The 72,089-nt window shown below is 42.0% G+C and overlaps 2 protein-coding genes across 2 annotated transcripts; one reads left to right on the top strand and one right to left on the bottom strand.

The window, feature by feature from the left end:
• Nucleotides 1–16,899: 16,899 nt before the first annotated feature.
• On the bottom strand, nucleotides 16,900–43,111 carry kif11 (kinesin family member 11; the record flags this gene model as incomplete). The annotated part of the gene is made up of 26 exons (XM_080741366.1): nucleotides 16,900–16,908; nucleotides 24,584–24,664; nucleotides 25,758–25,942; nucleotides 26,651–26,870; nucleotides 27,632–27,750; nucleotides 28,271–28,431; nucleotides 29,142–29,281; nucleotides 30,649–30,804; nucleotides 31,559–31,684; nucleotides 32,129–32,301; nucleotides 32,794–32,929; nucleotides 33,363–33,434; nucleotides 34,911–35,025; nucleotides 35,158–35,231; nucleotides 35,594–35,681; nucleotides 36,516–36,604; nucleotides 37,076–37,171; nucleotides 37,658–37,754; nucleotides 38,091–38,236; nucleotides 38,347–38,437; nucleotides 38,596–38,720; nucleotides 38,905–39,093; nucleotides 39,642–39,720; nucleotides 40,625–40,722; nucleotides 40,822–40,951; nucleotides 43,041–43,111. 26 exons carry the CDS (start codon nucleotides 43,109–43,111, stop codon nucleotides 16,900–16,902), a joined length of 3,066 nt encoding a protein of 1,021 aa, XP_080597492.1.
• Nucleotides 43,112–59,340: 16,229 nt separating this feature from the next.
• On the top strand, nucleotides 59,341–65,523 carry LOC308297798 (uncharacterized protein; the record flags this gene model as incomplete). The annotated part of the gene is made up of 3 exons (XM_080741365.1): nucleotides 59,341–59,488; nucleotides 60,415–60,504; nucleotides 65,237–65,523. 3 exons carry the CDS (start codon nucleotides 59,341–59,343, stop codon nucleotides 65,521–65,523), a joined length of 525 nt encoding a protein of 174 aa, XP_080597491.1.
• Nucleotides 65,524–72,089: the final 6,566 nt, after the last annotated feature.

Raw genomic sequence — 72,089 nt, 5'->3', positions numbered from 1 at the left:
GTATTGGTCCAAAGTTCATGTGAAAAAGGTTTTGTGCGCGTAACGCAAACATCCCAGGAGGAGATAGATTTTTACTGTTTTTCATATAATTCAAAATTCTGGGGGATCTAAAGGTCAGAGGTCAAAAGTCAGAGCGTAAAAGTTGTTCGGCATGAGGAGACGCATACGTGTATACAGGTTTCATGGCTGTACCTCAAACAGAGCATGAGCTCTACCTGTTCAAAGTACGCACTTTCGAAGGCTTCCCACAGCGCCACCATTTGGCCGATTGCTGTAAAAAGTAATAGCACACGTCGCCACAGTAAGCTGAACACATTGATGTTTTTATTTTCATTTTCTGTCTAAGTATGTAGGAGTAGAAAGTTGCCAAAGTATTGAGGAGAACTGTCTGACTGACCTACTAGATAAACAAATAAATAATGACAATATCTAAAGTGTGCTCGCCTTACAGGCGAGCCCACAACTAGCATACAAGAACACTATATAATACATAGATGTATGTAACCTGGTCTCTATTTACTTGGATCCAGTCGAGAGCCCACCCACTGTATCTGCTACCACAAACAGCAAAGAAAAGCAGGTGTGTGTGTGTGTGTGTGTGTGTGTGTGTGTGTGTGTGTGTGTGTGTGTGTGTGTGTGTGTGTGTGTGTGTGTGTGTGTGTGTGCGTGCGCGCGCGTGCGTGCGTGCGTGCGCGTGTGTGTGTGTGTGTGTGTGTGTGCATGCGCGCGCGTGTGTGCGTGTGTGTGTGTGTGTGTGTGTGTGTGCATGCGTGCTGTTTCCGTGCAGATCATTCCAACATGGTTGAGAAAGAGCAGCTGACTGAAGAGCGAGACCAACTGCAGAACAGTTTAAACCAGTTGATGACCAGCCATAACAACCTGACTGCACAGAAGGATAAGCTACAGACCAGTTGTGACCAGATGAAGACCAGATATAACAACCTTAATGCCGAGAACAATCAGCTACAGACCAGTTGTGACCAGATGAAGACCAGCCATAACAAACTGACTGAAGAGAGAGATGCCATGAAGAGGAGGCTCTGTGGTCAGTGAGACATCATAATGTTTTCCATTGTTTTATCATGTCATTCACAATGTATCAATATGAGCAAATAGTTACTTATTTAATCTGTCGTTAGAAACACCTGGATGGCAGAAACTTGGCAGAGGTTCTTATTACGTCTCCACTGAGAAGAAGAACTGGGAGGAGAGCAGGCAGTGGTGTAGCGACAGATTGTCAGACCTGATGATAATAAAGAGCAAAGAAAAACAGGTATAGTGTGTGTGTGCGTGTGCGCGTGTGCGTGTGCGAGTGAGTGTGTGTGTGTGTGTGTGTGTGTGTGTGTGTGTGTGTGTGTGTGTGTGTGTGTGTGTGTGTGTGTGTGTGTGTGTGTGTGTGCGCGTGCACGCGCGCGTCTGCATGTGCATAACCAGTAACCTGCAGCTTTTCTTTCTAGAACTTTGTTAAACGTGCAAACAAGAAGGGAGTGTGGCTGGGTCTGACAGACAAAGCGAGCGAAGGATCATTTCAGTGGGTGGACGGAACAGCATTGACCTCACCAACGTAAGACTTAACATCTTCATTTCAACATTTTAAGTACATTTCACATATTTCCAATCACTGTAGCTACGTATATTTCCTTTTAAATATATTTTGAATATATACAGACATACAATATTATGTTTCATGATCCAATGAATGTGCAGCTAATATCTAGTGGACTGTATGTAGTCATTGAATTCTATTCTATTCTAGAATCTAGTTCTTGGCTATAAATGAATTGGACCACAAATGTGTGAAAAAAGAATATATCATTTTAAAGGTGAATTAAATATTCCTACTTCTACAGGTACTGGGAATCTGAGCAGCCTAATAATGCTGCAATAGATCCTTACACAGAACAAAACTGTGTAGAGTTTTGGGAGTCTGGATGGAATGACAGATCGTGTTCTGTCGCTAACTATTGGATCTGTGAAAGTATTCTGTGCTGAAATCATCGTTTTGTGTGCATTAGCTGGTGTGTAACTTGGTACAGCTACGTACATGATCAAATCAAGTCAAATGTTTTTTTTTTACAACAACCCAAGCTGACTAAAGAGCTGTAGGCCCTACATGGAAACACAAAAAGTTCAAAGCTTCAAAACAATTGAAAAACAACAACAGACAGATACAACAACAGATAATTTGCGTTACCAGGTAACAAAATATTGAGTTCAAACTGATTTTTGGTAAGCTCAAGGGCAATTAAAAGCCAGGGAAAACCTTTTAAGGGTTAAGTAGGGATTTAAAAAGCCCAATGGACTGGGCCGATCTGATGGGGAGGGGCAGACTATTCCAGAGCCTGGGGAACGCAGTGTTGGAAGAAGTACTCACATTTTGTACTAAAGGCCGGCTTTACACTGCCACTGAAATCTAGCCTGAATCAGATCTGAGTCACTTCAAAAGTGGAATCCGATTTTTTTAAAATAGTCTAAATCCAAACATGTCACATTCAGGTCACATGAGATCCGATTTTGAAAAACCACCTCCAGAGGTAGTTTCAAATCCGATCCATATCGGATCTGAGGACATCTGACATAGTCTGAAAGCAGCAACCACATCAATCCCATAGACTTATATGCAGGTCACATTCAAGTCACATCAAACTGGCCCAAGCGTCACTTGCAGCGAGAGCAGCGCGACCCAAGCGCGGCTGTAAATTACATCATTACAGAGCGCGAGTATTTACTATTTGATTACAGCGTACTGAGCACATTAGAAAAACAAAAGAGAAGAGAGAAAACACGTGAGCTAAACAGTGAAAACGAGAGAGAAGAGCGAAACACAAGAGTAAAGAAAAGAAGAGAGAAAAACAATATTAACGTGTGTTTACTAGAGACGGGTATGGCTGCAGGCCTGGAGACACCTCCCTCAGCAGATCTTTCTTGTCAGACCTTTCGTCTCAGAACGGAAGTGTGTGTCGGCGCGCTTCCGGCGCTTACGAGTGACGTCACACAGCAGACTTACAAGCTCACAAGGCCCTATAGCTCTATACTCACAACGCATCACAAGCGCAACGCTTTGTGGGCTTGTAGATCGGCTGTTTTCGCCAACCAACACTGCCACCGGTACCCAGTCGTTTTTAGAGACAGCTACATGGATAAATTATTATTGCAGACAATTCCTCTTCAAACCATTATTGAACACTGGAAAATAACACATTTCTTAATAATTAGTTAATTTATTTTAATAAATATCAGCGGCGAGGCGAGGCGAGGGATCCCCGGGGGAGAGAGCGAGAGACACTCCGGTGGAGGGTCGCCGGCGACGGTCAGCGGCCCCGTGGTCAGCGACGAGAGACCCTCGCAGGGTGGCCGACTCACGGCCACCGTGCCGGGGTGTCTCTCGCGGACCGCCGGTCCTCAGGGGGGGTCCCCGGGTGTCCCTCGCCACTAATATTGATTATTAAAAGTTATTTTTCATTAAGAACTTTTTCTTTTTTTGTAATGTTATTTTCCAGTTTGAATAAAGGTTTGAAGAGGAACTTTTGGCAATAAGAATTAATGCAATAGCCTACTGTTATTTATTATTAAAAGTTACTTTTCATTGTAAAGAAACGTTTTATTTTCCGTGTTCCAAAAAGGCAGACAAGCCACAGTACAGTGGAACGCAGCTTCCTTTAAGATTTTTTACCCTGTAGACTTGCCGTTGTACCTGAGACGAGAGGTCTGACAAGAAAGATTTCTGCTGAGAGAGGTGACTCCACCCCTGCAGCCATACACTCTGGTTTACTATGGACTATTATGTCGCATTTCCTGAACGTAATCAAAACGTAATCAACCAGCGTCGACGTAGTGACGTAACGTCATGACGCCTACGTCGTTACCACGGTAACCAAAGCACACATGTCCCCGCAGGGCAGCTTTGAGCTGACGCTGTCTGAACGCACAGATCAGATCTGTGTCACTTGCAAATGCAGTGTGAAAACTCGGGCCAAAAGATCAGATCTGACAACAAATCGGATTTGGGCTAGATTTGACTGCAGTGTAAAGCCGGCCTGACATTATCAATACCACATGATTGCAGAAATACTCAAATATATACCACAATTTACTTGAGTAAATGTACAAGAGTATTCACATTAAAAAAGTAGCCTACTGAATGTGCTGAAAGTAAAAGTACTCGTTAGGCAGAAGCTCCCATTTCACAAGGTTTACAAATGTGGAAAAATGCTTTGAAAATAGCAGATCTACTCCCAGTGACAGAGTATTATACAGGGCTGAGGTGGTTAAATTATGTCTTGTAATAATAATACAAATGTATACAAAGTAACTAATAGTCAGTTTTAGTAAAAGTGCAATATTTTCCTTTGAGATATAGTGGGGTAGCATTAAAAGTATTGGAAATTGGAAATACTCCAGTAAAGTACATTGTACTCAAGTACAGTACTTGAGTACATGTAATAAGTTACGTTCCATCACTGGTCACCCCTGCTCTTATTAGTGGTAGGAATGTCCAATAACAGCTTGTTAGCACTTAGCAGCATGATGGGTGTTTGCATGTCTTACTGCATGTTCGCTCTGGTTTGTCTGCATTGCAGTTCTACCCAATACAGGCCTGTTCTTTGGTAGGCCTACAGGCAAGAGAATTGCTTGCCTGGAGCGCCAAGTGTCCAAGAGCGCTGCGTCGCTATGTAGCCCCTAGAAATATAATAATTGCTGCATAATTCGAGCCTGGCATTGCTGAGACTGATGGCCCCCTAAGGTAGCAGTTTTCTATGGGTCACACCATCACATTGTGGCGGTCCGCTCCCTTACGTAATGTATTTCTCCCTCCACTTCATTCACAACTCCACTCCAGGCAGCCGATCACATTCCATTCTCCACAGCCCCCTGCCCTTCGGGGCACTGAATGCCAATCTCGCCTGGGGCGCTAAAGGGCTGGAGCGGCCCTGACCCGATATGCACGACCGTCCGTCCTCGACTAAATATATCCTTAGTGGACTAATAGCCATAAGAATTTGGGGCCGGTCAATTAGATGATTTCATCAACAGTGCTGTAAAATGATGTTTGCCTCTTATAAACATGAAGAGAGCAGCCTTTTCAGGTTGGTGAGGCTGAGAATATTGGCACAACTATTGGCTGTAAGGGGTTACATATTTAGACTTTACAATAGAGCTATTCATAATCTCTCAGCAAATATTCATAGAAAGAAAGCTTTAAAACAAAATGACTAATCAACTAACAAAATCTGTGTTGATTTATTTTTCTTTGGTGTTAGTTATGATATGAAAATGTAAGTCAGTCAGTATCTTTCTTCATTTAGTGTCATTTCATTTATGTATTTCTTCTCCCTTTGATGTAAAGCAATTTGAGCTGTCTATTTTCTTCTATTAAAGGTGCTTTGCAAATAAAGTCTCTTCATTATTATTATTATTATTACCCTTATTATAATCATCATCATCATCATCATCATAATTATACTTTCTATGAAATTCCTGTCTTGTAGTAATAATCACATTAAGAAAACAATGCATTTATAAGGATTTATAAAAAGTGTTTGTGATTTAATGTATGACAAGTTTGACAACTTAATAATAATAATTCCACATTTCATGTCTCTGTGTGAGAGAGATGCACAATATATCTTTACTTTCATATTGACTACCAAAAATGAACAAAACAAGACCTGGCCCTAGACCATGCAACTGACACACTGGTAATATGGTTGCCTTCACCGGTGGGGGTGTGAATGTGTAAGCAGAGGTGTCAAAACCTTTTTCGAAGGGTACCGGTACATTATTTGAAAATGTAGGCTAATACAATTTGATGTAAATACAGTGCAATATCAATAGTCTTGTGTTGACATGGCAGTATAGTCAAATGTAAGCCAGTCATCTGGAGTTCGAAACAAACATAAACCGCATTGCTGTTATATCTACGTCCAACAAATGACACTGTAGCCAAATGTAATCCGGTATGACAAGGTCTCTTTACTGTAATTGCCCATGTTAATTTCAAAACACTCTGAAATGTCAAACATGACTTTCACGTTACTAGCAGGCCATACATTATACAGTGAAATCTGCCCTTGTGTCACAATTTGACCACAGACTTTGGACATATGTGTGGCACACACACACACGCACGCACGCGCGCGCACGCACACACACACACACACACACACACACACACACACACACACACACACACACACACACACACACACACAAACACAAACACGCACACACGCACACACGCACACACGCACACACACACACACACACACACACACACACTCTCTCTCTCTCTCTCTCTCTCTCTCTCTCTCTCTGTCTTGTTTGGTTCTCCTCAGGGCTTTTTCTGCTTCGGTGGCTGGTAACCTCGCCTACCAGGCTTTCTCCCGGGAGAGAGCCTGGTGTTCGTTCACAACAGACCGCTTGGTTTCCGCCTAAAGCGCGGAAACCACTAGGAGAAGCGGCGTCGCTTTGATTTGGTTCCCTCCGTTTGTTTCCCCAATCCCTTTTAAAATGCTGGAGTAGCCTACGTAGTCTTGCCAGTCGCTACGAGTTGGATTAAAAGATGCACATACCAAACGAATTTTTCGAAAGCAAAACTACCCCTCATCAAGGTGTTTATTAGGTCGGCCCTAAAAGTATGTCCTTGGGTGCAGGGGAATATTTTGGGTTAAAACTGAATCCGGTTGATAGTTCCGGCCAAAGTGTAGTCCGTCTAGGACTACAACATGACGTAAAGTGGTTTCCGCTCCCGACCGGATCAAACCCCGTAAAGTGAAGTGATCCCAGACTAGGTGGCTGGTAGAGAGGCTACAGTGGCTTAATCAATTGCTCAGAACTTGCATACAGTCATTGACCATTAGCATATGCACAGCAAGAGGAAGCCAGTATATCACTTCCCCACAATTTAAGATGTTTATGTGCGTTTTTATGTCAACACCAGCGGTTGGCAATTCGGCCTATGGGATCTGTTAACACTGTTACTGTAAGCTCATGGGCTGTGTTGTCATGGTTACGGTGCACCTGCAGGCTATGGGAGTGTGACAACGGTAGCGCGCGTGTGTGTGTGTGTGTGTGTGTGTGTGTGTGTGTGTGTGTGTGTGTGTGTGTGTGTGTGTGTGTGTGTGTGTGTGTGTGTGTGTGTGTGTGTGTGTGTGTGTGTGTGTGTGTGTGCGCGCGCGTGCGTGCTGTGTGCGTGTGTTGTAACTGTGGTAACTAGGCAAAGATTGAGTCATCCCAGGCCAGGGTATAAACTAGTCAATATAACTCAAACCCTAAACTAAAAGGATAATACAAAAAGCTCTGTGGTGCCTGTGGACAATGATGATGATGATGCTGATGATGATGATGATGATGATGATGATGATGATGAACCCAAGGGCCGACCACATCTCCTGACGTTATGTAAACATTCGGACCATAACAAAGTTACATATGCATCGCATTTAAACACATTTATTTAACTATCATCAATGTATAATATCAATGGTCTTTTGTCAGGTCTATTGACCAAATGTAACCAGACGTGCAACGTAGAAAATATATAAAATAGCCGTTCTTTGACCCCTTCAGAATGAGACAACAGGGAACAAGCCAGGAATCCTGATAAATTATACTCTGGGAAAATATTCTTGTTTGACAGTGTTGGTGGGACGTTTATAATACAATTTAGGAATGAAGCCGTGGGCCATAAAATGTGACCTCGGGACACAATAAGCTGACGGGCCACACTTTGGACACCCCTGCCCTATACGAGCCTGTGAACCACTTTAAGTGCTATTTAGCACCATTTATATTTAGTGTTTGTTCAACATGAAGTTGATGATGAAATTGACCACTTCTGGTCACTTCTTAGTCAATTCTCTCTTATTTTATCTTTTTGTCATCAGTTTCCTCCCATAACACAAAGAAAGTAGTAGTACCAAAATATGAGATGCAATGTGCAATGCAGTATAATAAAATACTGGTTTGTGAAAACAGATCGTAGGGGTCTTGCCTTAAGATTATCAGGGCCGCTGTAATTCTTTTTTTTTTCAGTCCATCCATAACCAAAAGAAAAAAATGCATGGGTTCCCGCGAGGCTAGTCCATCCATGACATGAAGCTATAAGGTTTCAGAAGCCTGAGCATTACAATGCTTTATGTCTGGTTTGAAAAACAGACCCCTCCTCCACATCAAAACAGGTCATGAACAAGCTCGAGCACTGTTTCTAAATACATCATATTTGACGTTATTCAAATGTATTCATTTTGAGACACGCACACACGCACGCACACACACAAGAACGCACGCACGCACGCACAACCTCTTAAGTATTGCAAGGGCACCTAATGCTGTCACTTGCTGAAAATAGCTGACCTGTAAGCTCACAACGCATAATGCGATGCATTGTGAGCTTGTAGATACTATAAGTATGTCTGTTATAGTCTGTTATGTTGGGGACCAGCTAAATGAGTGAATATTGAGTATTCAGTTTAACCACTTCAGCCCTGCATTCAGCCCTATATTATGTAATGTACATCGTCTGTTTGAATATACTGTATCTACAAGCTCATAATGTTAGCCTGCTCCCTATATGTTCTGGAACGTAGCGAGCAGGCTGGCACCCAGGCTATCACAATGTGCCACGAGCTTTTAGATCTTGAAAGAAATGTGAAAGTATTGAAATAATGTGAAACATTTTAACAACATAAAACTTTTATGGCACACATTTCTTTTTTCAGAAGGCAGCCAAATAAACAGTGTGCAGGATATCATATACTGTATCTTATTAACTTTGTTCCTTTTTGAAAGGTAAGATCAAAACAGGTGTAGGCCTGACAAGCTTAATGCTTCTTCCTATCCCTTTTTCGGGCTCTTAGACAATGACGCAGTAGTAGCATGACTGTGAATTACTGGCAATTGGCCAAAATATGTTGTACACTTTTGTTATGTGCCCAATGGACGGGTTTCTTGTTTACAAACATTGAGACTAAATGCACAGCTGAATGTATCATGTAATCAATTCCCACCAATCCCCAAACCTGTTGTTTTGGGGAGCGCTGGTTTCATTGGCTAATTTTGGTACCGAACCTGCGCACGCATCTACTTCTTATCAGTGTAACATGGACCAGAAACCCGTCCATATCCGAAAATAACTGAACCGAACAAATGTGACGTATCTCCAAACAGCTACTCATGCAGATTTCTGTGATTTTTTGTCAAGTCACATCATGCTACAGAGAGATGGAAAGAGGAAGCACAATCATTCGACAGAAGTTTTCACAGTGGTTAACGCCCAAAACTATAAGTATAGCCTATTCAAGTGGAGAAAACAAGACAAGTCGCTTGAGAAGAGCTTGAAAGGCGGAAGTGTATGTTTGTTTGTTTTTGGCAGCAAATATTAAAGTAAATAGATATGTTGTGTACAGGTATCTCTCTCACACAGAGACATGAAATGTGGCATGACTCCTATCCTAAATTTGGAATTATGAGGTTTGTGTATGTAGCCTATTGGGTGTGGAAGCGGGGGTCTGGGAGTCCTCCCCCTGACATCAGGCTTGCTTTATAGCATTGAAAAATGATGGTATGAGTGGGTGTACAGAAATGGAATCGATGACTGAAGCAATGTAAGAGCCATCTTTAATAATAACCATTCATTACTTAAAGAAATACCCCACAAGCTGGGGTCCTTTCCAGTGTTTCAGTTCAAGAGCACCTCAGGAGATGGGGTTGAAATTCAGGAGACTGCTCCCAGGTTCAGGAGGGTTGGCAACCCTGCTATAATGTACTATAATACAGGAATTTCATAGAAAGTATAATGATTATGATGACAACGATAATAACAATAAGGGTAATAATAATGATAATAATAATAATGAAGAAACTTTGTTTGCAAAGCACCTTTAATAGAAGAAAACAGACAGTTCAAAGTGCTTTACATCAAAGGAAGAAGAAAAACTAAAAAAAGAAGCAATTTAAAAAAGCAATTTAAAAAGAAAACAAAATAATTTAAAAATAAGAATTCTGTACTCTTTTGATAATGTAACACGTTTGATTGTATAATTTATAAACAACTTAATATTCAAATGGATATTCAGATGTTTTATACTTATTCTATAGGCTTCCCTTAAAGATTCTTACATAGATTTTTATGTCACAGTGCATATTTGGTACCTTTGCAAGGCAGACACAACAACAGAAACAGAAACAATGACATCAACGCCAAAGAAAACAAATCAACATAGATTTCATTTTTCAATTAGTAGTTTTGTTTTAGAGCTAGGAATAATTGTTGAGAGATTATGAATAGATTTCTTGTAAAGTCAAAATATAACATTTTATACAGCCAATAGTTGTGAAATAAAAATTCTCAGCCTCGTCAACCTGGAAAGGCTGCTCTCTAAATGTTTGCAAGAGGCAAACATCATTATGCCATCATTATGACTATTAGCCAGGATTTATTTAGTCGGTCCTACAGTCAAGTAGGCCACATGATGTACTCAAGGGTAACAGGAAAAGCTGATCTAAAACAAAGTCGACCCAAACTCTTTTCCCAACGGGTCTGTGGCCTTAAGCTAGATGCAGAATAGACAAAAATCTAATCTTTGCTTCTGGGGGTCCCTGGAACAAAATATTTTGCGATGGGGGTCCGTGGCCAAATACATATCATTATGGGGGTCCTTGACATGACAAAGTTTGAGAAACAATGATAGCAACATAAGTTTTTTTCAGGAAAACTGTTAGGATTTAGAAGACATTTTTAGAATGTGCCTATCAGTGGTTAAGGACCTCCAAAATGTGTTTTTGGCCGCGGACCCCCATCTCAAAATATTTTGTTCCACGGATAGATCCCTATCGCAAAATATTTTGTTCCAGGGACCCCCAGAAGAAAAGATTATATTTGGGTCTATTCTGCATCTAGCTTGACGCCACAGACCCGTTGGGAAATGAGTTTGGGTCGACCTTTCATGTATTCGTACTCAAGTATTGTACTTAAGTACAATTTTGTGCTTTACTTTACTTTATTTTACTACATGTTAATATATATACTGTATTATCTGTTGACGTTTTTCATTTGTTTTGATGCTTTGAACATTTTTGTTTTCTCCATGTGCAGCTCTTTGGTCAGCTTGGGTTGTTGTAAACGTGCTATATAAATAACGTTTGATTTGATTTGATCATGTAGCTGTACCAACACACCAGCTAACTAATACAATGTGAAACTGATTATTTCAGCAGAGAACTCTTTCACAGATCCAATAGTTAGCGACAGAACACGATCTGTCATTCCATCCAGAAGTCAAAAACTCAACACAGTCTTGTTCTTTGTAAGAATCTGCTGCAATGTTATTAGGCTGGCCAGATTCCCAATACCTGGAGAAGTAGGAATATTTAATTATATTTTTTCACACATTTGTGGTCCAATTAATTTACAGCCAATAACTAGATTCTGGAATAGAATTGAATTCAATGACTGCAGTCCGCTAGATATTAGCTGCAAATTCATTGGATAAATAATATTGTATGTTTGTATTTTAATAGAAGGAAATATAGTTACAGTAATTGGAAATATGTGAAATGTACTTAAAATGTTGAAATGAAGATGTCAAGTCTTACATTGGTGAGGTCAATGGTGTTCCGTCCACCCACTGAAATGATCCTTCGCTCGCTTTGTCGGTCAGACCCAGCCACACTCCCTTCTTGTTTGCACTTTTAACAAAGTCCTAGAAAGAAAGGCTGCAGGTTACTGGTTACGCACACGCATGCGCAGACACACACACGCACATACCGTACACGCACGCACACACGCACGCACGCACGCGCACACACACACACACACCCACACAATACAGTACCTGTTTTTCTTTGCTCTTTATGATCATCAGGTCTGACAATCTGTCGCTACACCACTGCCTGCTCTCCTCCCAGTTCTTCTTCTCAGTAGAGACATAGTAACAACCTCTGCCTGCAAGTTTCTCCCACCCAGGTGTTTCTAACGACAGAATAAATAAGTAACTATTATTTCATTTGCTCAAATTGACACATTGTGAATGACATGATATAACAATGAAAAACTAGGATATCTCACTGACCACAGAGCCTCATCTTCATGTCATCTCTCTCTTTAGTCAGGTTGTTATGGCTGGTCTTCAACTGGTCAAAACTGGTCTTCATCTGGTCAAAACTGGTCTGTAGCTGATCTTCCTGGGCAGTCAGGTTGTTATGATCGGTCATCATCTGGTCAAAACTGGCCTGCAGTTGTTCTCGCTCTTTAGTCAGCTGCTCTTTCTCAACCATTTTGGAAAGATCTGTATGGGAACAACATGCACGCACACACACACACACAGATGTAGTCAATCCCTAGCATTACATTACATTTCATGCTAGCATATTTAATTATACTTGCGACCGTATGTCGCAGTTAACTATGAAAACCGTCTGTACATCCTTCCTTCCTTCTGTAACGCCTCAATTTTTGTGTGACATCACCTCATCAAAGATCAAACCCTGGATACTCTACATCTGATTCCCAGATGATGCCCTATTAGGGCAACCACACTAATAGAATCCCGTTTATGCCCATCAATAATATTAAGCCCATATCTGGGAATGCCCATACAATAGAATCCCTTTTATGCCATCAATATTAAGCCCATATCTGGGAATGCCCATACAATAGAATCCCTTTTATGCCCATCAATAATATTAAGCCCATATCTGGGAATGCCCATACAATAGAATCCCTTTTATGCCATCAATATTAAGCCCATATCTGGGAATGCCCATATATGGACATATTGTGTCAGTTTAACCAGTCCAACTTAAACATGTTGTGTGTCAGGGACTCGGTATTTAGCACTGTTGCCTCACAGTATAAGAAGGTCCTGGACTCAAACCAGACTGGAGTCTTTCTGTGTGGAGTTTGAACAGGGGCGTCACAAGAGGGGGGCGGGGGAAGTGGGACTGAGTTACTAGGGCCCGAGGTGGAGGGGCCTTAATTATTTTATACTTTAGCTATTGAAAAATAGCAGATATACAAGCTGACAGGCACTCTGTGCCGCGCTGCAAGCTTGTAGATCTGCAATTTTTGAAAAGTCGTGAAAATGTGTGCAAATCTTTGAATATATGTAGGCTATTTTTTAAGCGAACATTTGTAACTCAAATTTTGCTTCTGGGGGGTCCCTGGAACTAAATGTTTTGACATGGGGGTCCGTGGCCAAATACATATCCTTTTGGGGGTCCTTCACATGAAAAGGTTTGAGCACCACTGACATAGAAACATAGGTTTTTCAAAAAACCTTAGAAGCATTTAGAATACATTTATAGAATCGAGTCAAAAATATTCAAAGACTAGAACAAATTTACACAATTGGTTATTTTTTTTGTTAAAGCACAAACGAATGTGTGATATTGTGTTTCCAGTCTAAATGGGTTAAACCCCCTCCCCCTATGAAGAGCATTCATGGGGGGCCTGCAGTGAATCCTTGTACCCAGGGCCCAGAATTTGGTTCCACACCCCTGAGTTTGAATGTTCTCTCAGTGTTCACCAGGGTTTCCGCCCACACCAAAACACAATGGAGCACCCCTTTTTCGACTGCAGCTTTAGCACCACACCACACTACACCACACTACACCACACCACACCACACCACACCGCACCACATAAAAATATCTACATTTTCCATTACACAAAAGTACCCCTATAGGTAAGAAACTTGGCCTAGCTCAGACCTACTCTAGATTGGATACTTTTTAGTACCACGTTTAGAACCACTTTCACACCACTCTACCCAGGTCCTTGTAGTGGAAAACCTGGCACAAGTGGGCAGTGTGGAGTGGTGTGGTGTTTGTTGGGCCTGTGGAAAAGGGTCTTTAGAGACACACACTACCCTTGAGCAAGGCACTGGCCTTAGAGCTGGTGCCTGGCTTCAGTTTCATGGCTGTCCACTGCTAACAGTATTAAGGTGGATCAAATGCAGAGGATGGATTTACTCATGGGGATACTATGAAGTATAACTTATAATAATGTAGTTGTAATAATAATCATTTGTTTGTTTGTCCTTCAAATTAATCTTATACGTCTCCTCTCACCAACACCATGAGAGTTGAATACATTGTAGTTGAATACAATAATGCAGGGGTCTTCAACATTTTCAGGCCAAGGGCCCCTTAGCTGAGCGAGAGATGAAGCAGGGACCCCCACTACATATCGTATAAAATTGCGTTGCAGATTAAAAATGTTTATGGATTTCTCATACAGCTTAGACTTGTTTGACAGCACTATCATCTGTGTAGGTTGGATTAATGTATTTTCATACATTTAACCACTTGAACTGTCAATACCTACAGTACTAGTCTACTGTCTACTCTTATTTTCCTATTATTTCCCAAACCGCTGTGCCAAAAAATAGCCGATCTACAAGATCAACAACGCAAGGCGTTGTGAGCTTGTAGATCTGCTATGTTTTGGCTAATGTTCCACTAAGAATAGGCATGAGAGGGCTCAAGTGATTAATGTAAAAAAGTAAAAAACATAACCCTATTACACAAAGATTTGGCGGCCCCCTGTAGTAACTCTGGGGACCGGACCCCCTGTTGAAGACCCCTGCAATAATGCATTAGTGTCTAATGCAGTTCACCAGTGGTAAAACATCCTGTTCAAGTGAGGCTATTTGAATTAAGGAGTGAGTTTACATCAACGTATTCAACGTTGGTGGTCAGAAGAGTTGCATTGAGTAATGAATGTGAAGTGTCATTGTTTACAATGGTTCCTCTATTGAGGTCAGAGTGGTAAGAATGACTTTGACCACTTCTCTATTCATTCTCACTGTTCTCATGGTCCCACTGAGTAGCCTTGCAATAGGTGCAAAAAAACATTGTTATGAAACTTGACTTACAGAGATAGAGCAGTACTCCAATGCTGATGAGAGCTAGAAGAGCACAAAGCAATCCAACACCACCCCGCCTGTTCCATCTTGTGCCTGGAGGACGTACTGTACACACACGCACGCATGCACGCACGCACACACAGACGCACACACGCACACACGCACACACGTAACATCTTTATTTGCGCTCACATTTTACAACAAATTCTTGAACACAAACAATGATGCACAAACTTGGGAAACAACAACATTTCATGATACAGATCATGGGTACAGGAAGCATCACCTCCTCCATGGCCAATTATCCCAGAGACTGAACAGAATGTTGCCAATGCCTTATAGCTCTTAGCTTGGGCATTCCTGCCCCTAGGCTTCTCTTAGATTAGGACATTACAGAGGCTTCCAACTATGAACACAAGCAGTTTACTCTGCTAAGACGTTGGTACTTAAGCACCTTGGTAAAGAATGCCTCTTCCAGACCGGATAACATGCCACTGATCACTTCTCTACTGTCCTCATCCACAACAACAACATCTGTTAGCTGACATCTAAAAGGCATCATTTTCATTGCGCGTGTGCACGGCAGTAAGTCTCATTTGTGTACATTTTTTTTTAAACATTTGTTTTTGGGCTTTTATGCCTTTATTTATAGGACAGTAGACTGACAGGAAGCAGGGGGAGAGACAGGGAGCGACACGCGGGAAAGGCCGGGAAAGGCCTGGACCAGTAGGCCAGCGGGCGCCCCATGTGTGTCCATTTTAAGGCTTTTACTTTCTTTTGACCCAGGAAACTTGGCTCGTCCTCTCTTGCCAGGGGCATATCTAGAAACTGAGCTCTGGTGGTGGTAAAGTAAGGTCCAGAGGTGTTAAGTGGGGTATTTTTCACTTTACTATAGATTTCCAATTTTCAATACTTTCAATACTAAGAGGCAAATATTTTACTTTTACTCTTTGTAGATTGAAATTGTTATTACAAAATATACATTACCCACTTAAGCCCTATATACATTTTGGCCATTTGAAAACAGACAATCTACAAGCTCTTCTTATGACCTTCCTCAACGCACCGATAGATAGATAGATAGATAGATACCTTTATTATCCCAAGGGGGAAATTCAGTTGTCCAGTAGTAGCACAGCACCGCTTGAGAACGGCATGTTTACTGTATTTCAACGTGTGTAAAGTAACGTACATCCTCCCCTGGTCTCTTTAGTTTTAGTAAAGAGTTGGACAAATGCTACATTACTGCTCATACAGTTGTAATCATTATTAGAGCTGATCGATCATTTTCTCAACAATTATTCAGTTTTAATCAAATAATCGACAGACTTCTTTTGTATACATGTTGTTTTTTTTTGTTTTTTTTAATTAGCATCTACTCTAGCATCGATTTCTTTTAATATAAAACACGATTGTGTCTATTGTAAACTTTGTTGTACAACGGTGATGTGCACACATCAAGAAAAGCCGATCTACAGTACAAGCTCGGAGCATTGTGAGCTCGTAGATCTGCTCTTTTTCCTATTTGGAAAAAAAAACTGGAGGCGAAAAAGGCAAAATTTCAATCTCCTGGAAAAAGTGATTATTTGTTTTAAAATCGATCACTGACTATGTTTTGGAATTGGTTAAATCGATTAGTTGTTACACCCATGAAGGTACGATGACATGTCATCTGACTCTGTCATCCCAGGATTGATTGGGTAAGCGTCTCTTACCAGACTGCAGTGTCTTCTGGGAATCGTTGTCCTGAGCTGTAGGTGCAGTAGTCTTGGTCTCAACGTTGGCGTAGATATTGTCACAGTCATCGTCCTGCTCTTGGAGCTCAACGTTTTCATAATCTGGTTCGTCCTCGTCCTCAGCCATTTCTACATGAATGAATCTAAGTCTAAGATGTCGTACAAGTAGTTGACCCTGGTCCACCTCCTCACAACACACTGAACAAACGAGAAATGTTGTCTTTCTTTAATTCACACGCCGTACTTCCTCTTTTAGGTGACAGCACCCTATTACTTGTTTCCCCTTATGATTGCGTTCACACCCTCTGCAACACCCCACACATACACTGATCACATGTCACTGATCTTACTCAATTGCACGTCTCATACCTTTTGTAGGCATTATTTAGTTACTTCTGTTAATAAAGTATTGTTGCTTTTTTTTTTTTTTGTGACATTATGTTGAAAGTATGCCCAAAGCTGTTAGTTTTGTATTTATCGTTTTAAAAGTGATTTAAGATAGTGAAAATAGGGCGCCTGGTGGCCTAGTGGACCAGGCGCATACCATATAGGCATTGCCATTTCGGCATCAATGCCTGTCGGCGTCACCGGTTCGATTCCCAATCCGAGCGACCTTTGCCGCATGTCACTCCCTGTCTCTCCCCCATTTCCTGTCAGTCTACTGTCCTATCCAATAAAGGCAAAAAGCCCCAAAACAAATCTTAAAAAAAAAAGATAGTGAAAATAGCCGATCTACAAGCACACAGCACCTTGCATCGCGAGGCCTTGTGTGCTTGTAGATCTGCTATTTTCACTAGTCTTGTGCGACAGTCTTGTATGATGAAGCGGGGCTTTACTTTACAAAAAAAAACATACACATTTTTATGAGAAAAATATGAGGTTTCTGCCGGACAGTGACAATATGCTAGTCAACAAATTTCAACAAGAAGATGATGAAATTTACCAGTTCTGTGACCTAGTCATACCTTTTTGTCATCACTTTCCTCCCATAATGCGAAAAAAGCAAATTGCCTAGTGTCAAAATATGGGATCGTGTTTGTATGCCTGTGAACTGCAGCACAAAAATGATTTGTAAAATGGATTGTAGGAGTCTTGCCTATAGATTATCATGCCCTTTCATTAGTATTTATTTTCACATCTCTACAATTTTGTTTCAAACAGCAAATATGAGGACCGCTGTAATTAAAATTCAGTTCCACCCATGATGTGAGGTTGATTATTAAATTGACCACTTCTGTAACTCAAGTCTTAATTCTCTCCTTTTAAGCCTGTGCAATACAACATGCATTGTTTGAAAAGCAGACCCCTCCACGTGAAAACAGCTGTCACAGTGTTTGTGGGTGAAGTTTTTATAACAGATACGTTCAAATGGTTGTACTTCCTCTTTCCATCTTTTTGTAGAATGTAGAAAGAAAGACAGACAGACAGAGAGACAGACAGACAGACAGACAGACACAAACACACACACACACACACACACACACACACACACACACACACTAATGCCACCCGTGTGATTTTTAATACTGTCAAGGACCCAGACGTTACGGTAATATGCATTTGGCCATGGTCCCCTATCTGAAAATAATTTGAGCAAGGGACCCCCCATACAATATATATATTTTTTCTCTTAAAAATTCTTTAGAAAATATAAACAACGCATCGCATTGCGATAGGTTGGGGGCTACCCCTGTAGCACGCTCATAAGGAACCATTGGAACCACTGCCATATGCAGGCAATGCTGCAGAGCAATGACATCCAAGGCTGCTAACTTAACTCATTTAGGCTGTATTGCACGATCTTAAAGTGAGGAAGGCAGTTGCATGGAGGGCCCTGAACGGCATGACCAGTGTATGGAACTCAAACTCAGCTTCTTCTTTGCAACTGTCTGTTCTCCTGTATGGCAGTGAGTGCTGGACCCTGGAGCCAACCCTGCAGAGGTCTCTAGACGGGTGGGCAACACCAGAATGTTGCGTGCAGTATTAAAATCAGCAAGCAAGTGTATGTTACCATTAAGATCCTGTGTGCAAGGGAATACCAAGGGTGAGCGAGAAAATAGACAGGAGCCAGGAGAATGAGACTAGCAGGATGCCAAAGGCATCAGGAGCTGCCAGCCAGCAGATTGGTGCTGTGGGAACCAATACATGGGCATCGGTCATGAGGACGTGCCACCACACCAACATCATTATGTGGATGTCGGCCTTCTCAAGAATGATGCAGGAGCACACCAAGTACCAACGAGCTGGCCAGATGTATGGAGAACCGGGATGACTGGAAGCGACGATGGATGATGATACACTATACTTGTCTAAAAACAAAGAGCAGCCTGGATTGTGTCAAGATCTTCCCTCTGCGCCTGCCCTGTGGCTCTGCAGTGCCTTTGCCCAGTTGTGTTTACCTGTGTGTGTGTGTGTGTGTGTGTGTGTGTGTGTGTGTGTGTGGTGTGTGTGTGTGTGTGTGTGTGTGTGTGTGTGTGTATCGCTCCTACGTCTGGCTTTGTGTGTAGGTATGAGTGTCCGTATGAGCACGGAATGTCCGCATGAGCCTGAGAGCCTCCATGTATGGAGATAACTAAGGTCACGGATAGAACGGCCCATATGCACTTGTGTTGTGTTTGATCCCATGCACTCACTTCACACAGGTTAAGCCCTTTGCAAACAGGCGCGTTTAACCGCACGGATAAAACGGACAATATATTTTTTTGAAAAGAAAACAATGATTCTCTATGACCTCATGCACAACTTTACTCTATAGAAGAACAGAACCTGTGCGAAGTGAGCCCATGGTATCAAACACCAACATGTGGGTCGGGACCCCCGGGTGGGTCACCAAATTATTTTGGGGCATCCCCAGATGGGTAACTTAATGTGCAGCATTGTTTTCTCACTCAGCAGTAAATAAACCAACATACAGTTAAAGTGTGTAGAGGGTATTATGCACATTTCTAAAGTGACAATTTAAGGACTTTTTAATACCTCTAAAATGGCAAATTAAACTTTTGCCAAATTGTCAAATATTAGAGGCAGAAATGGTGAAAATAGCCGAGGCGCGAGGCGTTGTGAGCATGTAGATCGGCTATTTTCACAATAGAACCATGTTATAGTCGTTGTTGGGTGAAAACCTTTATCATTTAAAAAATGATTTTAACTAGTGAAAACAGCCGATCTACAAGCACACAACGGTGCGAGGCGTTGTGTGCTTGTAGATCTGGTGTTTTCACTACTTTTGTGCGACGGCCTTGTATGATGAAGCAGGGCTTTACTTTGTGAAAGAACATACACATTTGAAACTTGGAGATACGAGGTTTCCACCCGACAACAACGTTATACAAAATGTATAAAATATATGGTAAAAGGGAACGCCCTCTCTGTTCCTCTTCATTTGATAACTATCAGAGTCTGTCTTGAGAGATTATACAAAATGTAATACCTCAACTCTTAGAGCGCGTCAGGGTGGGGGGTCCCCCAGTTAAAATATGATTATTTTGGGGGTTGTGGCCTGAAAATGTTGAGAACCTCTGATATAGAGAACTCGTCATACTGTATTACACTGGCTACACTGCCATTTAGCAATGTGGTCCATACAACCAAGAGAACTGACAAAAAGGCTGAACTTTCTTTTTCATATTGGCACAGATGACTGACTTACATTTGGCTATACTGCCTTATCAACAAAAGACTATAAGCCCTATTCACGGCCCGCCCACTCAGCAAATTTCTCAGCAACTTCCTGGTGTGACGTCAATTTAGAAGGGGAAATTAATACAGAAATAGCTGGACTTAAAGCCAACACATCATTATTTCGAACGGTAAAGTAAATTATAATGCTTTGTGCCTTTTACTATCTTGTGTTCTTGTTCATGCTAGCCGTATTTTATACTGTACTATTCGGAAATTGCATTAAATTTGCGCTTTCTGTGTTAACTCTATGGGCTTAGCAGGGTTTTACCCCTTCAAAACGTGACTTCAGCACCGGGGGGATGCCGAGTGGGCGGGTCGTGAATAGGGCTTATTGCACTGTATTGCATTTATGTGACTTAGTTATGGTCCAAAGGTACAGTAGCCTATATGAGAGCTAGGGGATGCAGAACCATCTTGTTAAGCTATTTTCATATTTTCAAATACGTCCCCTGAAAGAAATACCCCTGCTTAGTGCTTACACATTCACACCCCAGCAGTGGAGGCAGCAACCTGCCCACCAGGATGCAGTTATATAATAGGCTATCAGGGCTTGACATTAACTTACTCCTTTGGACAAGTACATGTTCATGATCACGACTAAATTGACAGCTTCTGTAAATTCTATAACCTTTCCCTTTTTTCAATCCAATTGTCATGGTTTTGTCCCACATGCAGAGAAACACAATTGCAAGCAGGGTCAAAATATAAGATAGTTTCATAAGACTATTATTATTATGAATCACAGGAAGATCGTCTTCTGTTCTCTATGTAGTGCATTCAATTCCTTTTTGAGAAAACATATGTTCACATTGCCACGACAAAAGTGTCAAATACAAGGCAAAACTATTTAAGAAAAGACATGGGGAAAGTAGACTAGGTTGGAGGGGGTACAGCATTGTGTAAACAGAGCTATTACAGGGTGAAAAAACACCACACCCACACACACACACACAGTAAACCAGAGTGTTCAAAGTCTGGCCTGGGGTCCAGTTTTGGCACAATTGCAGGTTTTATGGGGCCCACGGCTTCCTTCCTATCATTCATGGCCTGCGAGTACAGTCATTTGTAGGGACTACCAACTGCTTGTTCTTTGTCTTGTTTCTCAAGATGTGAAAAAATACATAAATAAATCAATAAATGTATATATAAACTAAACGGTGCAATAAAAGTGAATTATGCAATGTCCACTGTGGTGGATGGTACTGTAAATAGACTGCATGAACTTCCTGGCCATTCTATTAATGTCCCCTTCTGTAATGTACGCGGAATTCCGGAAGCTTCCCTTAAAAATTGTCTTTCCTTTTTTACAGACGCCCCAGAGCTGAAGGCATCTACCTTTCTGCACCTGTGACCCCTTTTCCACACTCGGTGATGGCTTGGTTTATTGTTGGCCTTTTGTGTTCCTGCAGATCCTCTCGCAGTGACAGTTTACTTCCGACTGCCTCCCCAGTTGATGTCCTTTGGGTGAGACGATTAATATAAATAACTCTTTATTTTAGACCTGTGGTCCTTTAAAGTTATACCATGTAACTTTTTTTTATAAAACAAATCTTAAAATGGTCCTAACTGTTAAATCGCTAAAGTTTTAGAACCCCCACTCCGTTATTTTCAGCTTCAAAAGCCTTCTCTTTATATGTTTTCTATGAGCCGTGAGGGGGGGAGAATTTCGCGGCAATATGACGTCATCATACTACCGGCCAATCACAGCGAGGGTTATACACTGCCGGCCAATCACAGCGCATCTTGGAGTGGGGTTGCTAGGGCGGCCATATTTGTAGTCTCCCGTGTGTTTCTATACTCGGGTGGCGTGCACGGTGAAGCTTGGGTGAAGGAGTGTATCTCCGGAATGGCTGAACGCACAGGAACCAGGGACCCCTCAAAAGATAGATCTCGGCGAGGTGGAGGCAGACGCAGGGGTGTGAGAACCGAAAAACGGCCGAAAGACGCAGACGCGACCAAGGTTTGCTATAGAGCTACTGACCACAAGTTGAGCAACTTACACAGTATAGCTTTAAGCTTTTGATATCAAGGACCCCCAAATGCATTTGGCTGCAGACAACCATCTCAATTGTAGTTGTGCCAGGAGCCCCCATACATGATCAATGTATACTATACTGCTTTTTGTTTAACTACATTAAACAATGAGGGCATAACATTAGTCTTCAATGAGGTTATAAAATTAGTCTTCAAAGGATTGTGATGCCAGTAGTCATTGGCATAACATTAGAAAAACAAAAACAATGCTTCAATGTCTGTCTACAGTTCCATTAGAACAGTGCTTCCCAAGAGCTGGTTCTCAGATATTTTACTGCCCTCTAGTGGTAATAGTGACTCTGCATGCATGGACTTCACTTGTGGAAAGGTGCATAAAGCTGAAACCCAATTCTAGTTTTCAAAAGGGAGAGTAAAAGTACAATGTCTGAGATGTGAGGGAGTACAAGTATTGAAAACTGGAACCTCATTGTACCCAAGTACAGCACTTGAGTAAATGTACTTAGTCTGCAAGCCATGGTGGATGGCAGTGATGTAAAGTAACCAAGATTGGCATAGTTGTCAACATACACGGTCATTGGCTGCCAGCGCAGGCATTCGCTCAGCAGCCTAATCAGGCAAGCCTCATTGTTTAAGTCAGGGGTCTTCAACAGGGGGTCCGGGAGCCCTAGGGGGTCCTCAGAGTTTTCTCTCCTTTTTTATATTGACCACTTGAACCGTAGCATCCATATTCTGAGAACATTAGCCAAAAATAGCCGATCTACAAGCTTGAGCTTGTAGATCAGCTATTTTCGGCAAGAGGTTTGATGTAGAGGGGGGAAATAGCAGAGTGAAATGTCAAGTTTAAGTATTGACGGTTCAAGTGGTTAAATATCTGAAAATACAAATTGACAAGAATCCAAAATACACTGATGATTGTGCTGTCAAATGATGAAACGATGGAATCTATGAACAGGTTGTGGGGGTCCCCGATTCATCTCTCTCAACTAAGGGGTCCTTGGCCTGAAAACGTTTAAGACCCCTGGTTTAAGTAATAATCTCTCTAGATTCTGCTAACAGCAGAATCTGTCAGCACCACTGCCCTAAACATGTAGTGTTGTTAGAAGGAACACACAGACGCACCCAGGAGGACAATTCCCACCGGGCAAGATAAAAGAACAGAGGGTCTTTTTCTCCATCTCAAACAGTTTGTGATTAATTGTTGTAGCTTCAGGATATTCCCAGCAGTCTAACATAATTGCAGAAACAGGATGTCAGGGCTACATGTTTGTGTTGTGTACAAGTAGGATTTGTGGACAACGTCTTGTTAAAACCATTAACCAAGGGATCAATAGTACTGAGAATCTGGTCTGAATAGGATTCAATGTGAAATTAAAGCTACAAAAGCAATGTATGGAAAAACTACTTTATTTAAACAAATGTCAATAAAACAAGCATAAAACATAGTAAAAGCAATAAAACAAACTGAACAGATTAACACATTAATAACATGGAACGGAAAGATTTAATTTTAATTCTGACTGCGAAGAGGCAGTTTCGATTTGGCTCCAGGGGCTTCGGTCTTGGGCCTCCTGTTCCTTTGCCGGGAAGTCTGAAAGGACAAGAGGATGTGATTACTGAAATGAAGGATTTACAGACCACCAACAAGCTCTTAAGACAACCTTTGAAGGTCATTTTGTCTCATACTAAAGTCGGAGTTATGGGGGTACTTGAAATTAAATGTTTTTGAACCGGTTTCAGTGTACAAGGGACATTTGCACACTCAGTTACAGACCTGTGGTCCATTTGGAACCCCATTTGAGAAGCAACATGTTAGACTCACTAGAGCATACATGGGCAACTGGCGGCCCGGGGGCCACATTCACTTAATGCGGCCCGCAGGTTAATACCGGAATACTGATATATTATTAATTCTGTGAGACTATATAGTAGTATTTATTTTTATGTCCAATGTATTTGTATTTAAGTTCATAAAGTTAACATGAGTATATCACTAAATGCATTTGAAATTAAATCAAAATGTTACATTTCAGGATTCCATTTAAAAAATAACAAAAGAATTATTCAGGATTACAATTCAAAAGAAGCAAAAATAGCAGATCTACAAGCTCAAAACGCATCGCAGCAGATCTGCTATTTTTGCTTGTATGAGATAATAGAATGACATAGTAGGAAGTAGCAATATGCAATGTGGCCCAATGTGGCCCTCTGGAGTGAAGGTGGATATATATAGATATATATAGTGGCCCTTGCCATCATCAAAGTTTGCCCACCCCTGCACTAGAGCGATGAATGTGTGCTACCCACCTTGAAGAAGGGCCCGCGGCTGTTCTCATCACAGACCAGGTTCTCGTCGTTGTACGACATCTCAGAGGCCGTGTCATCCTCCTGCAGAAACACCACAAGCAGTCAGACATTTTAAAAGTTAGGCAGACTCTAAAATCTGAAGTCATACAGATGGGTTCCAGGTCTAGAGACCTTAAATTTAGAATACATTTTAACCATCATTTTATATTATGCGTTAGAAATAGATATGCCATCTTCCTTTTTTAAGCGAATCTTAACAAAATCTTTGCTTCTGGGGGGTCCCTGACAATACTGTATTTTGAAATGGGGGTCCGGGCAACACAGGATTCCGAGGGTCCTTGACATGAGGGTTTGAGAAACTAACAAAACCAGGGCACACTTTTACCAATGAATTTCCAAAACCTTTCCAGAATATTGAACCCAGTTACCAGGACTGTGCAACAATAATTCAGCACAATAACGAGTCGCTTACTCCTATGTGCAATGCCCAAAGACAGGCAGAGCAGCAAAAATAAAGCGTGCGTGCTGTGAACGTGGCGTGCATGATGGGACACGCACATGCCCGTGTCAAAGAAAAACCCTCAACATCGATTTATGATGGCAGTAAATGAGTCAACCCATTCAGGCCTAGAATTATTCAATGTTTTAACCAGTGAAAAATAGCAGGTATACAAGCTCACAGCGCGGCACCGAGAGCATCGCTGCGAGCTTGTAGATCTGCCATTTTTGAAAAAGTCGTGAAAATGTGTGCAAGTGAACTTTTTTGTAAGCGAACTTTTGTAACTCAAATTTTGCTTCTGGGGGTGGGGTCCCTGGAACTAAATATTTTGAGATGGGGTCCGTGGCCAAATACATGAAAAGGTTTGAGAACCACTGACATAGTAGTCTCACGAACAGACTAACTGAGCTCCAGTTAAGTGAAAAGGACCTTTTCTTTACGGTGGCTGGCCAGATTACAACATAGGTTTTTTTTTTTTTTTTTTTTTTTTTTTCAAAAAATCTTGGGATTCAAAAGACACATACAGAATCTGGTCGAAATTCAAATTTTCAAGATTTTTCAAAAATAGCAGATCTACAAGGTCGCAGAGCAGCACTCGGTGCCGCGCTGTGAGCTTGTATATCTGCTATTTTTCAACAGTTAAAGCATAAAATAACGATACACTATAATGTGTACCTGCTCTACTCTGAGCTCAGTCTCCAGCTCTGGCCCGGCTGGCTCCGGTGCAGCGGCCGCCTGAAGCTCCATGGTGGCCTGCAGCGCCTCCTGCTGGCGACGAAGGCCATCCAGCAGCTCAGAGCGCCTGCGAGACTTGACCAGCTCCCTGGGGTACACAAAGTCCCTGCGCTGAGGGGTCAGACCTGCAGGAAACACACGGTGGACATCTAGTCAGGAAAAGGGCTGTCACTATTTTGTGAAATGCATTTTGATGATTAACAGTCTTAAGTGTTTCGGCGCGAGAAAACTTGTAGCCATTGTAAACAAAAAAAAAAACAAAAAAAAATGTGCAGGGGCATATTGACAAATTACTTTTACCATGGCAATAATCAAATATTTTCAATTCAAAGTCGGCTGCATTCCCACAACTCGCCATGAGATGCATTCAATGCTTGTAGATCAGTCATTTTTTACAACAGATCAAAATAATTCTGATTATTCTCTCATGCTTTGTCTGTGGTTCTCAACCGTTTCGGGTGGCGACACCAAAAGAATCATATTTTAACAGGGGACCCCCACCCTGACAAGGACTTGGAATTGTTGAAGCATTACATTTAGTTTGTGAGCTTGACTATGTTCCACAGAATACTGTGAAAACAGCACAGCAGAGCAAAAGTAACTAACGTTACTATATAAACTGCCACTTTTTTTTTAGATTGGAAAATTTGACCAATGTTTGAGCAGACTGTGGTCTATGGTCTTTTCCCCAGTATTAAAGTCTTCACCGTCATTTAAGGACCCCCCTAAAAAATCATGTGGACCCTTCTGGGGGTCCCCGAGCCCATCCCACAGGTTGATGTTGACTGCATGATTACGTAGGCTAATGAAAACGTGTCTTTGTTGGTTCTCACCAGTAGGGACGTCTGGTCTCAGCTCCCGGCTGAAGTGGCTGAGCAGCTCCTGGGCGCTCCCCACATGGCCCTGGAGGTCAGCCTGCTGCTGCTCCACCACAGCCTGGTCCAGGGAGAGCTGTGTCTGGAGAGAGACCACCGTCTGGAGAACCTTCTCCTGCTGGCCCTTCAGCTGGGCCCTGCAGTCTGGGAGCAGGGCTGAGGAGTGGCTCTCCACGCTCTGAAAGAGCAGCAACATCAAACATGTTCAGGATTCATTCTACATACAGTATAGCCAAATAGCTGGAATCACAGCTCGAGGATTTGCCTTTGACCAATAGTCATGCTTGAGACAGATTAACTTCAGTAAACAATTTAAAGGACAACTTTTATATGAACAAGGGTTCATATTTTAGATTGTAAGAAAAGAAAAAGTGAGTGTTAAAATGTTTTCATTTGCTTCGTTCTATTGTTTTATCGCATTTACTGTGCTAAAATGTGGGTCATGCGTACGCACGGGGGCATGCGTACAAGTGGCTAAATATGTCTGTTTAGACACAAGCCAGCAGTTTATTTATTGCCATTTACAGTAACACTTGTAGCCCCCATAAGTCACCTCCAACCATGAAAGGTTGCGCTGTATCTTGGGAATGGGCTTATTCTGTGTAAAATGAAATATTTAGCCACTTGTACGCATGCCCCCAACCACTGAAATAAGAATCTCAAAAATAATTTGAACACTCATCTTTTATATTCTTTAATCACAATCTAATATATGAACCCTTGTTGTAAAAAACTAAAGTTGTCCTTTAACCTAGGCAGAGATAACTTTAGTTAAAAAAACAAAAACAAACAAATGTTCACTTTAGCTGGCATAAAAGTACTCGACCTAAAATAGTGTGTTGCTTGCCGCACTAACTACTGATGTGTAAAAGTGACCAAAATGAAAATCCATTAACAACTTTTATTGATAACCATTATTGAAATGGTAATTTAATTTACCTGCTGCAGGGTGTGAGTGGCAGCAGAGGTCTGCCCCAGCAGGGCCACCTGTTCCTGGGCTTGTTTTTGGAGGCTCTCCTGAGCTCTGGAGCAGTGGCTGAGGTTACGCTCTCCAAGGCCTGTTAGGGTGCAAAGGCATGACAGTGAGTGAAGCAAGACAAGAATGAACCAAACATGGTGCCATTTTGTCCCTTTGTTACTTGTGAAATTGCTACAGTAAGTCTTTTATTGGTGCCAATGTGTTCCTTTGTTACTTGTGAAATTGCTACAGTGAGTCTTTTATTGCTCCAGAACTAAAAAGAGACATGTTCAGGTCAAAAAGTTTTAAGCTGATGAATATTTCCTCTGGCGGGATGAAATTTGCAACCCACCTGAAAAAGTATTTTCAATGTATTCACTAGAGACCCATGACAGAACAAAAGAATACCAAAAGTAAGCTTAACAGCTCTATATTCATCATTGCTATGTGTTCTTTGAGAGACTGTTAACCTATCAGAAGATACAGTCATTTCAGGGATACCAATTTTCAGTGAAACAATGTGCAGACGAAATTAGAGCTGGAAAACAAGCATACATTGTGACGCTCTGAGACATAGTTTACTAAAGAGCTAGAGAAACAGGACAAGTCAGAAGTCGTACCAGTGAGGGAGTGGTGCAGGAGGGAGCAGTAGCCTGTGCTCTCCTCCAGGTTCTGCTCAGACTCCTGGGCAGTGTGGCGGATAGCGGCAGCCAGGGAGGGGATGGTGGAGGACAGGAGGTCTGCCTGGACCGTTACCCGCTTCTCCGCTGCACAGCAACGTCTGGACAGAGACAAAGAGAGAGTCCATTGGGCACCGATATAGAATAGATATCTGGACATGGACATTTTCCGGGGACCCAAAACTAGTGAAATAAAGCCGATTTACATTTTTGAAAAATGAAATTGGAATAGTTAGATTGATGAAAAGTTGTGATTCTTTTTTAAACTTCTCTTGCATTACACTTTCAAATGTAGGAAACAAACAAGGGTCACTTATTTGCAGGGACAGCCCCATAGGTCGAACTCCCGTTGGGTCGAACAGCATCGGCAGGTTAGATAATCACCCGCGAACGTCGGCAGGTTAGATAATCACCCGCGTCACAGTTACTGAGGTTATGGTTAGAGTTAGCCATAGTTTTACAGAGGTTAGGATTAGGGTTAGAGTTTGGTGGTCGATCCAAAGGGTGTTCGACCTAATGACATGTTACCTTATTTGCAACGAGTAAAAATTGTCTTCTTCAACCCTGGAAAGTTCAGAACTAAACTTTTCTAGTGCAGTGGTTCCCAACTTTTCAGGTAGAAAGATTAGACGGTTTCCCGGGACCCAAACTAGTGAAAATAGCAGAACTACAAGCACAACGTGCCGCTTCACACCGAGCTTGTAGATTGGCTTTGTCCCATAATTGTGCGTGATCCACAAATGGGTCCCCACTGTTGGAAAACAATAAGTCTAGTGTGATGGTTGGAGTGCAGGTGGTGGTTCCTACTCACGTTGTTATTGTGTCCTTCACAGCCTGCGTGGGCCTCTGCAGAGCTCTGGTGGCTGTACTTAGACCGCTCATCCGGGCCTTGTTGTTAATGGCCAGCAGACTGAGCTGGCCTTGGAGACACTGGATCATCTGATCCATCTCCTGTTGGGAGGAAAGAGACCAGGACTTCCATTTATTTACACATGGAAATAGACCAGTTTTCCCCTTCCTGATAGCCTTGCGTAAAACCTCTACCCAAGGGCAGCCATAGCTGCTCTACGTTTAGCAGAACATGATCATACTTTAGGCATTCAGTAGACGCCCTTAATAGAGCTACTACTTACACTACTCAAAGGCAACACATGGAAATACATGAAATGCATAGAAATGGTAATCTAGGATCATAGGTAAACCTAGAGACCAGTTTTCCCCTTCCTGATAGCCTTGCGTAAAACCTCTACCCAAGGGCAGCCATAGCTGCTCTAAGTTTAGCAGAATATGATCATACTTTAGGCATTCAGTAGACGCCCTTAATAGAGCTACTACTTACACTACTCAAAGGCAACACATGGGAATACATGAAATGCATAGAAATAGTAATCTAGGATCATAGGTAAACCTAGAGACCAGTTTTCCCCTTCCTGATAGCCTTAAGGGCAGCCATAGCTGCTCTAAGTTTAGCAGAACATGATCAAACTTTAGGCATTCAGTAGACGCCCTTGATCGAGCTACTTACAGTAATCAAAGGCAACACATGGGAATACATGAAATGCATAGAAATGGTAATCAAGGATAGAAATGGTAATCTAGGATCATAGGTAAACCAAGAACCTCAGTCCAACAGTAGAATCTCCAAAGAAAATAATCTGTTGAAACCATGCATCCACACTATAGGATGCCATCCATCTACATCATACATGGGCAACTGGTGGCCACATGCGGCCCCCACCTTCACTTCATGCGGCCCGCAGGTTAATACCGGAATACTGATATATTATTGATTTCAGCTGTTACAATTCCAAACATGACCTGCTTTAATTCCGTCAGTCAATATTAGTAGCTTAATGACTAGTATTATAGTAGTATTAAAATGTTTTTTTTTTTATGTCCAATGTATTTGAATTTAGGTTCATAAAGTTAACATGAGTATATAACTAAATGCGTTTGAAATTAATTCAAAATGTTACATTTCAGGATTCCAATTCAAAAACAAAAAAAAATAATTCAGGATTCCAATTCAAAAGAAGCAAACATTGCTGATCTAGAAGCTCAAAACACATCGCAGCGCGATGCGTTTTGAGCTTGTAGATCTGCTATTTGTGCTTCTTTTGTATGAGATACTAGAATGACAAAGTAGAATGTAGCAATATGCAATGTGGCCCTCTGGAGTGAAGGTGGAAATAAAAGTGGCCCTCAACATCATCAAAGTTGCCCACCCCTGATCTACATAGCCGTTAAACTTGTTTGTGCCATAAGAGCCCATCACAAGCTTGTAGACGAGCCATTTTAGTCTGTTTTTTGGGTCTTACCGTTTGTTGTGTTTCTGACGTTTTGTCCATCTGCTGGGCCAGACTGAGATGCTCAGCGTCCAATGAGCTGAGAGTGTCCAGGGAGGACATCCTCAGCTCAGCCAGCTCCTGGACGTGATTGGTCAGAAACACATTGACCTCCTTCAAGGCCTCCACCTGATTGGATGACAGAGAGTGTCAGAAAGAAATTAAGTGAGTGCAGTAATCATCACACCCTGTGCTTTTAGCAAATGGGGGTCAAATGGTTCGATGCCATTTGAAAATACACATTTTTAAGCCAGTTTCTGCCATGTACAGTATGAATACAAACATTGTATTTGTATAAATATTTGAAGTTTCAGAAAACCTTTTCAAATCAGACTTAAAACATGGGTCAAGTAATGAAAATGGGAAATATAGTTACACGTTTTAACTAGGGCTGGGACTTTAACTGATTAATTGAGATGAATTACAGAAAATTAACGCGATTAAAAAGAATTAGCGCATTTTAATTGCACTTAGTTTTTGCGCCACAGAACCTTCAGTTTCAGGCATACTGATCATAGCGATGCACCAACCAAGAAGAGACAACAAACGCAAAGGGAGAAGTAGCCGATCAGAGCGCTTTGCTTGGCCCAGTGGATGCGAAATTTAGATTTTAAAAAAACTCACTCGTTGATTCACTCGTACAACAAAATGTGTTTTACTTGAAAAAAAAAATGCTTCTCAGGTCAAATATCGATGTGCGATTAAAATATGATTAATTAATCACAGAGCCTGTAATTAGATTAACATTTTTAATCGCATCCCAGCCCTAGTTTTAACCAGACTAATCCTGCATGTTGGTCCCTGGCAAAAAAAAACTACAATTTGTGACAAGTAGATTAGTTTGTGACAAGTATATTAGTAAAAGTAATGGCATCATAAGGACCTTTTCAGCCAGGGCTCGCTGCTCCTCCACGGTCTTCCTCATGGCCTCATTCAGTGTCCTGATGGCCGAGACACTGGGCAGGAGAGAGGCTGCAAGAGCCTGCTGCAGGTCCTGTTTGAACTCCTCCTAATACAGTCAGAACATCCAGACATGAGTCGTCCTGAATACCATACCAGTATGACCGTTTACATTATTATATTAACTAGCTCAATGCTTCTCAAACCTTTTAATTTCAAAGGACCCTCATAACCCCCCTACCGTCCTGTCCTTTTGTACACCCTCAGTTATAAGGGTCCATTTGAAAACCCCCTCAAGGAACCCAGGCACTCCCTCAACCCAACTTTTAGAAACGTATCCTAGATTAGTTTAAATTACAGCCTGGTATCGGAACTGACCGATACGCAAGCTGTAAAATGGTTTCGGTACATTTAACTGTTAAGTTTTACAAGATACATACAGCAAACAAATGCCACAATAGAATAATGTGTAACGCAGCAATTTTAAGCAAAAAATATTGCAATAATTTTTCAAATATTTAATTGAGTCAGTGCCAATGGCCATGGTCCTTACCTGCAGCTCCAGCAGGCTGTCTCTGTTGTGCAGGCACAGCGCCTCCTGCTGGTGCAGTTTGTCCTGGAAGTCCTCCAGGCCCTGGGCCACCAGCTGTGTGACTCCCCCCATGAAGGACTCCATGGTGGCCACCGCGCCACGCATCGCCTCAGAGTTCACCGACAGCACCGAGTCTAGTGGAGGGAACATGGATTTAAAAGTAATTAAGTCTCACGACTGAAATGGTTTCGTATGGCCAGGTCCTAATGTTACATGATTTGTGAATCAACAATTCACATTGACTGAAATTTATTTTCAGACCATGTCGTATATGTGATTTTTGAAACATGGCACATGCAGCGTACACCAATATAGGCGTTTCCCCGAAGTTCTGACCTGCCTTCACTGAATGTATGTGTGCCAATCCATGCTTAATTTTATAGAAGTATCTTCTGAAGTGCTGTTGTATTCTAGGCTAGTCTGGCCAATTCAAATACTCATATCTTGAAATTATAACAGCTTTTTAGTTATAGTCTATTATTTTGCAGATCTGCTGCACTGATCTCAGAAATAGCTCTTATGGAATCCTCAAGACTGAAATCAGTCCCCAGGACTGAGAACTTTAACCCCTGAACACATGTGAATTCAACAATGTGTGAATCATTTGAGACGCCCTTTACACTCACCCATGGATGAGGTGTAGCCAGCCAGGGTGCTGCGGTGCTTGGAGGCTTGCTGGCGGACACTGGCCTCCATGTTACCCAGCACACCATCCATTCTCTGGCTGAAGCTCTGGTGGGCACTGGTGTTCTGCTGCTCCACCTGGAGGGAAAAAAAATAAAGATGAATGTTACTGGACCGTCTTGGACCACAACCCAATCAACCAAACAGTCTGTAGGGAACTTAAAGATGAACGCTTGACGTTCAAACCGCAGAACAAGCATATCACAGTCACCATGTGTGTTCAGGAAATAAAACCCGTTTTCCAATAGATGCAAAGTAGATCAACTTTAGCACTGTCATTTATAAAACCCATCATTTATTTCAAGAAAATCCAACCACTTTCACCCATAATTCTAAAAGCTTGTCGAATGGCCAAAAACATTATCCGATCTACAAGCTTGACCATCTGTTTGTGTAACATGGAACAACTCCGGCATTCCTTTAAAAACATATGACAAGTTGCAGATTGAACGTTGGGTCCTACCGCAGCGATATGAAGTAACAAAACATGTGAAAAGAATTGAGTAGCAACCTTGTTCTTCCTGTCCAGCTTGTCATGGAGACCAGACACGTGGCTGGTGCTGACGTGGGCCGTGTTCAGCAGCTGGAGGAGAGAAACACAACCCATCAGATTATGGTGGAGGAGTTTAGAGATCATGTACCGAATCCTTCCCTTCCCGATACAGAGTACCGATCCCAGTGTACAATTTAAAAATAACCGTGTGTCCATTTCAAAATTGTGGTATCGGAAACAGCAGACTTCTATACTTGCCCGTGACTGACAAGACTCAGTAATTCTACAACAACTGCATAATTTGCCCCAGTGCTTACATTACACATCATGTCATAGTTTCAAAGCAATTGTAATGTAAACTGGGCCAAGTGAGGAGTTATGGCTTTTTGTTAGTATTACAACAGCAAGCACATCGGATAGTTAATTCCTTGGATTAAATTAGCCATATCTATCTATAAATGCGACAAATCTCTGCGTGTATGTAATCCGCGTATCTCGAGAACCATTCGTCCCACCGGCTTCAGATTCGGCACGAGTGTTCCCCGCCGCGGCACGGAGTGCAGTGCCGGGTCTCGACCCGACCCGACACGCGGTTTTCCCGAACCGGCGCGAAACGTTCGGAATCTCCTTATGCAGGGTTGATTGTTGACATCAGGCTGTTCCGGAGGAAATCGGCGAAAGCTCTGACTCATTGTGACATCACTTCATAAAAGGCTCTGACATCACGTACGCCACATGAGTCAACAAAAAATCTCTGTGAGTGTGTATGTATGTATGTAATCCGCGTATCTCGAGAACCGTTCGTCCCACGGGCACGCGCGTTCTCCATATATGGGCATAAAATGAATGCTCCCATATATGGGCATAAAATGGATTGCAGACAGACAGATACAGATATCTCCATATATGGACATAAATGGACAGAGGCAAACAGATGGTCAAAGATCTCCATATATGGGCATAAAATGGACGCAGACAGACAGATACAGATATCTCCATATATGGGCATAAATGGACACAGGCAAACAGATGTTCAAAACGGGTCCTATGACAACAGGTATAATGAGGTTTGCATTAAAGGGGGAACCGGCACTGTGTCTGCAACACAGTTGGAGGCACAGACAGATACTCCATATATGGGCATAAAATGGACGCAGATAGACAGATATCTCCATATATGGGCATAAAATGGACCCAGAACTATAACTGCAGTGATCTCCATATATGGACATAAAATGGACGCCGACAGACAGATACAGATATCTCCATATATGGGCATAAATGGACACAGGCAGACAGATGGTCAAAACGGGTCCTATGAAAACAGGTATAATGGGGTTTACATTAAAGGGCGGGGCATTCATTCCCTATTTACATTGTTCCGAGTTGGCCAGGTCGCCGACTAGACGCTAGAGTGGCTGGGCTTCTAGTTTAGAAAATAAGAATACAAATCTGTTGCCGAAGAGACCATTTTATTTTTTAATTTACATTGTGCCATACGATTGGTACATAAGTATAAGACAATTGCTTGCATCGTTGCCATCAGAAAAAACTTTGCCTCCTCACCTGGTCAGCTGTGCTGTACAGCTTCTCCTCAGTGGAGGCCAGCTCAGCGCAGACCAACTGCTCCTCAGTCAGATGCTGGGTCGTTTCCTCCAGGGCCCTTTTGGTCTCCTCCAGCCTGGAAACGGAAAACCAGGACATTTCAGTATTACTTTCAAAGTCCTGAATCACTCCCACCACCTCTCTGGTCATCTACTTTTTGGACTGTAAGGTGGTGCAGAAACTAGGTGTAGTAATAGTTGTAAGGAACCTGTGGTCTTTCTCTTCCAGCTGGACAGTGCACTGCTCCAGTTGGCTCTGAGTGTCCGTGAAGAGCTCCATCGTCTGGGGAGAGGAAATGGACCAAATGAGTGGCTATAATCACTGACACGAGGTTTGGCTGGGCAATTCAATACTAATAACCAATAAATAGACTTCATGAAAGTCAAGTAAATTCTAATATGTTAACAAAGTTCACCAACAAAATTTGAATATATATATTTTGAATTAACAAAGCGCCAAGCCAGACTAAACCAGCACCCCTGGGTTAAACTGTACTTTTGTGGTGGCATACAAATAGTTATGGTGTGAAATTTACACCATGAGCTGGTTTACCTCTTTAAATGTGTCCAATACAACGAGTCTTAAAACTTTTCCTCGATTATTGAATTGGGAGCTTGTAGATCAGCCATTTTCGTAAAACATACCTTCTTCAGCTCCTCCTCAGCCGCAGCAATCCTCTCCGTATAGCTTGTTATCATCTCCTCTTGGGAGGTGATCTGCTCTGTCATGTTGCTGAAACACCACAGGGAGTCAAGACGTGGCACTCTACAGCAGTGGTTCTCAACCTTTTCAGGCCACGACCCCCAAAATAATCATATTTTAAATGGGGACCCCCCCACCCTGACAAGCGAGTTGAGGCATTACATTTTGTATAACACTGTTCTAATAGCAGATCTACATGCTCACAAGAGCATCTAGATCGGCTATTTTCACAATTTCTGCCTCAAATATTTGACAATTTGGCAAATGTTTAATTTGTCATTTTAGAGGTATTAAAAGTCCTTAAATTGGCATTTTAGAGATGTGCATATACCCTCTATACGTACACGTGAACTATGTTGGTTGTTTACTGTTGAGTGAGAAAACAATGTTGCGCATTAAGTTAATCATCTGGGGACCCTCTGGGGGTCCCCGACCCACAGGTTGAGAACCACTGCTCTACAGCAGTATATAACAATGCATTGCAAGAAATATTACTGAAAGAAAGATTAACCAAAGTCTTTTGTACGTTAGGATCCTGACAATACATCTTTTGTGTCACAACTCGCAAGCTGAAAGGTTTGGGAATCTGTGTTACATACTGTACACACACACCACTCACTAACACTCTTACCAAAGAACAAGTGTTGCGAGCACCTGGTTTTAATATTTAAATGTTTCGCAGAGGGATTTACAATACATTAGCTCAGGGACACGGTTAATCAGTTATCAAATAATTGCACAACCATGGTGGAAGTCTAGGAGCTTTCCCACGGACATCAACTGTTCTACACTCCATGCAAATATTGACTAATGTTTGACAGTTAACAGGTTGCGCCTTCTTATTTTTTCCCCATGGTGACATACCTGTAGTTCTCAGTCGTCAGGTAAACACCATTCTTGTCTCGAGCGGCAGCCAGGTCACGCTTCAATCGCTCAATCTCCTCGGTGTATTCCTTGAATGGGGTTGAGAAAGGAGTCCACATATAAGATGATTGACATTAGTCAGCTTTGTTGGAAGATTAGGACTTCCTCTACCATAAATGATGTACCAGTCACCAAGCAAGGTGTCACGAGGAACTGACCATGAAGCGAACGCCACGTCACAGATGTGACAGCGAGTTTAAAGACTAAAGGACTAGAAAATAAACATTTGTTCTATGGATTACTCATGCCATGGAGACTTGAGTTCAGTAATGTTTTGTAAAAAATGGATTTATAGTAAATTTACTACATTTGATTCCATCTGGAATCAATGGGGGTACATTTATGGTCTCCATGGTGTGAGTAATAGGAGGGGGAAAAAAGTAATTTTGGGGTGAACTACTCCTTTAACGTAGTCGAGAAAAGAATTGGGGGTGAACTACTACTCCTTTAACGTAGTTTGAAGACATGACTCACTACCGTCACAATGTGTTTCCATGTACCTTGATGAGCGTCTTCTTGGTCATCTTCTGGTTGATCTCTGGCTTATTCATGATGTTTTTGGCCCTGTTGGCGTACTCCAAGGTGCTCAACGTCTCCTGCACACAGCAGAGACAACCCAACGTCAGAATTCACAGCACACATCAATGAATGATCAGTGGTTCCCAAACTTCAGGTTGTCACCCGAAAGAGCGATCAGACAATTGCCCTGGATCCAAACTAGTGAAAACAGCAGATCTACAAGCTCACTCCTGAAACATTAGTTTTCAAATTGTTGGAATCTTTGATTTGCGTTTCCTTCTACTGAAAATTAAAACAAAAATCGTGAAAAGATTATATTTTCTGAGGAATGTTCTCTTTTATGTTTTGATAGAGAAGAAAATATGAAACTAAAAATTAAGGTACCCTTAAAAATTTGCCCACGACCCACAAATGGGTCCCGACCCCCTGCTCGAATGAACAAATAAAGAAACTGGATCTGGATATGTCAAAACGGCTACAGAGCATTTCCTAGCATTCCAGTGAATCAGGACCAAATCACGATTACAGAACGGTGTTGTAACAAATCCCTGATGAACACACACCTCCATGTTGCAGGAAGACGGAGACACTGTGGCTATGATCGACGTCTTGGTCCGTCCTCCTAGAGAATCTTGAAGGATTCTCGTCAACTTGGACTCCCTGTAAAACATTAAGAGATCATGTCAGGAGATAACCTTGGTAATACCGTTTACAGTAAATCTGAAGGGCAAAGTGCACACAATACAGTTCCGTTTTTAGCTCTTCTGGGCATGCCATTATGCTGCAAACATTCTGCATTAATAGGCCAGCTACAAGCTCACACCCATTTTTGGTGAGATTGGTAAAGAGGGTGTGGGGAAAGGATGGGACTGGGTAGAGACCCTTGGAGGTCTTTGGTCAAGGACACAAGTGGTCAAGCCACAGGCTCCACTGCTTTTCACTCTAAGATTAGAGTTGTTTTTTTAAGTGGGTCTGGAAATCGCTACGACAACGTACCTATAAGGGACGTGAGGTCTCTTCTCTACCAAGGCCGTGATCACTCTGCCAAGCGTCAACAGAGACTGGTTGATGTTGCCAGCTTCACGGGCACGTTTGTCTTGTGCCCCTGAACGGCCGATGTTTTCACTGCCCGCCAGATCAACCTGAGGAGGATAGGGGACAGGTTAAATGAATTACAGTTGTGGTCCATTGGAGCTAAATGGCATCATTTTTACTGCTGTGAATCATCCAAACTTATATTTGTTTTTTTTACCAGGTTCAGCTTTCCAACCTTCACCAACTCTTCACCTTCAGGGGTCATCTCCTTCATGTGAATGGTGATGGAGAACACCGAGTGGGAACGACTTGAAAATAAAGTATACAAATGTAAATATTAATACAAACAAGGTCATCGAAAAGGCTTGCATATACTGTGCCAACAACTAACTAAGGCTTGCGTGCGTGTATGGATGTACAGGTATATCATCTCCATCTACAGTATGTCAGTATTTCTGTTGAATACCTGGAATAGGCATTCATGAGCGTGGCAGCAGTCTTCCTCTTAGCAGAGCCTCTCTCAAGGATGGCGTACACCTCATCCTTATTGTGGACAGTTATCTCCTCCAGGCCTTTGACCACCACACCACGCTGACAGAAATACACAACCAATGAGTCACTTAAACAATGATGCACGGTTTGAATACTTTGCAATGTTTTAAAATGAATAAAAAGCACAGCAAATGCAAAGAAATTCCCAAACCACGCAGGCTTTGTACCCCTGACATTAGCCCTCTGTCTATACCCAAAGTAAATCCGTCTTTCAGACAGTTACCTTGTTGCGTGAATTGTCGTCAAAGAGTTGGAGCTTTTCGCTGACATCCTCGCCGGGACTCAGCAGGTCAAAAAGCTCCTCGTTGTAAATCTCCAGGAGGGACACTTTAACAGAGAACTCTGAGCCACTCTCTGCCAGCTTCTCGAAGATCTGGTGCAGCGTCCTGGGGATGATCCCGGCTAGCGGGTCCTGACAAACAAACACGAGTTATGACAACAAAACACCAACATCTCCAAAAATATAAGATTTGGTTTTCAAAATCACAATGTTCGCATTGTTTATAATGCAGCTTGCATTTGCCCAAGAACAAGATTAATGCCCAGCAGTGTAGGGCTGTCACAATTATTACATAATCGTCTAATCGTGATTACTTGACATTATCGCAATTATTTTTGTCATAATCGTGAATGTTGAAAAATGTCCGAAATAGTGGAAATAGCAGATCTACAAGCTCACAACGTGTCGCGATGCGACACGTTGCGAGCTTGTAGATCGGCTATTTCCACTATCAAAGTTATTTTTTAGTTTTCAAATATGTCAGTAATTTCTTTGTATATTTAAGTTATGTGTCATATCTACCATGTACAACTTCAAAGCCAAACAGAAATGTAATTATCAACGACAAAGACACAATTAAATCGTTAATCGCCAATTATTTGAGTGACAATTAATCGTCATGTAAAATGCCATATCGTGACAGCCCTAGCAGTGCTTTAGTTGTTGAAAAAAAAACATACTTCCTCCCAGGTGACCTGCAGATCAGGGCTTCGTTCGCCTTCCATGGTGAATGTCTTGCCTGTCCCCGTCTGTCCATAGCTGCCCAAGCAAGACAAATGTACATCAGCTGGGGATCATGTTTTACAGCATTGCTTAAAGATGTGGAATGGAAATTAAACTATTCGGATCTTGACGAAAGCCAGTGTCGGGGATTCCCTAAAAGTCTGGGTTTCCGAGGCTAGGGATTCCCCAACATGTCACAACAACAGACAGGTGCATTATGACACTACTCGGACTGCAACTATCAATTGCTTCATTATATAGATTAATTTGTTGAATAATCAAATATTAGAGAAGCTAGTTAAAATAAGAAAAAAGTTAAAGGACCAGGTCACCTCTGGGACAACCAGATCTTATTTTATTGTTGTCTGGGATACGATCAACACAATACCGAGTTATTTTTTGTGTTCAATCTGTGTTTAGATATTTTAGTATTTCAGCCGATTTCAGCATGCTACAACTGGTCATATGATGCAAAATGCATCTTATGACCAGTTGTAGCATGCTGAAATACTAACATCTAAAAACAAAGATTGAACACAAAAAAATAACTTAGGATTGTGTTGATCGTGTCCCACACAACAATAAAATAAGATCTGGTTGTCCCAGAGGTGACCTGGTCCTTTAACTAAATCAATTAGCCTTATAAACCAATTAATGTCAAATAATGTCATGTTCCATTTTAAATCAAATGTCAAGTTTAATCAAATATTAGAGAAGCTAGTTAAAATAACAAGAAAAAGTTACTAAATCAATTAGCCTTAATAAACCAACTAATGTCAAATAATGTCAAGTTCCATTTTAAATCAAATGTCAAGTTACGTCTCGTACCCATGACTAGGGGATGCAACTGTAAACTGTTAGATTAACTGGTTTACCACTAGACAGACACTACACCCTCCAAAGTGGCTTCAACACAAGTTTACAACAAACACTTCCTTACGCAAAGACGGTACAGTTGTATCCCATGATGACCTCATCAAGAATGGGGCACACTACGCTCCGGTAGACGTCGATCTGCTTGGCTGCGGGACCAAAGACCTAAGAGACGACAGAGGGACATATTGCGATGGAACGAACACATTTTGGAATGTGGAATTGGAGCTACTGGACTGGGACATTTTTTAATTGTCTGCTCACCATGTCAAAGGTGTAGGTCTTCCTGGCTGCCTTGTCATTGACCCCACCCGTCCTCACATTCACCTCCTTTCTGTTGGGATCGCAGTCGATGACATTGTGGGTGGCCTTTCGCTCCCCTGCACTGAAGGGCCTGAAAACACAAGAATGGGTGACTCCGTCAGTGTCATAAGCCCTCAGACACAACATTACCAAAGTATATCAAAACTACTCAAAAACATGTAGCTACGGTGTGTGTGTAAAAGCCTGTTGACCAGAGGTTAAGTGCAGTTGTCTCTGGGAACCCCTAGGGTCCTTGATGGAGTGTTAAGCCTCTATCAGAGTCAGGGGTGAAGAGGTATTCACTTCACTGCGGTGTAGTTTTGTAGCTATCACCTAAAAATACATAAAGCCTAGGTGATAGCTAGGAAACTACAACGTGGTGAAGTGAATAGCTCTTCACCCTGGACTCAGAGGGTTCCAGTTAGGTACAGGTTTCCCACACATTTTTACAATTCATTTCCAAAACTTTTCCAAAACATTTCCAGAATATTTAACCCAATTTCCAGGACTATATAACAATAATTCAAAAGTCACTTACTCCTATGCGCAATGCCCAAAGGCAGGTAGTGTATGCCAGTGGTTCTCAACCTTTTCAGGCTGTGACCCCCGAAATAATCATATTTTAACTGGGGACCCGGCACCCTGACGAGCACTAAGAGTTGAGGAATTTTCGACAACACATTTCTATTGTAAAAAATAGCTGATCTACATGCTCACATGTAGATCGGCTATTTTCACAATGTTTAATTTGTCATTTCAGAGGTACTTACAAAATCAATAACCAAAGACAATGCATAGCTATTTTTTCCAGGACCTTCCAGGACCCTTGATCAATTCCAAAACTTTTCCAGTACTGGAAAAAATATTTTTATAATTTCAAAATATTTCCAGGAATTTCATGACCGTGGGAACCCTGTGGGAACCACATGAAGGCCCCTTTACAGATCTTTAGCTCTGTACAACATTAGTACAAATGGACCCTGGGTCTGTTTGGTTACATTTGTCTCCAACCTCCCTCAAAAATGTAAAGCTGGCCGGTGTCAGTATCCTACACACAGATACACGTCCTGGGGTTATTCCCCAGGACGTGTATCTGTGTGTCTGACGTTTTGAGACGATCTTTTAATCTGCTTTGTTTTGCCAAGCCCCTGCTGAATTTTAAATGCAGGGCTAGTTAAGTTACTGGTAAATGACGCACAGCTGAGCTGACAAATGCAGATGTAACCTAAATTGAATTCAAAACATGGTTGTTAGCTTTTGCTGTAGTTCAGTTACTTAGAACCAATGCTGTAAGTATCCTAGTACATCTACAAGTAATGTATCCAAGTTAGTTATTAGTACTTAACTTGAGTATTTCCTATACATATAAACATATTTTTTCTTCACCACTACATCTCGATCCAAATAGGCTATTGTTCTTTTACTCCACTATTTATTTAAACATTTTAATTACTAGCTTGCAAATACAATATGTTGAAACCTACATAAACTACTTCAGCCCCATTTTATACCAGGGCCATTTGAAAATAGCAGATGTACAAGCTCACAAAGCATTAGGAGCTTGTAGATTGATTATTTTTATTAGACAAAAATGGAGAATGGTACAAGTATTATAGTAGATAGATATAGGATAGATAGATACCTTTATTATCCCAAGGGGGGAAATTAGCAGCACAGCAGTATAAGTTTATTTAGAAATGTTACAATTGAAATGTAGTACAGTACAAGCACAGTTAAACACCCTGCCTAAAAGGAACATCCCAAATGAGACCTTTTTGGTCTGTTTTACGTTGGAAGCCCTTGGTATTTAATTCATGGGCACAATAGCAAGCAAAGAAAAACATTTTATGTAATGTTTAGTCCATTCTCTTGGTGATTTAAATACATTTTGATGTCAAGGCTCAACATTTTTGCACTTTTAGTTTTACCCAAGTATGTTTAACACTGGAATGGTACTTGTAACAGTATCTCCACATTCCACAATGCAGTATTGCTACCTTTACTAAAGTATAAAATGTGAGAACTTTTCCCCCGACACTGGTAAGCATATTGGGGGTTGCTTTAACAGACGTTAAAAACGCCAACGACCCCCATCTCCCACAGGAACCATAATAAACAGCAGGGGTAAACACAAGCGTTACAGTCATTAATACTAAACATTTAAAAGTAAACTCAAATACCTGCATCTGACGACCACTTGGATATTCTTCCCCTGCTTGTCCTCTCGCCTGAAGCTGGTGTTAGAAGCCATGTTTGGCTACAATTACGCAGGAACACAAAAAAAACAACCGAAAACAAACGGTTAAAACGCGGCGTTTTAACAAGCAAAAAAACCGCTAAAAATAGAACAAAGCCGCGGATAAAAGTGTTGTTTCGGTCGGTTCTGTAATGCGGAAATGTATCGTTGAAGTTGTTCCAGCGTAAAACTACAGCAAAATAATAAATAACGTGCAGAGCGCGGTCCGTTGTCGTCTTGTGTTTTGTATGTTAGCCGCCGGCTGCTGCTAGTTGTGTGTGGGGAATTCAAACCTCGGTTTAAACCGTCGCCCCAGCCAATGGCGAGGCAGAAAGGGCCGTGACGTCGTCACGTCGCCGCCGCTGATGAGCTGACCAGCAGCCTTGGAGTTTTGGGTCACGTGGTCACCAGACCCATTGATAGAGATGGGATTTATGGTTCTTTCAAGTGAGCACTGAGCCGGAATCTCTGGGATCCGTTCCTTTCAAAGAGCCGTTCATTGGGTGGTTCACTGGGTCATTTTAGTTACTTTGTAGATTTTGATTATGAATTTCTTTGTAGATTTTGATTATGAATTCGTGATAACAAATTAGGCTACTTAAACCCTATATACATTTTTGCGATATAGATACATTTCTGCCATTTGAAAATTATCTAATGATTTTTTTACATTTTATTTATTGGAAAACTTGTGAAATGGGACATTCTATATAATGAGTACTTTCTACTATTGGTACTTTAAGTAGTCTACATTTTAATACCAATACTTGTGTAGTAGCCTACTTTACATTTTGAATTCCGAACTTCTACTTGACTTGTTGTGGGCAGAGTATTTCAACATTGCAGTATCGATACTTTTACTTACTGTAAAGTAAAGAATTTGAGTACTTTTTCCACCACTGTTCATTTAGAAAGGAACGGCTCCCTACTGCGAACCGCATCCCATCGTTCATTTCAAAGAGCCGTTCAAAAGACTCGATTCGCTCGCGAACGTCCCATCTCTATCCCTTGAACGTAGCTCTGGTCCAGAGCTCATCAGGCGGCTGGCCAAAAGAATAGACGAGGATTTCTTAACCCCCACGACGGCTCAACTTCAGTCAAAATATAGTACAAAAAAAAGGGGGAACATACAGTTTGGAGGGGGTACAACATTGTGTAAACAGAGGCAGAGCTATCAGCTATATGTCACATTTTGTCGTTAGGTACAGTATATACAGGATATACAGGATATGAAGCATTTCTTTTTTTTTTCCTCAATACGATTTCAATATAGTAGCCTACAAAAAGAGAGAAGGGGAAAAAGGCTCAAATTTAAAATGCGTTTAAAGGTAGCAGCTCTGTTTAAACTGTATATGTGCAGTAGGTCTGGATGCCATTCAACTGTAGTACAAATCTAGCTCTGCAGCTGCACTGACGCTCTGACAGGCGGCTGGCTAAAAGACTAGTTGGGGTGCAACTTTATAGTCAAAATAAACTAAACTATTAATAGTTTAGTTTATTTTGACACTTGGCAATGTAGCCTACCGGTAAACGTATGTTTTCTTTATTGTTATTATTATTATGTATTTATTTTTAACAGTCCACAAACATTTGCATGTCAAATTATTTCTCCGCAGGCCCCCATCTGCATATCTGGCCTCAGTGTAACCTCGCGTCACCAGGCTTTCTCGGGGAGCAACTAACCTCGCCTACCAGGCTTTCTGAGCACAGAGCACAGTGTGTCTGCATGGCCTATACAGGGTCTCGATTAGGCCGCTGAGCGAGTGCCTGCGCTGGCAGCCAATGCTTGTATGTTGACAACTATGCCAATCTTGGTTACTTTACATCACTGCCATCCACCATGGCTTGCAGACTAAGTACATTTACTCAAGTGCTGTACTTGGGTACAATGAGGTTCCAGTTTTCAATACTTTTACTCCCTCACATCTCAGACATTGTACTTTTACTCTCCCTTTTGAAAACTAGAATTGGTATTCAGCTTTATGCACCTTTCCACAAGTGAAGTCCATGCATGCAGGCTCACTGTATTTCCACTAGAGGGCAGTAAAATATCTGAGAACCAGCTCTTGGGAAGCACTGTCTGTTCTAATGGAACTGATGTAGACAGAAATTGAAGCATTATTTGACAATTGGACAATGTTTAATTTGCCATTTTAGAGGTATTAAAAAATCCTTAATTTGTCACTTTAGAAATGTGAAGATACCCTCTATACACTTAAAAACTTTGTTGGTTTGTTTACAGTTGAGTGAGAAAACAATGTTTCACATTAAGTTAATCATCTGAGGACCCCACAAAATAATTGGGGGTCGTGACTCGTGTGTCATGTGATGACGTCATCAAACGATAAAAATCACAAGTCGTTAATGCCCTAATATAGGCCTATGGGGCTTTTAAGCCGTGACAAAATTTTGTAGTCAGACCTCCAAGCAGAAATAATTGTCAATATCTGTCCCTCGCTATTTCAACAGATCCGAGACAAAAATAACGACTAAAGTATAATTCTTCCACTTTCCTTTCAACAACAAAGAGAAGAAAAATTAGTAAATAGTAAAAATAGTAAAAAGATTCGCTTTTTTGGGGGGCAAAAGTCCTCCTCTGCCTACAAAATGATGTCAGACTTAACAGCCCCATATGCCCCTGTGTGTTCAGCTCCTGTGTCAGATCGTCGCAATGAATGAATTGTGTTTTGGCAACAAGACAATCTGTATTCTTGTTCCTGCCCCATTCTATGGGGAGTTTTGGAGAATCAACCACCTGAATCGAGATCCTTGCTTCGTACTGCATTTGGGTCCTCTGAACTAAGAGTTTAATGGGGCTCTAGGCTAGGCTCAATTCTCTGCCTCTGTAGACTGCAGGCAACACAACCCTGGTGGAATTGACGTACCTCTCGCTCCATGCCTGGCCAGTAGCAGAAGCTATAGGCCTCAACTTGCAAGTAGCCACTGGCCAGGTTGAGTGTAGAGCAGGGGTTCCCAAACTTTTTTTTTATCTCAGGGCACCCCATGAATCTTTCTCCAGCTGCTGTTGCATGGCTGCCAGTTCCCACCTGATGTTGTGTGGGAGTTCTGACTGCTCAAGACCATACTGAAGAACCGCTAGTTTGGATTGTGTCTTCAGTGAAGGACTCATGTCTAAGATGCATAGGTCAGTGGGGGTGGACTTTCCCCCAAAGAGGATGATACGATCTCCCACCGTGCAGCAGATTGAAAATGTCTGATGTGGGCCTTTCCCCTTGGGCTCAACCTTCTTCCAGGAGAAGGTCTCTGGATTGAATTTCCACAAAACATTCAACCAACCAAATCTCCCAGGAAATACATACAGCTCTCCATTGTAGACAAAGGCGGAACTACACCCATCTTTCTCTGAAGGAAGTTGTGCAGAAGGAGTGCTCAGCCAGCAGTTGGTCTCTGTGTCAAATACTCTAATGTTGTTCTCATTGCCCATAGGCTTGTGGCTTTCAAATACAAACATCTTTGTCCCGATAATGGCAGCAAAGTTATACAATAAGTTACACAATGAAGCAGTTTCTGTACCACTGGTGTCAATGAAAATCCAGACCATTGTGGTGGTGTCCAACTTGTAGATGTTATTACGCTTGCCGATTCCTCCACAGATATACATGAACTTTTTCAAGACACAAGCTGAGGGATTGCTCCTCGGTTCTGGAGCTGTCCCAGAAACCTCTGGCTTGAACCGTGAGGGTGTCGACATGGAATGTATAAAGGTCGTTGCAGATTCCTATACTGAAGCTATTGCGTCCATGTGCATGCTCATGTGTAGTCTTCAATCCCCCAAATATGTAGACGGCATCTCCTATCAGCACAGCTGCGTGGCCAAAGCGCCTGGTGGGCACCTGAAGGTGACATTGTCCTTCTCTAGTTGTAGCTGGGGGCAACCTCTTCCAGCTTAAAGACACAGTGTTGAAGACATCAATCATAACAGTATTATTGTTTTCGAGGTCCTTGATGTAGTAGCACCCTCCAAATGAGTACACCTTGTGCCCCACTGAAACAGCTGCATCTCCTGGCCTTCTTTTGTCTCCGTGCAGATGCACAAACCAGCAGGACATTTCTCACACCAAGTATACGTACGATTACAGTAGATATGTCTTATTGATATCAGTTGATATCAGTTGGGTCCGATATTATACCCAGCAACAACCGTATCTGGACCCGATGCTCCTCTAGGCGCTTTTACTAAGCAGGCTCACAATATTTCTACTGTAATTTCAAATAGAGTGTCCAGGACAAGCAGTGGCTCTGCTAATCTAGCAAATTTAACTTACATACCCTGTAGGGACTATAGTACAGTAGAATGTCAAAAAATAAATCTGGCCCTCTTTAACATCAGGTCACTTTTAAACAAGCCCTCCTCTGTAAATGATCTAATCTGTGAAGAGAAGCTAGATATAATCTTTTTAACAGAGACTTGGCTGGGCACAGATGGAGCTGTTGCACTTGGCGTCGCCTGCCCACCAAACTATCATTTTATTCAATCAGTGCGCGAAGGAAAAAGAGGTGGAGGTTTGGCGTACATTTTCTCTGACATCTTTAAATTCAAGAACCTGTCTTTTGGAAGTTTTTCATCCTTTGAATACCAAGCTAACTTATTTGAGAGTAAATCCTCTGTTCTAATGATTACCATATATCGCCCACCAAAATGTAGCAAAGCCTTATTTCTTACAGAAATATCAGAACTTTTATCTATCTGTTCCACTGACTATGAGAGAACCTTGATTGCTGGCGATGCAAATTTACATGTGGATATTGTTACAGATGTTACTGCTATGAGTTTCTTACAGTTATTACATTCCCTTGATTTTGTTCAGCATGTTACCGGGCCAACCCACAATCAGGGCCACACCCTAGACCTGGTGATCTCTAAAGGGCTAAGTATTTCTATGGACAGGATCATCGCTAAGCCTGACTTATCGGACCACTATTTACTGTGTTTTAATATGACTGTCTCTGATCTAGAAAAATACAATAGAGAATATACTATAAAAAAGAGATTTTTCAGGGCATCGGCAGCAGAAGAGTTTGCTCGCCATCTTGCATGTGCACCCCCCCTTCCTGATATTCCCTCAGTAAATGATATGGTTCAACATTTTAATCTTAAATTAGAGTCAGCTCTGGATATAGTGGCTCCTATGAAAACTAAAAAGAAACATAAAGTAAAAGAAACACCCTGGATAAACGATCATATACGCTCACTCAAGAAACAATGCCGCAAAGCAGAGCGAGCTTGGAGAAAAAATAAACTAACTATCCATCTACAGATTTTTAAGTCATTAACAGCCACGTACAATAAAACCATGCGTCTGGCTAGGCAGGCCTATTTTTCCGGAATTATTAATGAGAACAAGAACAATGCTAGGGTCTTATTCTCCACTATTGAACGCCTCTTAAACCCCCCCCAGTCCTACAAGCAGTCACTCCTTGCCTCTAAAGCAAAGTGTAATGAGTTTGCATCCTTCTTTGACAACAAAATTGTGAACATTCGAGCTGGTATTATGAATAATACTGTCACAAATGCAAATGCGGTTAATGGTGCCATGTGTAAAAGTGTAGATAAATCTAGGGGCAGCCTAGTATCATTTTGTGAAATTGATGAAGAGGAACTTCGTAAAACCATATCGCAAATGACATCGTCTTCTTGCTCGCTGGATGCAATACCCACGCCATTTCTCAAAGAGGTTGTAGACTGTGTGATTGGAGATATCCTAAAAATAGTAAATAACTCTATACAATCAGGTGTCTTTCCAGAAACACTGAAAACGGCCGTAGTTAAGCCCTTACTCAAGAAACACAACCTCGACCCGTCCATGCTGTGTAATTATAGACCCATTTCCAATTTGCCTTTTCTGGGCAAGGTCCTAGAAAAAATTATCTTTCATCAATTGGATGTATTTCTGCAGAACAATAAGGTGCACAACAAATTCCAATCCGGCTTCAGGAAAGGACACAGCACAGAAACTGCACTTTTAAAAGTAATTAATGATCTTAGGGTGTCTGCTGATAACAAAAATGTATCCGTTCTCCTACTGCTGGATCAAACGGCGGCTTTTGACACAATTGACCATACAATTCTAATACAACGTCTTGAACACTGGGTAGGGCTGTCAGGCACAGCTTTGTCCTGGTTTTACTCCTACCTAACAGGCAGAAGCTACTTTGTTAATCTAGCTGACTTTGAGTCAAACAAACACAACATCTGCTCTGGTATTCCACAGGGCTCAATTCTTGGTCCTTTATTATTCTCCCTCTATATACTGCCGCTGGGAGAACTTATTTCCGCTCACGGTGTGAATTTCCATTTCTATGCTGATGACACCCAGCTGTACCTTTCGGTAGCTCCGGACGACCCCTGTGCTCTAGACCCATTGCTGACGTGTGTGTCTAGCATAAAATGCTGGATGAGTGAGAACTTTCTCAAACTAAATGAGGACAAGACAGAAGTTCTCATAATTGGTTCTACTGCGCAGAGAGAATCAATAATAAGTAGACTTGGTAACCTGTCTAAAGAAAGTAACACTTCTGTAAAGAACCTGGGAGTGATCATTGACGCTGAATTGAATTTTAATACACACATTAATCATGTCACCAAGATTGCCTTCTTTCACCTTAGAAATATTGCGCGAATTAGAGCCTATCTAACATTGGACGATGCAAAAACGCTGATCCACGCTTTTGTTTTCTCTCGGCTTGATTACTGCAACGCACTTCTCTCTGGTCTGCCAAAGAAAACAACTGACAGTTTGCAACTTGTTCAAAATGCGGCAGCCAGAGTTTTAACTAAAGCTAAGATGAGAGAACATATTACTCCAGTCTTAGCGTCGCTACACTGGCTCCCGGTTGTTTTTAGGATTGATTTTAAAATTATTTTACTTGTTTATAAAGCTCTAAATGGTCTGGCACCTTCGTACCTCTATGACTGCCTGCATAGATACGTTCCAAACCGCCCACTCAGGTCTTCTAGTGCTGACCTACTCGATGTGCCTAAAATGAAATATAAAAAATATGGAGCTTTCTGCTTCTACGGACCGACAGTTTGGAATAAACTCCCACTACACCTAAGACAGGCAGCCTCTGTGGATAGCTTTAAAGCACAGCTCAAGACCTATTTCTTTACTCTTGCTTTTAGCTGAATTATTTTTTTATCTCTTTGATGCTATTGACGTCCACACTGTTCTGAAATTGTTCTTCAATGTTTTATGTTTTTATTGTTCTGCTTTATTGTATTCATGTGTATTTTATTTTTTCTGTTAAGTAACTGTGCTTCATTTTCTGCTCTGTAAAGCACTTTGAGCTGCATTTCATGTCATGAAAGGTGCTATACAAATAAAGCTTTATTATTATTATTATTATTATTATTGTGCGCTTCGCCACTATAGGTTCAGTGGCACAAATGTCATGCTAAATCGTGCCAATCCAAACTCCCGTAGGGTCGAACAGCGTCGGCAGATTAGATAATCACCCGCGAGCGTCGGCAGGTTAGATAATCACCCGCGTCACAGTTACTGAGGTTAAGTTTAGGGTTAGGGTTAGAGTTAGGCATAGTTTTACTGAGGTTAGGATTAGGGTTTGGGTTAGAGTTTGGTGGTCGATCTAAAGGGTGTTCGACCTAATGTCATGTTACCGTGTACGTGTGCGAGCGTGCGGGTACGTGCATTTGTGCGTGTGTGTGTGTATGTCTACGTGCATGCTCTCGATGTCTTCTTGTTTCTGCATAGTGGAGACTTACACGCACGCACGCAAGCTGCACGCACGCACGCACGCACACACACACACACACACACACACACAGCATCACTTTGTGTCTCTTAGACTTTTACAGTACGTCTCTCGTCTTGTTTCCTCCACTTGAGAACTGCTGTCAGTGTTATAGTTTCTGGGCATTAACGACTGTGAAAGGTTCTGTCAAATGATGGTGCTTCCTCTTTCCATGTCTCTGTAGCGTGATGTGACTTGACAGAAATTCACAGAAAGCAGCATGAGTACTGTTTACGTCAGCAAGCCCATATACAGTACCAGTGGTTCTCAAACCTTTTATAATGCTGTCAAGGAATAGACGTTCTTTCTTGCCAACTGCCATCAGACTGTATAACATGTATAACACTCTCCCTCATGCACAGAGTCATGGATCGACTCAGGTCTTTTGTGTTTGTGTCTGTGTGTTTGCTGTGTCCTTGTTTTGTCCAGTAGTTTATGTATTGTTACACTATGCTGCGCTGTAACACCTTAATTTCCCTTCGGGAATATATATATATATATACATACATATATATATATATATATATATGTATGTATAACATTGCGATTTATATATATTTTTTTTATTTGTTCAATATTCTTTAGAAAATAGCAGATCTACAAGCTCACAATGCATCACATCACGACAAGTTGTGAGCGTGTAGGTTGTCTATTTTCAAATAGCCAAGGTTAGAGTTGTTAAAGAGATTGAAGCTATAATAACTGTTTTCTGGGGACCCCCTGGTGATGGCGATGATGATGTGTGTGTCAGAGTTACCATACCAACTATCCATCATTTAGCTGAGGACCACCTGGAACCCCCTCAAGGACCACTGGTGGTGCCCGGACCACTGGTTGAAAACCACTGATTAATAGAGAGATAACACAGATTGTACACTATAGCCGCCATTTTGAATAAAACAGAGACTGTGTGTGTCTGCATCTGTCTGTCTGTCTGTCTGTCTGTCTGTCTGTCTGTCTGTCTGTCTGTCTGTCTGTCTGTCTGTCTGTCTCTGTCTGTCTGTCTGTCTGTCTGTCTACAGAGAGATAGAAAGAGGAAGTACCGGTACAACCACTTGGACATATTTCTTATAAAAAAATGTTTCACACATTTTAACAACAGCAAACTAGCCTATAACACTATGCGCCAGGAGTTTTCATGTGGAGGGGACTTCTTTCGAGTGAAAACTGATGACAAAAAGATAAAAAAGAGAGAAGTGGGGCTAAGTTACAGAAGTGGTCAATTTTATCATCAACACTTCATGTCATGGACGGACTGGAAAACGGAATTTGAATTACAGCGGCCCTCATATTTGATGTTCGAAAATAATAATAATAAATGAATGAAAACTGATCTGTCAATTAAGAAATACAAATACATACAGTCAAATACATAGAAATTAAAGGGATTGATATTCTATAAGGCAAGACATAATATATTTGACAAACCATTATTGTACAGCTGTGCACATACTCATGAAACTCTTTGACACCACTTGCTTTTCTCACGTAATGGGACGATAAAAGTGAGTCGTTTACAGAAGTGGTCAATTTTATCGTCAACATGTTGAGGTTTGTTGACCAGCTGTCTCACACTAAACATATTGTGCTGAATAAGGCTAAACGTGGATCTCTGGCCAGTAGAGGAACTTGTTTTGGTGCTACAGTATACAGCAGTGGTTCTCAACCTGTGGTTCATGGTTTTTGGGCGGTCCCCAGATGACCGTGAAGAGACAAGTTAAGGACTTTTAAGACCTTTTTAATATCTAAAAAAAGGAGGAAAGGAACTAGGAAAAAAGCATTACTGCATCAAAGGTAATGAACAAACTATACTATAGAAATTTGTGAGACATTGACCAAATTGTCAAATATTTATTACGAAATTAAGAGGCAAAACCTTTGAAAACAGCCGATCTACAAGCTCACAACACCTCGCATTACGAGCTGTTGTGAGCTTGTGGATCAGCTATTTTCACAATGTGGAACCAAGTCTATAAAATTGAATGCCTCAACCCCTCAAAGCAGGGGGGGTCCCCCCACTTCGATGATTATTTCGGTAGGCCTAACAAGGTTGAGAACCACTGCATACAGCACTGTGAGCTATTTTCACTAGTTTGGGTCGCAGTTATGGACATTTTATTTTTCTTCTGGGTCTCGAGCTAAAGGGTTTGGGTATGGGTACCACTGCTTATACAGCATATATCTTAAAAGCTCTACATAGCCCATTAGTCAAATGGTTCTACTGCTAAATACAACCATTAGAGGTGCAAGTCTAAACAAAGCCAAACCAGTAGAGAACCCCTAAATCATACATGGGCTGAACAGGTTCTTTGTACAGCTACATGGGATCACCAACAGTTTACAGTTTACAGTCTAGGCATTTAGCAGACGCTTTTAATCCAAAGCGACTTACAATAAGCAGATAACATCACAATAATAAACAAGATAATATGTCAGTACATCATCAACAATATAACAAATGCAAATGGATATCTATCTAGAAAAAACACAATATAATCAAAGTTCTAAAAACCTAAAAAAAACAAAAACAAAACAAATGCTAACTAGCTTCATGTGTGGTCATTGATTTTTTCTGTAGTGCTAAGGGTTTAGGTGGAGTCTGAAAAGGTGAGTCTTCAGTCCACGGCGAAAGCTAGCGAGTGAGTCCGTTGTTCTAAGTGCGACAGGGAGTTTATTCCACAACTTGGGGGCCAGGAGGGCAAACTGTCTTGGACGAGTGGATTTTTGCCCTGGAGTTTTTAGCGAGGGTTCTGTCAGCAATGCTCAGCATCCCTGTGTTGGCTGATCTAAGTGAACGGGTGGGGGTGTAGGGGTTGATCAGGTTTTGGAGGTACGGAGGAGCCATACCTTTGGCTGCTTTGAAGGTCAGCATCAGTGTTTTGTATTCAGTGCGGGCCGCAACCGGGAGCCAGTGGAGGCTGCGGAGAAGGGGAGAGACATGTGAGAACTTAGGCTGGTTGAAGACCAGTCGTGCCGCGGCATTTTGGATCAGTTGGAGAGGTTTAAGTGCACATGCCGGGAGACCAGTGAGGAGAGAGTTACAAAAGTCAAGCTTTGATATGACAGATGTCTGAATGAGGAGCTGGGCTGCCTCTTGGGTGAGGAAGGGTCTGATTTTACGGATGTTATAGAGTGTGAACCTACAGGACCGGGTGACTGATGCAATGTGTGCCTTGAATGATAGCTGGCTGTCCAGGACCACACCAAGGTTTCTAGCAGTAGGAACTGAAGTCCCCAATGCATTATCTATGGAAATAGTGAGATCTTGCATGGGGCAAGACTTAGCTGGGAAGAAGAGTAGCTCTGTCTTGTCCGGGTTCAGCTTAAGGTGGTGGGCTGACATCCACTGTGAGATGTCGGCCAGACATGCAGCAATGCGTTCTTCCACCTGGGTGGCAGAAGGGGGGAAGGACAAAAACAGTTGAGTGTCATCAGCATAGCAGTGATAGGATAGATTGTGAGCAGAGATTACAGCACCAAGGGATTTGGTGTACAGGGAGAAAAGCAGAGGGCCAAGTACGGATCCCTGGGGGACTCCCGTTTGGAGGGTTCGGGGGGATGAAAGCAAACCTTTCCATGAGACCTGGTAGGTCCGGTCCGACAGGTAGGAGGAGAACCACTTTAGTGCCGTCCCGGTGATGCCTAGGTCAGCAAGGGTGTCCAGGAGCAGCTGGTGGTTCACTGTGTCGAATGCCGCTGATAGATCCAGAAGAATCAGGACTGCAGAGTGGGAGGCAGCCTGGGCAACATGGAGTGCTTCTGTGACTGCTAGGAGTGCCGTTTCTGTAGAATGGGCCGGTTTAAAACTGACTGGTTGGGATCCAGCAGGTTGTTCTGTGAGAGATGGAGAGAAAGCTGGTTAGAGACCACACGTTCAAGGGTTTTTGAAAGAAATGAGAGGAGGGATACCGGTCTGTAGTTCTTGACGTCCGAGGGGTCAAGAGTTGGTTTTTTGAGGAGTGGAGATACTCTGGCTGCCTTGAAGGCAGCTGGGACACAGCCTGAGGTTACAGAACTGTTGATGATGGCGGTTATGAAGGGGAGTAGGTCAGGTGCGATCGTCTGGAAGAGTGGAGAAGGGATTGGATCCAGGGCACAGGTGGTAGGTCTAGAGGAAGTCACTAGTTTTATGACGTCATCTGCAGAGAGAGGGGAGAAGGAGGACAGATATGTTATGTTGGGGATACAATTCTGTGTGTTAGACACTGTATTCTGGGGGAGATGGGAGAATGAACTACTGATATCATCAACCTTCTTTTTAAAGTAGGTGACAAAATCACCAACGATTCAGCCGGGAGTCTGCAACGCCATGCCTCACGAAAATTATATTTATTTAATTTGATATCGCACTGTTTATTTATCATCCCAAGCTGATCTCCTGCTGCATGGCTCAGTATTGCTTTGGCCCACCGACCTTACTCCGTCCGGCCCGGACTTCCCGATGGCAAAGGAAAGCCTACTTTGATGATATTTGGAATTTAATAACATCCCTAAATGATCTTGTGTTTAAATGCAGGCCTCCCACTACATCCCCGGTATGCAGGATCTGCATGATCGCATACCGTACCAACAAATTAGCAAGGCACTGTAAAAAGCATCCAGGATACAAATCCAAAGTCTTTGAGTAGGCTATATGAAGAGACTGAAATCACAAAATGGAATAGAGTGAACGAGTGAACGTATGATTTCAACTGTGTGTGTTCAGTTGATTGTTGTTGCTGCAACCCCAAAAACATTACATTATACAATTATATGTGGTTTCCTATAAATGCGGAAAGGAGTTTGTTGTTGTTTTGTTACTGTTTATTCAATGTGACAGCCTTCTATCTGTGAAACTGGCTGTGCTACAGTGGAGGGGAAGGGGCGTGGGTGGAGGTGGAGGTGTGGAGGAGCCCACACCCAACAAGTCCTGCAACCCCTACAATGCTCCACTCTATACAAGGAATGCTGCTATGCTGCTACAGTTGAAAGCATAAGGTCACTCTTTATTGTGGGCTCGCCTGGAAGGCGAGCACACGTATGTTATCTTCATTATTTATTTCTATACTATACTAGTCAGTATCCTCAAAACTTTGGCGCGCTTCATCTCCTAAACGCTTACACCTTTCAACACCATTCAAATGTTTATGTGTTCAGCTTACTGAGGACAAGTGTGCGTGTATTTTTCTTTTTGAAATGTTTTGTAGTTTAATTATAAAAAAATTAAAATGTTTAACTTTAAGCACCCAATGCATTTCCAATGGGTTTAGCAGAGTGAGACAGAGGAAAGGGACCCATGTTTATATTAAGTCGCTGTGGCTGCAATATTCACACTTCAGATATGCTATTTATATCAATGCGTTCACACAGGTCTGCTGTCTGATTTGATCCAAATGTCTAAGCTGTGTGATATATAAAACTATAGTTATAGTTAAAACTATAAATAAATGTCCCTCTGCACTCTACTGATTGACACAGCTGTGATTAAAGGCTTGGCTGTCATTGGCTGTTCTGTGGTGATTTAGCCTTACATAAGTCGGCCCTGCAGTGACAATGCGAAAGTCTCGGCAGAAACGTCTTAAAGGGGAAGACCACCTGATAGGTATTTTGTTATGGTTCATATCATCTTTTTATCAATACATATTGATGACCACCTGAAGTTGAAGGCACAGTGACTGTGTCATAAAATGTCATGTACAGTACAACACAAGGTCTCCGTCTGGTTGAAATCAGACCTTATCTACTGCCATGGAGCCTGTTCCGAAAACAATGAGAATTGTTTTGGTATTCTAAGGCTCTGCCTGGAACATTTGGTGTCATCTAGACACCAGCAAGGACACCTCTCCCCCCAGGAACCCTGTACATGGACTCTTAGTCTTGTGATGTGTGGACAAGAAACATATCCTATTAACTGTTGAAACGTCATACACTGACTGATGAAATGACCATACTTATACTCATGTCAAAACATAATATGTCAGAGAGAGCACGAACCATTGATTATTCTGTACTGTACCTGTCTTGAATACTCTCTCTCCATAGTAAACATACCATTCTCACTCTGATCACTCTCCTGTCTTATTTCTGTGTGATGGATTATTGTATCTCATATGGGAATAAGAAGGTGTTGTTGTTTAATAATAATATATCAATCACCACCCATTTTCAATATTGAACTATGTCATTAATATACCTTAGAGGAGTTGTGTGGAAATAAAAAGAAAGTTCCCCATCTTCTGTGTTGCCTAGAACTGGAGGATTGATTTTGGGGTTTGTATTGCAAATTACAACTTGATGACATCACACATTGTACTTTACAATACAAACCCCAAAATCAATCCTCCAGTTCTAGGCAACACAGAAGAGGGACACACACACACACACACACACACACACACACACACACACACACACACACACACACACACACACACACACAGTCCCCGACTAAGGATTTGTATAGTCGACTATGATTTTAGTGTAATAGCGCAATAAGTGTAATAGTGTAATAGTGTAATAAGTGTAATAGTGTAATAGTGTAATAGTGCAATAGTGTAATAAGTGTAATAAGTGTAATAGTGTAATAAGTGTAATAGTGTAATAGTGTAATAAGTGTAATAGTGTAATAAGTGTAATAGTGTAATAGTGTAATAGGGCAATAAGTGTAATAGTGTAATAGTGTAATAAGTGTAATAGTGTAATAGTGTAATAATTGTAATAGTGTAATAGGGCAATAAGTGTAAAAGGGCAATAAGTGTAATAGTGTAATAGCACAATAAGTGTAATAGTGCAATAAGTGTAATAGTGTAATAGTGTAATAAGTGTAATAGTGTAATAGCGCAATAAGTGTAATAGTGTATTAAGTGTAATAGTGTAATAGCACAATAAGTGTAATAGTGTAATAAGTGTAATAGTGTAATAGTGTAATAAGTGTAATAGTGTAATAGCACAATACGTGTAATAGTGTAATAGTGTAATAAGTGTAATAGTGTAATAGCACAATAAGTGTAATAGTGTAATAAGTGTAATAGTGCAATAGTGTAATAGTGTAATAAGTGTAATAGTGTAATAAGTGTAATAGTGTAATAGTGTAATAGTATAATAAGTGTAATAGTGTAATAAGTGTAATAGTGTAATAGTGTAATAGTGTAATAGGGCAATAAGTGTAATAGTGTAATAGTGTAATAAGTGTAATAGTGTAATAGTGTAATAGTGTAATAGTGTAATAGGGCAATAAGTGTAAAAGGGCAATAAGTGTAATAGTGTAACCGCTGCCCCTTGTGACGTGGGTAGAGCTGCGAGGGCCCGGTCATCGCTGCTTGCAGCTTTAATTTAATTTTATTTTGATTTAATTGTCCATACCGTTAAAGGACCAGGTCACCTCTGGGACAACCAGATCTTATTTTATTGTTGTGTGGGACACGATCAACACAATCCTGAATAATTTCTTGTGTTCAATCTTTGTTTTTAGATATTTTAGTATTTCAGCATGCTACAACTGGTCATATGATGCTTTGTAGCATGATATTGCATCATCTCATGCATCATATGATGCAAAATGCATCATATGACCAGTTGTAGCATACTGAAATACTAAAATATCTAAAAACACAGATTGAACACAAAAAATAACTCAACATTGTGTTGATCGTGTCCCCACACAACAATAAAATAAGATCTGGTTGTCCCAAAGGTGACCTGGTCCTTTAAGTTCATGGAATAACACTGCTTGTCTACATTGTATTTGCATTACCATTTTACGTCAGTAAAATGAAAGAGAGCATTGCCTGGGAACTTGACACTTTTACTATTATTGTTTTGGGTTGGAAGCGAGCCCACACTGTTTCGAAGGAACAGTCTTTCTAGTTTCCTTTTGTGATTTCAGTCTCTTGAAAGATTTAATAACTTATGGATTCTGGATGGCTATGAGACTTGAGAGAAGTTTCATTTATTTGATGTACAGTAGCCTATAAGTCATGTCGGTCAATGCCAAATATTTTCAAAGTATTCCACGGCACCCCTGGACTGACCACTGACCACTTTGACCATGACCATACAGTACTCTACTGTATGTAGAAGAAACATGATCATTTGTCATTTTGAGTACACTATCAATTTAAGTTGACCTGCAAATGTGATAATTTTTGACAGAATACCTGACGATGTTTCTGAGAAGTCAGAGCATACTTCTTCGAACACCACTAATCCTGCTGTCACTTTCTCTGTCATCATTTCACAAAAGCTATGCATTTTATTATTATCATATATATATTTTTTGCAACAAAGTGTCTTTAAACGTGAGGGCATACCAAAATAAAAGAGGAAGAGAGATAACATAAGTTACAGTAAATGTGAGGGCAGAACATACCAAAATAAAAGAGGAAGAGGCATAGGGATAAACGAAAGAAACACTTCTCGTTTGTTCAGTGTGTTGTGAGGAGGTGGACCAGGGTCAACTACCTGTGAGATGACTTAGAGTCATTAATGTAGAAATGGCTGAGGACGAGGACGAACCAGATTATGAAAGCATTGAGCTCCAAGAGCAGGACGATGACTGTGACAATATCTACGCCAACGTTGAGACCAAGACTACTGCACCTACAGCCCAGGACAACGATTCCCAGAAGATACAGCAGTCTGGTACGTTACCAAATCAACCCCCATTCCAGGTCTTGTAGATCGATTATTTTCTGTATTTGAGTACAACCTTGTTGTACAACAAAGTATACAATGGGCTTAATCAATTTATTTCAATATAAAAAATCAATTAGATGCTAATTTAAAAAAATAAAAATAAAATAAACAAAAAAACGTCTGCAGATTATTAGATTAATCAATTGAATAATCGCTAAGAAAATAATCGATCAGCCATCATATTGATAACAACTGATAAGTAATATGGAGAAATGTTTGTGTTTGAAATTTCTGCTTTTTCTTTTACACACCTACAAAAACAAGAGTAATCTGGGGCTCAAAACAACAGATTTGGATATTTTCCTCAAATGCAAAAATCTTGAATGGGAATGCAATGTTTCAGTCATTAGATCAGATTATCTTAGTGGTGAAGGTCTAATAAACGAAAAGATTATTTTGTTTTCCTGTTCAGTAAAATAAATCACGTCACAAACATTTTAAATTGTGAAAACTTCAGTCACTGGGGGTTTCGGGTTTTGCAACAGCCAACCTCCTCCAGCCTGACCCGACCGAGGCTGATCAGACCCCGGCCTGTGTCCAAGTGGCATCAGGGACGTGCAGAGAATGTTAGAGAGGCAGGGGCTGAAATTTCTAAAAGGGCCTTATGGTGAAAATATTGAAAAATATTTGGTGAAAAGCACCGGAAATAGCAGACCTCCAAGCTCACAATGTGTCGCGACACGTGAAACTCGGATTATAAAAACAACTAAAAAACATGCTTACAGTAAAATATGTAAAACTCCCTCCCTCCCTCTCACTGTGTGTGTGTGTGTGTGTGTGTGTGTGTGTGTGTGCGTGCGTGCGTGCGTGCGCACGCGCACGTGTGTGTGCGTGCATGCATGCATGCATGCGTGTGTGCGTGTATCCTCCAGGCATAAGATGCAACAGGCCGGTTGGAGTTGGTGTTGGATTGCTTTGTGCTGTTCTAGCTCTCATCAGCATTGGAGTACCACTCTATCTCAGTAAGTCAAGTTTCCTAACGATGTATTTACACTAAAGGTTTACACTATATCATACCCCCCAAAAAAATAAAAAATAAATAATAGGTCTTATTATGATTACAATGTTTAATTTATTTTATTGCGACCGTAGGTCGCACTTACTATCAAAACCTGCACAAACTGTGAGTGAGTCCGTCAGTCAGTCAGTCAGTCAGTCAGTCAGTCAGTCAGTCAGTCTGTCCGTCTGTCTGTCACACCTCACACGTCACACTATTGCCCTGCTCATATCTCCGCAACCGTTGCCCCGATCCATGCCAAATTTTGCACACACGCTCCTTGGCTGCCAAACTACAACCTCCAAGGACCCCCGGAGCTCCAAACCCCCAGATGTAAAAAAAGACCAAATGTGCAAAAATGACCAAATGACCACTCCAACATGGCTGCTCACGGGGAATTCCCGGGGACCACCGACTCCTGGTGCTCCAGAACGGATGCCAAAGTGGTGGCGCCCCCAGTGGAGGACCCCCTCCGCTGCAGCTCACATAAAATGCCGTAACTCGGGCTAGGAGCGTCCGGGAGAGCCGGGGCCGGTACCTATTCGTCTGCCAAGGCAACGCGGAGACCCCACCCCTCATTTCTCACATGGCCCTCTTCTAGCGCCACCATGAGGCCGATTCTTGCAAAACACATTTTTGGACACTGCTCCTACAGATTTTGCCCTAAAATCACGCACATCGGTACACAGTATGTCTACATATTGCCCACACAACTAGGAACCAATGGCAGTTACAGCCCTCTTTGTGTGTACATGTGACCTACGGTCGCTTATCTCCCGATTAGGGAGTCTTACTGGTTATTATTGCGACCGTCAGGTCGCAGTTACTATCAAAACCTCCACAAACTGTGAGTCCGTCAGTCAGTCCGTCCGTCAGTCTGTCTGTCACACGTCACATGTCACACTTTTGCCCTGCTCATATCTCCGCAACCGTTGCCCCGATCCATGCCAGATTTTGCACACACACTCCTTGCCTGCCAAACTACAACCTCCAAGGGCCCCCGGAGCTCCAGGGACCCCCAGGTCCCTGGGGGACCCCCAGATGTAAAAAATGACCAAATGTGCAAAAATGACCAAATGACCACCCCAACGGGGCTGCTCACGGGGAATTCCCGGGGACCACCGACTCCTGGTGCTCCAGAACGGATGCAAAAGTGGTGGCGCCCCCAGTGGAGGACCCCCTGCCACTGCAGCGTACATAAAATGCCGTAACTCGGGCTACGAGCGACCGGGAGAGCCGGGCCGGTACCTATTCGTCCGCCTCGGCGGCGCGGAGACCCCACCCCTCATTTCTCACATGGCCCTCTTCTAGCGCCACCATGTGGCGGATTCTTGCAAAACACATTTTTGGACACCGCTCCTACAGATTTTGCCCTAAAATCACACAAATCGGTACACACTATGTCTACACTCAGCGCCACCATCAGGCCGATTTTTTTCAACCACATTTTTGGACACTGCTCCTACACATTTTGCCCTAAAATCACGCTGCGACCTGACGGTCGCTTATCTCCCGATTAGGGAGTCTTACTGGTTATTAATAGTAGTAGTAGAGTAGTATTGTAGTAGTATAGTTGTTGTTGTTTATAATTGTTATTGCAAGGCTACTCCATTTTGCAACACTTTTACTTCTACTCCACTAAATCTCGGATCCAAATATTGTACTTTTACTCCACTACAATTATTTAAAAACAGAGGTTTTAACATTACGTTTTAACATTACGCCGGATAGACGCCCAAGGCGAACGGCCGGGAGGGAGACAGAGTTACTCAAAGCAACTCTGTCTGTGGCATAGTTTAAGTCATATTATTGTCTTGAAACACATGAGCAACACTTGGTTTTCCGCACATTTTGCAGCAACAACAACACATGGTTGAGAGGGAGAGGGGGACCCGCCGAGGGTAGGGGGGTTTCCAACATGCCGTTGGACAACTTGTGCCCCACACTGTCTTTCAAGTTGTTTTTGCCTAAACGACTGTACGTAAAACAAATAATAATTATAATAAAAAAACTCTGCCCACGGGCCCTCTGTATGTCTCTCTCTCGCACGCATGCACGCACGCACGCACGCACGCACGCACGCACACACACACGCACGTGCGCGCACACACACACACACACACACACACACACACACACACACACACACACACACACACACACACACGCACTCTCTCTTCCAGATCGAGTGCGGTGCAATTAGGAAGCCTTCCTATTGGCTAAATATGTTGTTTGGTCTTGTTCCGGTTGTTGTAAAATTGGGGCATTTCGAGAATATTTAGGGCGTGTTATTTAATTGATGGTAGGTTTCAGCCGTGAGATTCATCAAAGGACAGAACAAAAATACGCTTTGGTTATTGGTTATATAGACTGGTTTCTCAGAGCAGCTAACCATAACTGCGGTGTCAAGCGGCACCTTTGAGTGTATGAGGCTGTGCGCCGACACCACAGCTTCACTGTAAGGCTCTGGGAAAAAAAGTTCTATAGGACTGGTTGATAAATCTGTCGTGGACTTAATTGGCATAAGCTCATTCCTGGGCAAAGATTTACGCTATATGAGTCTCCTCATGCCGAACAACTTTGACACTCTGACTTTTGACCTTTGACCTTTAGATCTCCCACCATAAAAAAACAGTAAAAATCTATCTCCTCCTGGGATTTTTTCACATGAAATTTGGACCTATATCTACACAGGCTATGGGGCGAGAGGTTTGTAGTTAAATCATTATTTTTGAAGCGGTGAAAACCGCTTCCAATGAGTGGCTTTGTCCCACGCCCATATATGGTCATTTCAGTCCAGAATGAACAGGTTTTTTCAAAAACAAAATGTGTGTTTCATGTCCATATATGGTCATCTCAGTCCAGAATGAACAGGCTTTTTCAAAAACAAAATGTATGTCACCTCATGTCCATATATGGTCACTCCAGTCCAGAATGAACAGGTTTTTTCTGTCTCGTACGTCCAGACTATCAGTCCCGAATGAATAGGCTTTTTCAAAAAGCAAAATGTGTGTCCCATGTCCATATATGGCCATTTCAGTTCAGAATTAATAGGTTTTATCTGTCCCGTCCGTCCGTACGTCCGTCCGTACGTCCGTACGTATGTGTGTAGTGTCCGTCCCGGTCTGATGATTGGATACTTTGAGGATTGGTCAAGCTTCACATGACAATTCGGCCCTCCAGATAAAATCATTAATTCATTCAGAATATAAAGAATGTATAGATCACAGAGTTCATAACTCTAGAACACATAGAATAAAAGTTCACCGCTTCACTTCGAACCGAGGTTTGATTTTTTTTAATAATAATTGGCCAAAGGGGGGCGCTATATCATTTTGAGCAGTTTGTGAAACACTTAAACCCGTTCTTATCCTGGGATTTGTGAGCAATTTGCATGAAACATTCTACACACAATCTAAGGACCTTTATCTAACATGCCTTTGAAGTGAAAAAAAAAAAAAAAAAAAAAAAAATATATATATATATATATATATAGCTGCAAGCAGCGATAGAGTGGCCAAAAACACCTCAAATCATGAACACAGCCTGCAATGTGCGTGACATTTTGCATGCACATTCCCACTAGGTCAAGGAACAGATGCCACACTTCTCACATTGGCCTGTTATAGCGCCACCAGTGGGTCAACTTTTGCATAACATATATATTTTTTTAAACGCGTCAAATCACGCATGCAACGTCCGATTGCGTCAGTAACGTCAAAGAGAACACGGCCTGCAATCTTGACATTTTGTACTTTTATAGCCATTGTTTTTTGGCTTGAAGTGAGCACACGATTGTTTCGAAGGAACAATATTTTCTAGTTTGCAAGACAGTGTGATCTGGGAATGCCTATATATGGGCATGTTCTGGCATCACATTTTCGACTATATATGGGCATAAAATATATGGGCATATAAGGGACATCTAGCCAGAGCGTGAGGTCAGAGCAGCAAGAGTGGTTCCCCTGACATCACAGTGACATCAGATAGATATGCTAATATGACATATAATTTCAATGCTAATTGACTACATTCTGTATTATATACCACAATGTATTTATACAGTATGTTCACATATCTGTGTTTTTGAGCGGTGCAAACCGCTCCTATATTTCACTTTTAGCGTATTTAGCTAAAACATATTAGCAGGGGACGATTCTTTCATTCTTCATCGATTGGCTAGTTGATTAACTAAACATTAGAATTGACCAATCAGAAACCGTTCTACTAATGACGACATGTGTTAGCCAAACAGAACAGACCAATCAAATGCTGTGTTGTTCATGTTAATTTAGATCTGTCTTGGCCATTACACTTGCATGTGAGGTTGTTTGAACCAGGCACAGATCTAACACGACTCAGGATAGAAGACAGTGACCACACTACATTACACTTGCAGGTTATGGCCACTGTCTTGTTAGATCTGTGCCTGGTTCAAACAATTTTTGCCGGTTTAAAGTTCAGGAAAGGTCGAGGCGTAATGGCCAGGTTGTTTCATATCCTGGACCTTTCCTAAACCACCCAGGATTTGAGACAGCGACCACACTACATTACCCTTGCAGACTATGGTCGCTGTTACGAATCCTGTGTGGTGTTCGATCTGCCAGTTTAAAGTTTATGAAAGGTCCAGACCAGGATATAGGGACCTTTCCTGTATTCATACAGTATGTTCACATATCTGTGTTTTTTCCATACAGATCAATCCAACATGGTGGAGAGAGAGCAACTACTGGCCAGGAACAACAACCTGACTGAAGAACGAGACCAACTGCAGACCGGGTTTGACCAGATGATGACCAGCCATAACAACCTGGCTGCACAGAACGATCATCTGCAGACCCGTTTTGACCAGATGATGACCAGATACAACCAACTGACTGCCCAGAAGGATCAGCTACTTACCAGGTTTGACCTGTTGAAGACCAGTCATAACAACCTGACTAAAGAGAGAGATGACATGAAGATGAGACTCTGTGGTCAGTGAGATATCATAGTTTTCATTGTTATATCATGTCATTCACATTTCACAATGTGTCAATTTGAGCAAATGAAATAATAGTTACTCATTATTCTGTTGTTAGAAACACCTGGATGGCAGAAACTTGGCAGAGGCTGTTATTACGTCTCTACCGAGAAGAAGAACTGGGAGGAGAGCAGAAAGTGGTGTGGAGACACACAATCATACCTGATTGTTATAAACAGCAAAGAAGAACAGGTGTGTGTGTGTGTGTGTGTGTGTGTGTGTGTGTGTGTGTGTGTGTGTGTGTGTGTGTGTGTGTGTGCGTGCGTGCGTGCGTGCGTGCGTGCGTGCGTGCGTGCGTGTGTTTTTTTGCTTCAGGGTCAGGGTTAATGAAAAAGCCAGAGCGTTGTACAGTGTGTACATCAGTAACCACAGTTTTTCTATCCAGGACTTTGTTGCCAATTTCAACAAAAGAGTGTGGCTGGGTCTGACTGACAGAGACAGAGAAGGATCATTTCAATGGGTCGATAGAACAACATTAACATCACCAACGTAAGACTTAACATCATTTTAACTTCTTTAGCTCTTCATTTAAAAAATACCTTTTTTTCCCATATTTCCTCTGCTATATTTCCCCATAACTGTTTTATTTTCCATCAAATACAAGCATACTGTCTCTCAGTCACATGTTGTCTTCATTTGCACGTTCTCTGGAAGATCTGGAATATAATTTGAGATCATGATTAAAAAACAAAACATTTAGAAGTATTGTAATGGATGAAATGTTCTTACTTTTACAGGTACTGGATGCCTGGTCAGCCTAATAATGTTAAACCAGAAGACGACTGTGTTGAGTTTTATGATGGGTCTCATGCTGACACTCCTGATAGAGGATGGAATGACATCTCTTGTTCTGACCATTACATCTACTGGATCTGTGAAAGAGTGCTGTGCTAAAATCATAATTTTAACAATGTATTAGTTAGCTGGTGACATGTTGCTCTACAGCAGCTAATATTGATTATGTGCTTAAATAATGCATTTAAAATATTTGGTTGAAATAAGTGTTAAATAGCTCTATATTCTGACTGCTATAGAGTGTTTGTTAAGTAACAGGAGTCTATTTCTCTCTTACTCTTTTACTGCCATTTATATGATTGTATAAGGATTTTATAAGGATCTAAGGGTCTCTGATCTTTTAATGCCATAGCTTATTTCATTAATAAATAACCATCCATTTCCAACCACATTTTTGTAAAAGACCAGCGTATCCCACATTGTGTTGTAAAAAAAAAAAAAAAAAAGGCGAACGGGCGCTTCCATTCCAATGAACGAGGCTGAAGTTTGTCCCTTGGTTGCCCCAGTTGTAGACATAGAAATACAGAAACTAGATCCAGCCATAGAAATGGAGGAGAAAAGTGATCCCGCGGCCATTGTTGTTTATGTGCGCTCCAGATTTGAGACTAGCGTTACGGGAGCTGCTGCTACGGTACACACCCGCGCCACCCAAATCTTCCCAGGCAGAAAATATTTTCAGGTGGGGGTCTGCAGAATGCATGTCAATTTGGACCTCCTTTACATGAAAATGTTTAGAACCACTGCTTTAGACTAGTTTTCAACATGGTCTGAAAATGACCCGGTTGAGTTGAAGCCCATAAGTCCCATATTCACCCCCTAACCCAACCAGCCCCCCCACACCACCTTCATTGGGTGTTTTCGATTAATCTATCGTGATTATAATGGAGTTTGAAGTTACAATGGGTTTGCATAGGAAGGGCGCGTAGATAAAATGAATATCAAACATCTAAATACTGAATCAAGCAACTTAAAAACTGTCTGGGGTGCTCACAGAAGCCTGAGTAGATGTAAAAAATTGCCCCAAACATGTTTGAAAGTAAAATCCCCTTAATATCAAAATTAGTTAGATGTTTCTGTCCAAATGGAATTTCAGGTTCAGGAGAAAAAGTTTAAAAGAAATGATATCCGCAACACTGTTCTGAACCCAAAGTGAATGTACAACATTTTCCTTGATACAGTCTTTGTCATGTATGAATGTTTATACATGTGCAAGAGGTCAGGTCAACACATTGGTAAATTAACTTAAGGCCCATACACATTGAGCCGATCCCGGAGCCGAGGCTCCCCGATCAGATTTCGGGATGACCCCCCGGGAAAATCGTTTGGCGTTTTAGCGAGCATTCAAAACAGCGTGAAAATGTTTAGGCCACAGTTGGCCTTCATCACGCACAAAGTTGTACCATCATGTCACTTAGTCTGTGTTTTAAAGTAAACGCCCAAATGAATCATGTTTTTGGCCGCAGATCCCCATCTGAAGGAGTTTGTGCAAGGGACCCTATAAAATATTTGTGTTGTTGCGACCGTGGGTCCGTGGGTCAGTGAGTCAGTCAGTGAGTCAGTCACACTTTTTCCCTGCTCATATCTCCGCAACCGTTGACCCGATCCATGCCAGATTTTGCACACACACTCCTTGACTGCCAAACTACAACCTCCAAGGACCCCCGGAGCCCCAGGGACCCCCAGGTCCCTGGGGGACCCCAGATGTAAAAAATGACCAAATGTGGTCACACGTCACACGTCACACTTTTTCCCTGCTCATATCTCCGCAACCGTTGACCCGATCCATGCCAGATTTTGCACACACACTCCTTGCCTGCCAAACTACAACCTCCAAGGACCCCCGGAGCCCCAGGGACCTGGGACCCCCAGATGTAAAAAATGACCAAATGTGCAAAAATGACCAAATGCCCACCCCAACGGGGCTGCTCACGGGGAATTCCCGGGGACCACCGACTCCTGGTGCTCCATAACGGATGCAAAAGTGGTGGCGCCCCCAGCGGAGGACCCCCTGCCACTGCAGCGCACATAAAATGTTGTAACTCGGGCTAGGAGCGTCCGGGAGAGCCGGGGCCGGTACCTATTCGTCCGCCAAGGCAACGCGGAGACCCCACCCCTCATTTCTCACATGCCCCTATTCTAGCGCCACCTTCAGGCCGATTTTTACAACACATTTTTGGACACTGCTCCTACAGTTTTTGCCCGAAAATCACAAATATCACTACACAGCATGTCTACACTCATGTCATCAACATGGATCAGGAAGATTTTGGAAAAACAAATTTTTGCCCTATTTGTGGAGATAAGCCACCTACGGTCGCTTATCTCCCGATTAGGGAGTCTTACTGGTTAGAAATCTTTTAAAAATAGCAGAGATATACGTTCATGGTGCGTTGTGAGCTATAGATATTTGTAAATAGCTCATGTGCATATAGTGGTTAACGGATTGTGCTATAAAATATCCCAATTTGAGAACCACATGCTTAGTAGTGTAATGTTTGCGACTGTAGGTCGCAGTTTACTATCAGCAACCGTCACAGCTTGTCCGTATCTGTCTGTACGGGTAACGCCTGACACTGTGGTTCCCCTGACACGTCACTGTGACATCACAGGCGACATCACACTGATGTCCATATGGTTACCAGCTATACTTAGCTGAGGACCATGGAACCCTCTCAAGGACCACTGGTTGTCCCTGGACCACTGGTTGAAAACCACTGATATAGATTATTGCGACCGTAGGTCGCATTTACTACCAAAACCTCCACCGGCTGTCTGTGAGTGAGTGAGTGAGTGAGTCAGTGAGTCCGTCACACTTTTGCCCTGCTCATATCTCCACAACCGTTGCCCCCATCCATGCCAAATTTTGCACACACACTCCTTGACTGCCAAACTACAACCTCCAAGGACCCCCGAGCCCTGGGGGACCCCCAGATGTAAAAAATGACCAAATGTGCTCACACGTCACACGTCACACTTTTTCCCTGCTTATATCTCCGCACCCGTTGACCCGATCCATGCCAGATTTTACACACACACTCCTTGCCTGCCAAACTACAACCTCCAAGGACCCCCGGAGGGGTCCCTGGGGGACCCCCAGATGTAAAAAATGACCAAATGTGCAAAAATGACCAAATGACCACCCCAACGGGGCTGCTCACGGGGAATTCCCGGGGACCACCGACTCCTGGTGCTCCAGAACGGATGCCAAAGTGGTGGCGCCCCCAGTGGAGGACCCCCTGCCACTGCAGCGCACATAAAATGCCGTAACTCGGGCTAGGAGCGTCCGGGAGAGCCGGGGCCGGTACCTATTCGTCCGCCAAGGCAACGCGGACACCCCACCCCTCATTTCTCACATGGCCCTATTCTAGCGCCACCTTCAGGCCGATTTTTAAAACACATTTTTGGACACTGCTCCTACAGTTTTTGCCCTAAAATCACGAATATCACTACACAGCATGTCTACACTCATGTCATCAACATGGATCAGGAAGATTTTGGAAAAACACATTTTTGCCCTATTTGTGGAGATAAGCCACCTACGGTCGCTTATCTCCCGATCAGGGAGTCTTACTGGTTAATAGAGAGATAACAACACAGAGTGTACACTATAGCCTTAATGTTGAATAAAACCAGAGACTGGGCGTGTCTGCATCTGTCTGTCTGTCTGTCTGTCTGTCTGTCTGTCTGTCTGTCTGTCTGTCTGTCTGTCTGTCTGTCTACAGAGAGATAGAAAGAGTAAGAAGATATTTCTTATTAAAAACCTTTCACACATTTTAACAACTGCAAAACTAACACTGTGCCAGCAGTTTTCATGTGGAGGGGACTGTTTTTCTTTAAGTGAGAAAACACAAAGATACAAAAAGATAAAAAAAGAGAGAAGTGTGGCTGAGTTACAGAGGTGGTACATTTTTATCATCGACTTCATGTCATGGGCGGACCGGACTGGAAACAAAAAACGGAATTTGAATTACAGCGGCCCTCATATTTGTTGTTTGGGGGAAAGAAAGAAAAAGAGAATAAATGAATGAAACGGATCTGTCAATCAAAAAATACAAATAAATACAGTCAAATGAAGGCACATGATAATCTATAAGGCAAGACACCTATAATATATTTGACAAACCAGTATTGTACTGCTGTGCACAGGCTCATGAAACTCTTTGACACAACTTGCTTTTCTCACGTTATGGGAGGATAAGAGAGAACTGAGAAGTGACTCATTTACAGAAGTGGTCCATTTTATCGTCAACATCATGTTGACATTTCTTTGACCCATAGATTATATCTCATTCTAACTTGTTGTTCTAAATAACGCTAAAAGTGGCTCTCTGGCCAGTAGAGGAACTTGTTTTGGTGCTATACAGCAGTGGTTCTCAACCTGTGGTCCATGATTTTGGGGCAGTGAAGAGACAATTTAAGTATTTTAATATATTTGTTTTAATACCTAAAAAGGAAAAAGATACCTAAAAGGAAAATAAAGCAACTAACTATGAAAATTGGTGCAACATTGGGAAAATTGTCAAATAATATAAAAATCAAGAAAGAGGCTAAATCTTTGAAAATAGCCGATCTAACAAGGTCTCTCAACACCTTGTATTGCGAGCCGTTGTGTCAACTCCTACAATTCCAAGTGCTTATCAGGGTGGGGGTCCCCAGTTCAAATATTATTATTTTGGTAGGGTCGCTGCCTAAAAAGGTTGAAAAACATTGCATACAGCACACTGTGAGCTATTTTCACTAGTTTGGGTCCCGGGTATAGACTTAATAGGCCTATTTTTCTTCTTGATCTCAAGCTAAAAAGTTTGGGTACCACTGCTTCTACAGCACCTATCTTAAAAGCTCTATAAAACACATTTATCAAATGGTTCTACGGCTAAATACAACCATTAGAGGTGTCTAAACAAAGCTGAACCAATAGAGAACCTCTAAAGATTCATACATGGGCTGAACAGATTCTTAGTACAGCAGTGTGCTATAAACAGCATAGCAGGGATCCACAACGATTTAGCCGGGGTCTCGTGAACCATGCTTCACAAATTGATATTTATTGCGACCGCCAGGTCGCAGTTACTATCATAACCTCCACCGGCTGTCAGTCCGTCCGTCAGTCTGTCACGTCACATTTTTGAGCGGTGGTTACACCGTCTCCTATACGTGGCCGTGTGTGTATGCGTGTGTGTGTGTGTGCGTGTGTGTGTGTGTGCGTGTGTGTCTGTATGTAGCCTGCAGGCCTGCAGTACCTTTTATGACCACACATGTTAAGGGAGGGGCGCTGTTGTTCAGGCCAGGCCAGACCAGGCACACACACACACACACACACACACACACACACACACACACACACACACACACACACACACACACACACAGGGGGGAAGGGGGGGGGGGGGGGTAAACCACCGCTCAGTTCACACGGGTGTGATTTTTTTATATGAGATACTTAAAGTGTGGTTCCTGTGGAAATAAGCCTCGGCTTTCTAGGATCTCCTTTTAGTTGACCTTGTACCAGTGATTTGTACTGTCATGAAACTGTACTTTTTTCTATTGCAAACTTCTAATAAATTCTTCAATCAATCAATCAATCACATCATGTCATGTCACGTCACGTCACGTCACACTTTTGCCCTACTCATATCTCCGCCACTGTTGCCCCTATCCATGCCAAACTTTCACACACACTCCCACACGCTCGGGCACCACTTCCAGGGACCCCCATAGCTCCAGAGACCCCC

Source organism: Nannobrachium achirus, assembly GCF_963921795.1.
Source record: "Nannobrachium achirus genome assembly, chromosome: 14".
NCBI classification, from domain to species: domain Eukaryota; kingdom Metazoa; phylum Chordata; class Actinopteri; order Myctophiformes; family Myctophidae; genus Nannobrachium; species Nannobrachium achirus.
The sequence above is the reverse complement of the archived record's forward strand: the minus strand, read 5'-3'. Positions and strand labels throughout refer to the sequence as shown.